The 60,948-nt window shown below is 32.2% G+C and overlaps 2 protein-coding genes across 2 annotated transcripts; one reads left to right on the top strand and one right to left on the bottom strand.

Moving 5' to 3' along the window:
* Positions 1–24,517: 24,517 nt before the first annotated feature.
* LOC149569326 (uncharacterized) lies at positions 24,518–29,552 on the bottom strand. The gene is made up of 7 exons (XM_089816895.1): positions 29,090–29,552; positions 28,167–28,615; positions 27,742–28,052; positions 26,060–27,108; positions 25,570–25,905; positions 25,259–25,446; positions 24,518–25,093 (listed from the first exon to the last, which is right to left on the bottom strand). Exons 1-7 carry the CDS (start codon positions 29,550–29,552, stop codon positions 24,518–24,520), a joined length of 3,372 nt encoding a protein of 1,123 aa, XP_089673021.1.
* A 4,165-nt stretch (positions 29,553–33,717) lies between these two features.
* Positions 33,718–35,653, top strand: LOC149569325 (serpin-ZXA-like). The gene is made up of 2 exons (XM_089817725.1): positions 33,718–34,124; positions 34,681–35,653. Exons 1-2 carry the CDS (start codon positions 33,738–33,740, stop codon positions 35,455–35,457), a joined length of 1,164 nt encoding a protein of 387 aa, XP_089673851.1. The 5' UTR covers positions 33,718–33,737; the 3' UTR covers positions 35,458–35,653.
* The last annotated feature ends 25,295 nt before the right edge of the window (positions 35,654–60,948 follow it).

Here is a 60,948-nt window from a genome sequence, read left to right as displayed (position 1 = left end):
ATTCAAAACTGATTTCCATGATATTAACAACTACTATTTTGTATCTCATAGGAGACTCCTAGTGCACATGAGGTCCAACGAGAGAGTTATGTAGATTTGATGATGTAGCCACTCTCTCCTGAGGAGGAGCCTACAATAGTAAGTTTTTAGTTTGAATTCATGATTAAATATGTTATAAATTTATCATGCTATGAATTATAATGTTATAGTTTAAATTGTAGATTCATCTGGCAAACGCATTTGAACATATACAACCCACAATCATAGAGGTAGAAGCATTGCCGAGGGCATATGAGAGTACTCCTGACTAGCATAGGAGGTCGACGAGAGAGGTATTTATTATGAAATTTTGATAGTATAAATCTTCATTACAAAAAAGATCATTATGAATTTGAGTAATTCAATGTTAGATACAAAGAATCATATAAATTTAGTAGTCTAACTTTGGGTTTTCCATTTTTGTTTATGTAGGAGGCATCTGATCCACCTAGTGCAATGAAGAGGCTGCATTTTGATCATCCACCAGCATCCTAGGATAGTATAGTTGTTGTAGGATGCATCATGAGACATTTTGAGATGGCATATGCCACATTGTATACAGAAACATTGATATTATACACATTCTGATGGCATGATCAGCCACATTTTGCATATGGATCTATGTATTTTGATATATATTTGAGTAATTTGTCTATGGATACGGTGGTCTAATTGATGAATGAATGAAAAATACAGAAAATTAGACATCCACTCAAGAGGTGCAACACGTATTCATTGTCCATTCGATCCAACCCCACGTTTAGCTCATGATTCAGAGAGATTTCACCGGCAAAATATTCTTTCCAATGGTTGAATTTATGGATATGTGCTTCCATTTTGAGCTGAGGTGAGTTTAGTAATGTTAAAATGAATTTTGTGTTCTCTCTACCTAGTAACTAAAATCTAGATAAAGAATAATCGGTGGCCATAAAGGATTGGGTTTACAGTTTGTATACGGAAATATGTTTCTTTTAATTACAAGTTTTCTATTATATCTTGATTATAAAATCTATTATATAATGAGGCCCCATTAGTTTAATATCTTTTTCAAAGAGTGAAGTCCCCTTGTTTTAATATCTCTTTTAGACAGTTCAATTGCAAGATGTTTCCAAGTTGAGTACGAATATCTCTATGTGATGTACAATCTAGTATGAAATGTTGTTCAGTTTCAACCATTCCTTTGCTGTAGGAAATGCAAAATTTTCTCTTTCCTCTTGGTGACTGGACATCTATTTGTGTCACATATAAGATGGTGAGACCCAATGCTCAACTGAACAACTAAAATTCTAGCCTTTGACTCAATTGCAGCCTTTAAATAAGCCTTTTCATTATGTTCCCATATGGGGTTGAACTTTTTGATATAGTGTGATTTTCTGACCTGTTTTTTTTTCCAACATGGAAGTCCTAAATTTTTCTTGCACAATTTTTTTTTATGTCTCTTCATTGATATTAAGACATTCCTGCCAATTAATGTCCCATTTTCTCGTCCACTTCTTTTGCTTCAGCCAATTCTTCTTTCAATAGTCCTAATTCCTCTGAACAATAATTTTGGGTCAGTGATTTTTTTCTTCTTCATGTTTTAGATTTTTTTAAATAGCTTAGCAAATAGATTATAATTGATGCTTCCATTAGAAACATCTTTGCTTCATTCAATAGGATCTCATAGAGAATTGTGGATTTGACTTTAAGAGTATTGATGATTAAATGTTCTTTGATTTTTTCTAGCTGTCTCTAGTTAAGGTTTGACATACTACTCCCCCCAATCTCACAATCGTAGAGGACAACCAGCACAACCAACAAAGCAAAGAGGTTTTTCCAATCCCACAGCTTTGGTTTCTTGCACCTATTTTGAAGCAGCTAAGAAGCTATCCATCATCTTTGAATCCTTTTTGTTCTACATGTGTCTTAAGGGAGACTATTGTGGAACCAAATTATAGGTACTTTTATTCTAACACTCTCTTCAACAAGCTTTCCCTAAGGATAAAGCTAACATGGTGCTTCTTTGTTTTAAAGAAAAACATTGTTAATTTGATCTTGCTAGTTTTCAGCTACTTCCCAATTTTGTGGCAAAAGAGCTCTAAAGCCTTCAAATGTTCTTTCAAACCATGAAAAGGTTTCATAATAAGAATAAGGCTAGCTATATACAAAAGTTACTTTGTCATGACTAGTTGAATACCTTCAACTATAATTTTATTTAGCCATTCTTCTAGTCTGTCATTATATAATTCAAATAATGTAGAATATAGAACACACCACTATTTGACTCTAATGTCACTGCTAAAATATTCAAACATATCCCCTTTAATTCTGATTTTATCACAAACTTGCTTATAAAATTTGAGTATGATAAAAGTGTGAAGGAAGGCTCTAGTACAGAACTAAGATTTCTAAACTGTTGTAGAATACCACCTTAAACCTTCACCATTGAATGCATTGTCATTTTTTCATTGCTTAAGCTATGGCATGGTCAAGCCTTGTGTTGCCATGACTCAAAGTTATGTTGACCTAGGATATTGTTGAATCTAATAATAGGAAAATGTCTTCTAACAATTGGACATTTCTTTGTGAACCAGTGCCTTAATTAATGCTTTAGTGCCATTTAGTTTGTCAATCATCAATTTTAAATTCTACTTTTAACATGTTCATTCTTAATAAATGGTATATTACAGTTCAAATTTTTATTATTGATTCATATTATATGAGTAGTGGTTTTTATAAATTTATGACTTATAAGAATGTATGGTCTATTTAGCACTTATTGCATTATGGCAATGCGGATATAGATGACAAAACTTTTTAAAAATCTCCATCCTTGCACTACTCTAACTCAAAACCTATTTAACCATAAAATTTTCAAGATCAAAATTAGTAAGTTCACTAGCCCATTTAAAAATTAATATCATATGAATTCAATATTTATTCTCAACATCCCTGGCACTAGAAAAGTCTTATTTTGAGTGGTTGAGCTAACCAAATGCTTTTAACAATTTTTTATTTTTTAAACACAAACTGTAATAACATAAAAAAGATGTGTGACTTATATAGATAATAATAGGAACAAAAGACATATAAGTAATTTTTGTAACATTAAATACTAACACATGATGCTAGATTCTTGAAGAAGCGTCGCAGCCTTCTTACTTATTGTTTGTTGCTTAACCCTTTTCTAAGCATACTTACATGTTGACTTTCTATCACACCCACCTTTGATAACTAAGAATTTAAATGAGGAAAAGGCAATTGTTATCACAAACTATAAAAAAGGTATACAATTTCTGAGGGATATCAAATTTTGCTGTTCAGGAAAGGTTTTAAATTCACCTCCTATTTCACATGCAATTGTCTTTTTATTAAAAATATTATGGTGCTTGCAGACATGGAGTAGAATGCTAATAAAGTTAACATGTGATGTTTTTTTTTTTTGTCACAGTGGTAGTTTGGTCCAAGAATTTTTAAGAAGGTTGCAGTGCAGAGATCATGTTTGATAGCTGACCAGGATCCTTGCAAATTTTGCAAGAGGACATTGAGATTATCTGGTGTAGGACAACAGATTTCTTAGCATTCTATAGCATTGGATAGTCAAATACATTTTTTTTGAAACTTCTTGATGGTATCGAGCTTACTAAAATCATTGAAAGCTTGCCTCTTCATAGAGCAATGATAGAGCAACTTATTCTAGAAAATGGCAATTCATTTTCTCCCTTTCCATGTATGGTTCCAACTATTAATGTTCCAGAGGGTGTTAATTTTCCTTATGATATATAGTTTCAAATTAACTCTCTTATTCATTGTGGGATACTCAGTGGCCCAACACTAAATTGTCTCTTTTTTTATTTGCTAAATAATGAGAAGAAATCAGCTTTGCACATATGTTTGGCCTTAATAGAATTGCATAAATTGAAGTCGACACGTTTCGACCCAAAAACATGGCTTCAAAATCAAGTAAAGAAGTTGAAAACTAGTCAAAATCAGTTGAAGTCTCTGACAATTTCTAGACCTAATGACACATTGAAATTGTATCGGGCCCTAGTTACTCCGACTAGGGTCTACTTTTTGGGCCTCGACTTGAATATTTCAAGTTGAGTGACAAGGCATTTTTCAAAGTATGTTTTGTGGAGGAGGACTTTAATAAGCTTCATTCAATTGCTTTGACAACAAAAATTGAATATGGTTTTCATGCAAGACCAAAAAGATCACAAGTATAGGAAAGAATATTGTCATATTTGTCGATTGAGTATGCCTCCTCCTTCAATGGCCCAGATCACTATGGTGAATCCAAACGGAATATGATCTCTCAAAAATGAGATAGTTTATTTTAGGCCTCAACATCGCCATCCTGTAGCGTTTGATAGTTCATTGATAGCCCTCACAAGCTCTGAGTTATGACCCTCGGAAGATCAACCTCAAAATGCACTTAGAGAACCTTTGGGACTCCTCAGTATGGGGTGGTTGCGGACGATGGATGGTCTCTATGGATGGAACAAGGGTGTCACTAGGGTTCACTCGCTCACCCAGAGCTAATGGCACTGACTATTTGATGTCAGGATCAACAGTTTCAAAGTTGTGTTGTGGTGCACCTATGAACTGAGGCACACTACGAGTTTTGGCATCAAGCAAGATCATTGTGCTGAATCCAAACGGAATGTGATCTCTCAAAAATGAGATAAGTTACTTTAGGTCTTAGCATCACCATCATATAGCATTCAATAGTTCATCAATAGTCCTCACAAGCTCCAAGTTATGACCCTCAAAAGATCAACCACGAAATGCACTTAAAGCACCTTGGAGACTCCTCGATAATGGGTGGCCATGGATGATGGATGGTCTCCATGGCTAGAACAAGGGTGTGACTAGGGTTTACCCACCCACCCAAAGCTAATGGCACTAATGATTCGATGCCAAGATTAGTAGTTTCAAAGTTATGTTGTGGTGCACCTATGAACTAAGGCACACTACGAGTTTCGGCATCAAGCGAGATCGCTATGCTGAATCCAAATGGAATGTGATCTCTCAAAAATGAGATAGGTTATTTTAGGCCTCAACATCACCATCCTGTAGCATTTGACAGTTCATCGATAGCCCTCATGAGCTCCAAGTTATGACCCTCGAAAGATTGACCTCAAAATGCACTTAGAGAACCTTGGGGACTCCTCAGTATAGGGTGGCAGCAAACAATGGATGGTCTTTATGGCCAGAACAAGGCTGTCACTAGGGTTCACCTGCCCACCTGGAGCTAATGGAACTGACGATTCAAATAGCTCATGCTGTTAGGATTTAGATTTTGAAAAGTTGTCAAGAAAATTACAAAAGTTGCTAAGCAACTTTTTGCAATTTTTGCAATTTTTGCGCTAAGACAAGTTTTATTGCAAATTTGATTGAAAATGGACTCTACAAATTCCAAGGGACCCTAATAATGTTCTAAACATCTAGACTTACATAAAAAATATGGAATTTACCAAAAATCCACTTTATTGGACCAATTGATGGAAAAGGCTTATAGTTGCACCATGGGGTCTTGTGTCCATTACAAATGTGGATGGTCACAGAGGGTGATCCCACAATAATGGGTTCCACTTTTTGATCAATTTTGACATTGAAATCAATATTTTTGCAACAAACGTCATGTTCACCTGACTGTATCTCAAAAACTATAAATAATTTTGAGATGACATAAACTAATGATTTTGAGTACTCTATTCCTACTTTGTAACCATATTTTTTAATCTTTAAAAAAAAAAATATTTAGATCAATTTTTTCATCTCCTTCAGAAAGTAGTACATAATAAAATTCAATATTTTCAAAGAGTGACATTTCATTTGACACACATAACCCTTTTTCTAGAAATGATAATAACATAATTCTTTTGGTGTTCGATTCATAACATCAATATCCAGAGGATGCATTTGGTTTGATTCATTTTGGTTGAATATTGTATAGTTTATGAAGTTTTGAAGTGACATGAATCGTAATTTAGACATACATTTCGTTTGACACAGATAATTTGAAATCAATTTATCAGAAACCTTTTTTTTTTATTTTGAATAGAAATGTATCTCAATAAGCTAGTTCCTACATATTTTTCAAAAAAAAATTGACCTAATTTACTAATTTTTTGAGGTGTCGAAGTCGGTTGATACTGAATCAGTAATGAACCTATAATGAGTTAAACTCATATTTGAAAGTCTTAATGAATATAATATGTATTAAAATTATAGTTGTTGGAAAGCTTGCTCTGAGTAGCACAAATTGGAATTTTTTATTTTATAGTAGGAGATCATTCAATCTCAATTTTAGGGGTCAAAAGAGCCAACTTTATTTTTTCTCTAGAAAACAACACCAAAAATTTATAATTTGAGATGTTCGCACGAACACTATGTTTGCACGAACTTGTCTAATACGTTCATATGAACACATGTTCACACAAACGTATGTGGAAAATAATTTTTCAGCCAAAAATTTAATTTAACATGTTTGCACAAACATTTACAATACTTTGTGTTCACATGAACATACAAAAAAGGCAAATTTATCAAGATCTCAAATGGAAAAGTGGAATTTTAATCACAAAATTGCCATTACTAATTTGTTCACACAAACATACTAACAATGTATGTTCACGTGAACATACCTTATTTAAACTCAATATGTTCGCGCAAACATGGAATGCTAATATGTTCGTGCGAACATAGTTCGCATGTTCGGGTGAACATACATAAATTTCTATATGCGAATTTTTCATCATTTTGTGATTTCCTTTATCCCCCAAAAGTGGTACCCAGTATTGTGGGTTCACCCAAGGAGATCATTAGATCTATCCCTAGACCTTATTGCATCAAGAAAAGAAAAATGATTAGGTGCTTTGCACTAGTGTTCCCTATATTTCATTAATGTTATTGGACTAAGAACCAGTTTTCCTCTCAGTCGAAAGGGTGGGCCTAAGGGTTCAACACTAATGGGTGATGTTGAACCACCTTGGTAATGACTAGTTCATTTGGGGAGGCTTGAGACTGCATGCAAAGAAATTCTTATCAATTTTACTCTCGTTTTAAGGAGTGGGCCTAAGAGCTCAACATACTAGAATGATGTTAAATCACCATATTAATGAATAGCTCATTTGGAGATGGTAGCTAACGAAAGCTTAGAAGATTATTTTTATAGTATTGTAAAAGTCTTTTGTGAGAACCTTACTACTAAAAATTTAGAGTATATTCAATTTTCCCAATGATTCTAAGCATGGTAAACAATGGAGGAAGAGTTGGCATGGTTGTAATAATGCATGGTAGCCATGATGAACCAACAAAAGGAGAAACACTATGAACCATGATGCACTTGAACATAAAGATGATTATGGAGAGGATCAAATGCAACATGTTGCTTCAGTCCCAAATGTGGACAATATACAAGTGATGTAGAGGATAGGGTGATGGACCCAAGAAACAACCTAAAATGAGCAAATTTGTAACAATGTGCCAAGTGACCCTTCTAGGTCCTAATGGTCAAATCCCACAAATGGTCAGATCTAGGAGGTTTTAGGGCTTCAATGAATTTTTTTTGACATATTCACCATGTTCCAACACTTACCCTTGAGTTTCAATACTTTTCAAGCCAAAATGCACAACATGCCAAAATGTTGTCTATGCAACTTTACAATTCTATGACAGCAACAAGACAAATAGGTGGATAACTTTTATTTTTTCTGAAAGATTTCTTAAATAAATGGATGTTTTGGATACCTTTATCCTTTCACAAAACATATATAATACTTAGATACCCTTCCTTTGGAAAATATCAGTGAACTTTCACACTTCTCTTATTTTTTAATAATGTAGAAAAGATGCATTTACAAAGCAACCACTAGAAGGACTTAAGATCTAGACTCCAAACTTTGCAATGGCTCCTAAAATAACTTCAATTAGATAAATCCACTCTCAATTATAGTCTATGGGTTCCCTAACCCCAAAATCCCCAATTCACCTTCTCAAACCCTTGTTCCTAGGGCATCACCAATCTCACACGTACCAAGCCTTCTTGGACTAATTCAAAATTTAGACATCTATTTTTTATCACCATAAATATGAATCAACTCAAAAACACTACCCTCTTTAAGGAAAATCTCTTCCTATAGGACTATCCCCTCACTTTCAACCCTTGTTTTAACCCCTTTATGTTTGGTGGCCACCAATTATTCTGGTTAGTTGATCATTTTAGGGTTAGAAGACATTATACATGTTAGGAAAATGACATTCCATGAAGAATCAGGTAAGTATTTCATGGAATTACCGTGATTAGATGAAAAACTGTCAAAATGCTTATGAAAAGGACTGCTACAGTTAACAATCAACAAGTTAGATGAATAACCCTTCAAAAAAAAATCAAAAATTGGTCCTAAACTTCCTTATAGATCTTAGAAGATGCCTCAATGCATTAGAATATCATAAAGAACTCAAAAACTCCAAAGAACCTTCAAATTGCTATTAAAATCTAAGCTTTTTTATTCAAAATTTTGAATTAGTCCATACGTACTGCCCTTACAGTTCGTACAAACACTATTTATAAGTTTCAAGGGATGGTTAATAACCCCCTCAACCACCTCCAATTGGTTTCACTTCCTATTCCTTTATAAAATTTAAACTATGGAGTTTCCCTCGAAAATGCTCATGTAGCCATTACATTCAAGATTTGAATTTTCTAAAGCAATAAGCTAAATTTTAAGTGACTTATTAAATGTTTAAACTTATGAAATGACTTGAGATTATTATGAGACCTTATTAGGACCTATCAAATGACTCACTTACCCTATGCCAACCTAGACATTACTAAAATTCAAATCTCATGGTCCTTTACAACTTTTCAATATGAAAGTCTTTCAAAACATTATACAATATTATGACTCTTTATGCTTTCAAATGCCATGATTGGTTGCAAAATGGAAGAAATCAAGTATTCTAATTGTTCATCCGTACTTTCTAGAATTTTCTTATTTGATTAGCTTGATAAAAATAGTTTAAATAATCATAATGTCAGTTTTATGTCAAATAAGGAAAAACCCAAACTTGTAATAATATATCTGCAAGCAATTATCTTTCATATAGTTATAAATGCTCTTAAAATTGTCCTTATATCCTTGTATCACATGCAAATATGATTTACAAGAACGTGTTCAATATCTTCCTCGTATAATTCCATACAATATCTTCCTCGTATAATTCCTTACAAAGAACCTACCAAAATACAAATTAGAATGTGCAACTAATGTAACCTATCTTTTTCATTATTACAAAAACAATATACAAAAAGAGTTCACATTTTACATCATAATACATCATAAATCTTAGGAATTCTCCTCAATACCGCACACACCCTCCTCCCCCCCCCCAACTCTTCATGATCTACCTACATTCCAATATCATAAAAAAATTAGTAACTTATTTTATTAAACAAGATAATCATTAGTTCATTGAATCATTATGAAGAAAATAACATAAGAAGTAAATATACCTAGTTGAGTGTTCCAATAGGGTCCTCTCTCTATTTTAGGGTCTCTAATAGGGCTTCATGATCAACATTAGCAATAGTAAAAAGTTCTTTTACTTTTGGTCTTCCTTGATGCTTCAAAAACTTTACATTTTTTGTTATAATAAGATGCGACTATATGAGAATTATGTTGTTCTTCTAATAGTCTTCGAATGCAAGAATTTTGTTCCTTCTAAGCATATATGTCCAAAGCCATGTTCTAGCAACAACCACTGAACCAGTAGGATATGTGAATCCATCGCCATTTGTGATCGGTTGTGCAAGTTCTTGTTTACCTCTTACACAACGTGCTAACCAATAATCAAATTTCTCATCATTCCCCTATGGTGCAACCAATGCAAAGACATGTCCTAGCTGAAGAAGATCTGATAGATGGTTATGCTCAAGTGAACTTTCCATGTCATCATTTCTGATAGAGAGTATGATAGACAATGGAGTAAGATAATGTGGAGCCCATGTGTCCACCCACTCACTTGACTCACAGTCATCCCAATCACACTAAAAACAACTAGGAAAAAAGAAAGCTAGCTATCATGTCCAAATGGTCCATGTACTAGAATTAGAACCCCTGAATGAATGCATTTTTTATGAGTCTCTCACTGTAGCACAATCTGATCTATCAGCTATGGACCCTTCCTCAACTAACAAAAAGAACCTATGTACCACTGAATCAAGAGTCAACCCATGTGATAATGCTAAACTATACCATTCAACAATGCTACGAGCATCAAGAACCTCTGCTGCTGAAATCTTCGATTGCTCCTTAACTAAAGCTCTCTTCACACATGCCCCTGCTCCATCATGTTCCCCTTTTCCATGGCCAGACTCAAAAAAACTATGAGGCACCCCTCTCTCTATGTGCATTCGAAACTACCAATAAAACATGCGAGCATTCTTGAATTGACCTGTACAGTTATCTGACCAAATGATATGTCTATCCATAGCAATTGCATGCTCAAGTAAGAAATCAAAATAATTCTCAAAACAATGTTTCACAAACTCATGAGAGTGAGATCTATCATCACTCATATAAAAATGATACTCTCTAATAATCTTTCGATTATCTTCTACAATATCAAGGGCATGTCTATATCATATGTGAACAAAAATAGAAATCTGAATAGAGTTGTAATACTAAGATTGTGTCCCATTTTGTGGTTGCAATGTATAGTTCTCAACAAAACCAAAAATTGATATAATAGTGCAATGGGAAAAGTCTCCTTGCACATTCTAAATTGTTGATCCAACCACTGAGACCTGTGACTATGTCTTTCATACTTGTAAAAATGATTTTCCTTGAAATCTAAAATAAAATTAGCCACACTAATATCTTTTCCAACCAATTCACATCTAGAGCTCTCTCCTCCATTCTTCAATGTGTATTTCACCATTTCATATACCTTTTTTTCACTATTGTCTTTCCAAGATCTTGTTCGCACCTCTCATGGAAACATGTGTCAAACTTGGATAAGCCACCACATTCTAAACACTTCTCATTTAAGAAAGAATTTCTATAAAAGAAACAATCATCAACTCTACGACATAAAAGTTGATCTAGCAAGTCTCTTGATGATTTTGAAAGCCCACTAGCACCACAATCCTCCAACATTTCTTTACTATGCAAAGTAGAACAGATGGAGCGTAATAGTTCATGGTGCATAGAAAACTCAACATGATATTTGCAACAACATGTATTTCAAATTTTGAGTGGCACACAATAAAATGGCCACAAAGATTCAAAAGCCCTTTGTGTTACATAAAGACTTGGATGACTCTCTCTAAATTGTTTGAACAACATAGTTTGACTTACCTCCAAATAGTATTTAGGATGTGGTGTGCAATCTCTGAAGCCAATTCTCAACTTTAACACGTCTTTAGCATTCGGTGATACTCGTGAGTTAAAGGTGCCAAAATTGTGTAATTTCTTCCTTCACATCATTGGATAGCTTCTTATCAAAATGTGGATGTCTCCCACCAAATGCCTATGTTTCATTTTGAAGAGGATCATCAATTTTCTCTCATCAACTAAGTGCTCTTCTCAATGTAGTACAATTTCAATTCAAATCAATAAAAGTTTGTCTCATATATCTATCTCTTTCTCAAATGATGACTTACCGAAGAGGTTGTAATAACCCTTCGAGAAACTCTGTTATCCTTCTCCCTGCTATTTTTTCCAATGCTATTAAGAGCACTGAAAAGATTCTTCATAATAATGGTATTTCTTTCCAACTTTTTATTGACATGAATCTTCAATTTGGAAACCATAGGTCTCATCTTTTGCATCTTTAATAAGTGCATGAAAAGTTGACATTGCTCTACCACTATCTTGTTGCCAAAAAACATCTTATATAGTCTTGAAGCCCATAACCGAATGGTTCTTTCTAATTTTTTCCCTCCAAACTAGAAATAATCATTTCATCAATTTCAATTATCCATTTTGGTGTTTTAGAACCTTCATGCTGATATTATAATTAGGAGATATGTAAGGTTCTTGTGCATTAGGTTCCTATGCATTGTCATGTTCAACATGTTCAATTATGCAATTTGGATTATGACTTGGTAGCATTTCGTCTTCAAAATTTTCATTCTCTAAATTTTCAATTTCGGCATTATTGTTTTCAATAGGTACATTTTCATTCCCCAACTGTGCATATTCATTATCTGACTATATGATTTCACCTTCGACTAATTCATCGTCAACTTGACTGATATTTAACATACCTTGTCTTTTATTCAATGTTCTATTTTGTCCTTTTCCCTATATGTCACAATGTCTTCATTAGATATCTTCCTTTTGTGTTTAGCCTTTCGAAAACTGTTGCTCCCCATTCAGATGACAATACCAGACACCTAGGGTTATATTTTTGAACTTTTTTCGATTGGATGACCCCAAAATGCAACTTTTTGTAAAACCTATGAAAAAAAAACTCAAAAAGTGATGTTGTCGAGTCTGCAGGGACATGGAATATGTTCGAAATTGATGCCAGTAATATTGGATATCTGATATGCCTCCTAAAGACATTTTGGAAGAAAAACTGAGTTTGTGAATTAATAATTTATAACTTATCAATTATTTGAGTTAAATTACTATGTAAATATTACTATGTAAATATATATATATATATATATATAATAACGTAACGTAAAGATATAACATATAATCTATTAATATATAATAATATATTATGCTATTCTTATTATAATCTACAAATATAATATATATTATTATATTATATTATTATTTTTTCTATATTTTTATTAAATATAATAACATAATATATTATATATATAATAATATATTATCTTATTAGTATTATAATACATACATATATATATATATATATATATATGTCCCTAGGGGTCTTAGGACCCCTAGGGACATATTAGAATCATTCTTATGGGTCGAAGGGGGTCATAGGGTGACTTATGACCCCCTTTGACCCATTACATGACGACATTTGTCCCTAGGGTTCCTAAGGCCCCTAGGGACATATTAGAATTGTTCTTATGGGTCAAAGGATGTCATAGGTTGACCTATGACCCCATTCGACCCATTATATGATGAAAAATGTCCCTAAGATTCCTAGGACCCCTAGGGACATATTAGAATCGTTCTTATGGGTCAAAGGGGATCATAGGCTGACCTATGACCCCCTTCCACCCATTACATGACAACATATGTCCCTAGGGTCCTATGATCCCTAGGGACATATTAGAATCATTCTTATGGCTCAAAGGGTGTCATAGGTCCCTTCGACCCATTACATGACAACATATGTCCCTAGGGATCTTAGGACCCCTAAGGACATATTATAATCAGTCTTATGGGTTGAAGGGGGTCATAGAGTGACCTATGACCCCCTTCAACCCATTACATGATGACATATGTCCCTAGGGCTCCTAGGACCCCTAGGGACATATTAGAATCGTTCCTATGAGTCGAAGGGGGTCATTGGTTGACCTGTGACCCCATTCGATCCATTACATGATGAAATATTTCCTTAGGGGTCCTAGGACCCCTAGGGACATATTAGAATCGTTCGTACGGGTCGAAGGAGGTCATAGATTGACTTATAACCCCGTTCGACCCATTACATGATGACATATGTCCCTAGAGACATATTAGAATTGTTCTTATGGGTCGAAAGGAGTCATAGATTGACCTATGACCCCGTTCAACCCATTACATGACAACATATGTCCCAAGGGGTCCTAGGACCTCTAGGGACATATTAGAATCGTTCTTATGGGTCAAAGGGGGTTATAGGTTGACCTATGATCTCGTTTGACCCATTACATGAAAACATATGTCCCTAGGGGTCCAAGGACCCCTAGGGACATATTAGAATCATTCTTATGGATCAACCTATGACCCCCTTCAACCCATTACATGATGACATTTGTCCTTAGGGGTCCTAGGACACCTAGGGACATATTAGAATCGTTGTTATGGGTAGAAGGGGGTCATAGGTCCGTTCGACCCATTACATAATGACATATGTCCTTAGGGGTCCTAAGTTCCCTAGGGACATATTAGAATTGTTCTTATGAGTTGAAGAGGGTCATAGGTTGACCTATGACCCTGTTTGATCCATTACATGACGACATATGTCCCTAGGGGTCTTAAGACCCCTAGGGACATATTAGAATCATTCTTATCAGTCGAAGAGGGTCATAGGTTGACCTATGATAGTGTTCGACCCATTACATGACGACATATGTCCCTAGGAATCCTGGGACACTTAGGGACATATTAGAATTGTTCTTACCCCCTTCGACCAATTACATCACAAAATTTGTTCTTGGGGGTCCTAGAACCCCTAGGGACATATTAGAATTGTTCTTATAGGTCGAAGGGGGTCATAGGTTGACCTATGACCCCTTTTGACCCATTTCATGATGACATATGTCCTTAGGAGTTTTAGGAACCTTAAGAACATATTAGAATCATTCTTATGGGTCAAAGGGGGTCATAGGTCACCCTATGACCCCCTTCGACCCATTACATGATGACATTTGTCCCTAGAGGACCTAAGCCCCCTAGGGATATATTAGAATCATTCTTCTAGACCCATTACATGACGACATATGTCCCTAGGTGTCCTAGGGCCCCTAGAGACATATTAGAATCATTCTTATGGTTAAAAGGGAGTCATAGGCTAACCTATGACCCCCTTTGACCCATTACATGACGACAAACATATTAGAATCATTCTTATGGGTCAAAGGGGGTTATAGGTTGACATATGACCCCATTTGACCCATTACATTGAAACATATGTCCCTAGGGGTCCTAGGACCCCTAGGGACATATTAGAATCATTCTTATGGGTCGAAGGGGGTCATAGGTTGACCTATGACCCCTTTAGACCCATTACATGATGTTATATATCCCTAGGGGTCCTAGGAACCATAAGAACATCTTAGAATCATTCTTATGGGTCGAAGGGGTTCATAGGTCATTCGACCCATTAAATGATGGCATATGTCCCTAGGGGTCTTAGGACCCCTAGGGACATACTAGAATTGTTCTTATGGGTCGAAGGGGGGTCATAGGTTGACCTATTACCCCCTTCAACCCATTACATGATGACATATGTTCCTATGTGTCCTAGAATCGTTCTTATGTGTGAAAGGTCCTATGACCCCCTTTGACCCATTACATGATGACATATGTCCCTAGGGGTCCTACGGCCCCTAGAAACCTATTAGAATCATTCTTATGGGTCAAAGAAGGTCATAGGTTGACCTATGACCCCCTTTGACCAATTACATGATGACATATGTCGCTAGGGGTCCTAGGACCCCTAGGGACATATTAGAATCATTCCTATGGGTCAAACGGAGTCATAGTTTCACCTATGACTCCCTTCGAGCCATGACATGATGACATATTTCCTAAGGGTCTTAGGACCCCTAAGAACATATTAGAATCGTTCTTATGGGTCGACCCATTACATGACGACATTATTCGTAAGGGGTCTTAGGACCCCTAGGGACATATTAGAATCATTCTTATGGGTCAAAGGGGGTCATAGGTTGACCTATGACCCTCTTTAACCCATTACATGATGACATATGTCCCTAAGGGTCCTAGGAACCCTAAGAACATATTAGATTTGTTCTTATGTTTCGAAGGGGGTCATAGGGTGATCTATGACCCCCTTTGACCCATTACATGATGAAATTTGTCCCTGGGGGTCCTAGGACCCCTAGGGACATATTAGAATCATTCTTATGGGTCGATCAACCTATGACCCCCTTCGACCCATTACATGACAACATATGTCCGTAGGCGTCCTAGGACCCCTAAGGACATATTATAATCGTTATTATGGGTTGAGGGGGGTCATAGGTTGACCAATGACCCCATTCAACCCATTACATAACGACATATGTCCCTAGGGGTCCTAGGACCCCTAGGGACATATTAGAATCGTTCTTATGGGTCAAACGAGGTCATAGTTTGACCTATCATTCCCTTCGACCCATGACATGATGACATATGTCCTTAGGGGTCCTAGGACTCCTAAGCACATATTAGAATTGTTCTTATGGGTTGAAGGGGGTCATAGGCTTATCTATGACCCCCTTCAATCCATTACATGATAACATTTGTCCTTTGGGGTCCTAGGACCCCTAGGGAAATATTATAATTGTTCTTATGGGTCGAAGGGGGTCATAGGTTGACCTATGACCCTGTTCGACCCATTACATGATGACATATGTCCCTAGGGGTCCTAGGACCCCTAAGGACATATTAGAATCATTCTTATGGGTCAAAGGGGGGTCATAGGTCACCCAATTACATGACTATATTTGTCCCTAGGGGTCCTAGGACCCCTAGAGACATATTAGAATCATTCTTATGGATCGAAGGGGGTCATAGATTGACCTATGACCCCCTTCGACCCATTACATGATGACATATGTCCCTAGGGGTTCTAGGGCCCCTAACGAAATATTAAAATCATTCTTATGGGTCTTCGACCTATTACATGATGACATATGTCCCTAGTGGTCCTAGGACCCCTAGGGACATATTAGAATCGTTCTTATAGGTCAAAGGGGGTCAAAAGTTGACCTATGACCACCTTCAACCCATTACATGATGACATATGTCCCTAGGGGTCCTATGACCCCTAAGGACATATTAGAATCATTATTATGGGTCGAAGTGGGTCATAGGTGCATTCGACCCATTACATGATGACATATGTCTTTAGGGGTCCTAGGACCTTTAAGGACATATTAGAATTGTTCTTATGGGTCGAAGGGGGTCATAGGTCACCCATTACATGATGACATATGTCCCTATGGGTCCTAAGACCCCTAGCGACATATTAAAATTGATCTTATGGGTCGAAGGGGGTCATAGGTCCCTTCGTCCCATTACATGACAACATATGTCCCTAGGGGTCCTAAGAACCCTAGGGACATATTAGAATCATTCTTGTTGGTCAAAGGGTGTCATAGGGTGACTTATGACCCCCTTCAACCCATTACATGACGACATATGTCCCTAGTGGTCCTAGTACCCCTAGGGACATATTAGAATCATTCTTATGGGTCGAAGGGGGTCATAGGGTGACCTATGACCCCCTTGGACCCATTACATGTCAATATTATATTTAATAATTATACTATATTGTATTTGTTAATATAATAATAATATATTATTAGATTATATAACAATAATAATCATATATGTTACTAGATTATAGATTTAATAATAATAATATATATCATATATATCACTATATTATATTTAATAATAATAATCATATATATTACTATAATGTAATAATAATTATAATATTAATGTTCACACATTCATGAAATATATAATTTCTTTCCAAATTTTCTAAAGTTATTGTTTTATGTTTATTTCCCTTTAAATTTGTCTCCCTTCAAATATAAAATTTAAAAAAGCTTGCCTTTTGAATTTTCTCTCCAAAAATGGATGGGAGCATATTGAGCCATATCAAAATCTAATTAGGCCTTGTATTTACCAAACCTACCCGGTCAACCCAAAAAATGTGTTAGAGGAGGGTTTTAGTGACACTTAGACTTTGGGTAGCCATCTGACAATATTATTTTGATCAAAACTGAATGAAACGATAAGGGTTTTTTAAGATCACTCTCGAGATTCCATCGATATAATTGCTGTCAAATTTTGAGTTCGATAAATATTTATTAGTTAATTATCAATGAAGTTTATTGTAAAGTGTTGATTGACATACTGATTGAAAAATAGCTATAACTTTCAAACGGTATAACATTTTTTAAATCTAAAAGTTGCATCACATTCTATGCTTTGCCTAGTATTAAAAAAAAAAAAAATTAAAATTTAAAAAGAAAATTTTCTATTAGTTAACATGGTCAGACATGGGAGTTTTTTTTATGAAAAAGTTTTGGTAGAAAATTCATATTTAATTATTTATTTGGAATAAAAATACCAAAAAATATGTGTCATATCTGGGCATGAGTCTACTTTTTATATCTATAATTATATTAAAAAAATATTATCATTTGATTTTGATTAAGGTGTTTAGACATGCACCTACTTTTTATTTTCGCCTTAAAATTTTTGTAGTACTGCATTAAAATCCAAACTTTTGACTAATCAATTATTTTTTTCTCCTGATAAGGTCTAGTAGTTTAGAAACTACATTCAATTTTCTACAGATTATTTTCTTACAACTTTTTGATATAAAGTCCATAACCACTTTGAAATTATGTGTCAAGTTGACATAACCCTAATTTGTTGATTTTCCACTACCACTTAAGGCCATAGTTTGGTACACCATGATCCTGCACCCTCGATATATATATATATATAATTTGTAGAATATAATATTCAAAATCCTAAAAATGGCATAGTATGATGTTTACAATGTGAGTTAAAATGATATAAATCATATTATTAAAAATACAACTCTTCAAAACTATCATGCTTTACAATCCATGAAATTTGGTTTATATAAGAGTCAAAATGATTCGTCCAATCAAATCATAGAAAAATATTTTATAGAAATTATTAAGTTAAACATATTGCATTTAACTATGCCTAATTATTGATTTTATAATTAAATTTTAAAATGACATATTTAAACTACTTGAAAGGAAAATATTTTATTAGGAGTTAACGCATGAAATGCAAAAAGTATCACAACAGTACTTAGCCTACAACAAGTACTGATAAGGAAACACTAGATAAATGGGTTCAACTTTTAGAAACATGTATACGTTTACTTCTTCCCCAAGCCTTCATTGTGATTTCTCTTTTGACTTTGTGAGCTTTTGTTTTTGTATTCATAACAAATGGCTATGGAACAAGTATTGTGCTCATACAAAACTGATGTCTCTATTTTTAACGATAACAAAAGGGACACATGAGTCCCATAAAGAATATAATAGAACTCCTCAAAGGATTACAAAAGGATTACTACTCATGAAACATGAGTTGATGAGTTTGACTCAAAAATTATATAGATAAATTCAAATAGAAATAACACAATAGTTGAGGCAATCACTGAATTTATTTGAACAAAGCTTTAATTTAATCTTTGATATAGAAAGTGATCGAACTTTAACTATTAAAAGAAGAGTTCTAACATTGTGGAGCTCCTTCAAGAGGAAATAGAGGAACCTAGTTACAAATATGGAGGACAAAAACAAAAAAAATAGAAACTAACAAAATAGAGGTTTCAGGGACTAATAGATTTGAAGATTGATGTCATTGCAAATTTTGCACATTACAAACCAATAGTTGACTATTAGAGGTTTAATTTTAGACATTGAAGCATGGGACATTGGGTTCAGTGATATATGATAGCTTAAACAAAGAGTCTCCTTGTCAAGAATATATAAGATTATAGATCCAATATATAGGAAAAAACTTATATTTCCTTCTCTTGACACACAATTTAACATTAATTTTAAAATTCATGAGAATTGAGAGGACAATTATGCGCCATGAACATGGGGCTTCATAAGTTAATTATATTGATTTCTATGAAGACTTAGCTTTCTCTAATTAGCCCCTTTTATTTTTGAAGTGATTGGTAAATTTGGATTCGACGACTGCCTTTGCCATAACTGATTGGTAGTTCTAACTTCTATGTTTTCTTTGGCTTATATGTTGTGATCAAGGAACATGCTTTCTATTCAATTCATCTACATTTTGAGCCCAGATGTCGATTCATGTTGGTAGATCATTATTTCTAATGAACAAACTATTGCAAATCAAACAATGCATTTAAAACAAAGTCTTGTCAACATCCAAAGGCTATTCATCGTCCATTACCAACCACCACCAATCGTTGCCTTCATTCATTTCAATTTATGATTACTTCATTACAAAGTTGCTGACATGAAATCACTTTGAGCACATGTTTTGAATGTCGATAGAAATGAAAGGTTCTGTATTGTTCTAAATCCTCTATATAGATGCACTTGTAATCATATTTTCTCATAAGACAATACAAATTGAGTTTATTGTATAATAGTAAAGTTATTTTTGCATAGTATGCAAAATTATTATTTATAAAGTTATTTAGTTTAACTAAACTGTATTTGTATTCTGATAGCTTTCCAAACATGCAATCATGTATCCTACTGTAGATTGCCTTAAAATAAGGAATTAGGACCGCTCTTACAAGTAGCCAACTTTGTCATTTGTCATCCTCCATTGTAGGATTATTAACTTCAAGTTAGGGATTATTTTATGATCAACAAGTTTGATTAAACACTTAGCTGGGATGTAATTGATTACATAGAAGTACGGTGCAATAATTTTTTTATAAAAATATCTCCCACAATATTGTGTTTTCTTTGTTCTGAAACAGAGTACTACCATGTTATTTTTTTATATTTGATAGACAAGAATTGATTGAATTTTCTCTTCAGTTTTGTTTTTAATTTTTCTTTTGCCAGTGTTCTATTTGGACAATCTACACGTCTCAACTTCAATGATGTAAAAGAAATTGCATAAACTTTCTTCTCATCTTATCAGTGTGGAAATGCCAATGGATGTCCTCCGCTATCAGTTGTAAATGGATCATGGCTTGATCATTCCATTACCTTTAAGCCCAATTACAAATATCATGTGAAGAATCAATATAATACTGAAATTAGTTTGGTAGATTTTATCCATTAGGTACATGATTTTTCTTTAATTTTGAATTGTACATATTCCTTTTCCTTTAATTCTGCTGTTTAAGAAAATAAACTTATTAATTAACATGAAAAGTAGATTCAAATGATTTTAATCTACTTTGTAATTTTAATATTTTAGAGCCCTCAAATCAAATCAAATAATATTTCTGTCAAGTTGCTGGAGTGTAATATATCTACTTGAATGTTTCTTAAATGAAATGGGTGGGAAGATAATCACCTTTTCTGGTCTTTGATTAATCTGAAATAAATGCCTGATAGAATAACTAATCCTGGATAGGATGTTACCAATACCAAATCGATCACCATCCATAGGTGAGAATAAAATATATCGGTGTTTCATTAAAAAAAATTGGAATTATTATTTTATCTACAATTTCCCACTAAAACCATATTAATAGGCATATCTTCCAACTCCAGACTCTTAGTTTTAAGAAAATCGATTCATTAGTTAGACAAAAACAAATCAGGACACTTCCATACAACTACTATTAACAGTGGAAAAGACATGTCTCATCTGAATTTATCGACTGAACTAACATTACAGATCATTTACAGATGAACTAATCTCTTGCCATTTTGTTGACTGTTATCAGGCAAATGAAGCTCGATTGGCGGTGAATGAAAGGGCAGCAGAAGAGAGCAAAGGGAAGATACGAGACTTCCTTCCACCCAATTCTGTAGATGGAGATACAAGGCTATTTTTGGCAAATTATTGTATCTAGAGGTTGCATGGCAGAAAAAATTTGACCCCTCCAGAAAAGAAGAAGGTACCTTCAAGTTATTCAATGGGGAAAGTTTGCAAGTGCCCATGATGCCTACTAAAAAGAAGCAATTTATTGCAATTCTTGATGACTGCAAAATCCTATACATTCCCTATTTCCGGGGACATGACAAGCGATGCTAATAAACTAAGGGACATTAAAAGAAAAAAAAAAAAACAGACCCTACATGTTCATCTTCTATACGTAATCTATCATAGTGTAAAAACATTTGGATATAATCGAAGATAACTATAATAAGTTAAGCTTGTTTTATTGAGCCAATAGGCTCATTTCAGGGAGAATGCCGGTCGGATTCGTCTGATAATTCAACATGGTCTGACACTGTCAAAATAGAAAATGGTGCCAGCAAAAATACAAATAGTAAGAAAAAATTGTGGAAAATAAACCTCCATTACTATCTGCAGTGAGCATGTGGCAGTGTGATTTTAAAGTAAATGGTTGCTCATGCCACACTGGATACAAAGTAGGTCTATGAACCAAAATTGGCATCCCAATTAATGGGCGCGAGCATCTCAACCTCTCTCCCCCCTGTGGAAATCCCTTTCAAGGAGAGTTATGCATAGAAGACATTGGAAGAGCCAGCTTTATGTAAGATTGCAGAAATTGTATGGAGCATTATAAGTGGTTCCAGAAATAGTGATTATATTATTTTGACCATTATGGTTTTTTTTTCTTGAAATTGCGGATTTTTTTTTGCTTAAATTTATTTAATAGAAAGACAATTGAATACTAGCTTAAGAAATAGTTACAAATATGGACATAGATGACAAATCATCATTATGTAGGTCCTGTAAACTTATCCAAGAGAAGCAACCACTTCAGAAAAAATTGAAGAGGAAACTACTATTGGTGAGAGGTATCATTAGTGCAAAAAATCAGATATGATAGATATTATTATTATTACTTTTAAATTCATATTTCTAGACTTTTGACAATATATGTGACATATTTTTCATAAAAGAGTCTTTCACTCTTTAGTTAGATATATTATTTATGTTTTCAACCAAGAAAATAACTAGCTTATATATATATATATATATATATATATATATATATATATATATATATATATATATATATATATATAAAATAAGTCGAGAGATATCTTTCTTGAGGTGCTTATTGCACTGAGTGAGATTATGAAAATAGGCGCCTCGAGAAGGATATCTCTTGGCTTATTATATATATATATATATATATATATAAGCTAATAGCACTCACGATGCAAAATGAAAGATATTATTTTTTAAATTATAATTCATTATAGTTAAATATATTATGAATTTTTTGTATTAATAGATATTTAATATTATTATGATTTTAGTATATTTTTTATATATTAATTTTAAAAATTTGCATAGAGAAAAAATAATAATAGTAATTTAAAAAGATATTTTCAAATCATATAGATATTTATTTAATGTTATAAAAAGCGAAGAAATGTTATACATTGTATTGCTAAACAATTGAAGAACATTGAAGCAATATAGAAATTTTTTTACAAATATGTGTAATAAAAAAATACTTAATAATCATTGAAAGAAATGATGACATAGTCCATCAAAAAACTTAATAATTAAACAATTGAAGCATATTGAAGCAATATAGAAATTTTTCTACAAACATGTGTAATAAAAAATACTTAATAATCATTGAAATAAATGATGACATAGTCCATCACAAAACTTAATAATGTAATATTTAATAGCTATTATAAAATTGGGTATAATAAAAAGTAGTATGGTTCAAAATGTTGACAATACATTGATAAATAATATGTAGAATATTTTTACTTTCTCAACCATGGATGGACTGGCAATAACTCTACATTTTCATGAAGAATTTTTCGTACTTTAATTGATAGAGTAGACTTTACGTGAAATAATGTAGGTATGCCATAATTTGCATGCAACAACCTAAAAGATGGAATGACTTGATGTATTGTGAACGTGATTGTGTAACCAAAATTAAAAGTAGCTATCAACCATTCTTCGAGTGGACCCTTGTGATAGCTAATTTTAGATTCACCTTTAAGAAATTTCATAAACTTTATACTGAGCTCATCAGAGAGAGTGTGCTTCCTGAAATTTACTATTGGGGCAATGATAATTTGATAAATACATCCTGCAAGATAAAGATCACGGATCTCACAATACAAAGTGTCTGGCCATCTACAAAAGTCTACAACCTCGATCTATAGGTGATGAAATTTGACATCTAAGTTCATCTTCACTTTTGTGGCATAATGGAAGTTGAAGTACAGAGCATAGTTATAAAATTTTAATTGATTGTTCCTTGGTCCATTGTTTATAATTTGACTGGTCATTCTATCCCTTATCCAATATCGAACACTCAACTACTCTATACAAAGGATGACATTTTGTGGAAGTCTATGATGAAAGTCTCGTAACCACCAGTAAGCCCATTCCAAACATAATTTGTCTGACATCTTCGTAAGCTGCATGGAAATTATGAAAAAAAATTATATCATTAAAACATGATAAAGAATATGTTATTTTTTTTTCAAAAAGGAAAGAAATGTTGAATCGAGGATAGTAACCATAATATTTAAACTAAGGTATTTTACATGAAATTTGATAAAATATATTTGATCAAATTCATATTTTGACACACATTTTTTAAATGTTAATATTTTTTGTCTTGAAAACAATTATTTGACATAGTGTGATACAAACTTATAAAGGCATAACAAATAAGTGATCATTTTCTTTAATGTAAGGATACTAAAAACAAATTACAAGGGTATATTAAAAGTCTATTTATATATTTATGAATGTGAAAACATGTATTTGAAACATTTAAAATGTGATTTGTAATAGTATACAAGTAAATGAAAACTTTATTTAAATACTGCAATCATACAATAGTATAGTAAATATAATAAAAATTACGAAATATTAAAGTGGCAAATCAAAATTGTAATTACATTGGACGAAGTATTAAAAATAAAAATATTACATCAATTGTCTTCCAACAACTTAAGTCTATTTTCTTCATCCTTGCGCTTGGCAACTTGTCTACCCTTTTTCATTTTCTCATAGTGATTATACGTGAATGGAGGCATTATTCTTAGACACTGTAAAGATTTAACATGAGAAATTGTCACAAATGTCAATCCTATTCTTTCTCTTGTTCCTATATCAATTGTCGCTTTTGGAAGAGTTAAACCCTGAGATTTATGTATAGTCAATGCCCATGCCAATCTTAAAGGCAATTGAAGTGTTGTACCCTTCTGTATTGGTTTTATTGGAATTGTTTTTGGATGATGGTCTTCAAATGGTAGTCCAGAATAGTTGTCAAACTCAACCATTACATATGTTGGAGGTTCAGGTGGAGTGCTACCTTGTTTGTAGACTATATTTCGAACATACCCCAAAGATCCATTTACAAGACCTGCTTGTACCCATAGATTAGAAGTTAGCATGACCCTTGCATCCTTACAAAGTAGCAATTCCAGATCAAGCTCATCATTTGAATAATCTTCCAATGCATTACCATGTCTTGCTTTTGTCGCAACACTATGTGCAATAGGATACTTCAATGAATGCAACATTTTTTTATTGTGACTATGAACATTTTCATTTGTTGAGAATAGATGGACAGAATTTTCAAACTGTAAATTTGTTGGAAGATCTATGTTGATATGGGTTCTTGTCATTAGCAACCTCCAATCATCAATCTGTGGGTTTGCATCTCTTACATTCATCAAAAGTTGGTGAAATCTTTGTTGATCCTCATTCTCCCCATCTTGTCTGAATATCTTGTCCAAAGTAACAACAATCTTGAATTCTTGCCATAGCAACTTTGCCCTTCTATTACTGTCATATGCTGGTCTGTCACCAACTGGAGGAAGCTTGCCCAAATCTCCCACCAAAATTATAGATACACCTAAAATATAAGAATAAAAATATTTATGTCAAAATGATTAATTTGTAATTACATTTTAGTAACATAATAGTCTATATTTTATACATGCTAGACTTGTTAATGAGGAAAAGTGAAGCCTTTTACCTCCAAAGCTAATATTTTCATTTTGTGGGAATGCTTGTCGAAGTTGAGAGTCAATGTTCTCCAGCATGTTTTGACCAATGAAGCTCATTTCATCAATCAAGATATACTTGATATGTGCCATTTCTTCTTGAAAAATGGTGAGTCTTGTTCCTTCTAATTGACAAAAACCTTGTATTGGTATTTTTAATCTTGAATGAACTGTAGAAGCTCCTATGTTGAATGTTGTGACTCCTGTTGGTGCAAGTAATAGAAGGGGAGATAGAGACGGCATTGCTGCATTTTGAAGAGATTGAATAATTGCACCAATTAGATATGACTTTCCAGTGCCTGTTGTTCCTTGAATTATCATGAGCAATGGCTCCAGATTATGATTTCTATGATAGTGTCATAATAATGTCAACTGCCTTTTTCTGTTTGTCACCAAGGGTCATGTAGTTAATGCATTGGGGAATGTCATCATATATTAGACAACCATGATTCTTCACATTACCTATAAAATTGATTGCTGCAGTAGTGTACTCTTCTCCCTTATAATCAATAGACCAATTTGTATGTTTGTCAATGTCTCTTCTCCCCAACATGTCTATTTCTGAGCACTCTATGTTTTGACCACGATGCAACCTAGATATAATTTCCCATTCGTGTTCTGTTGTATTTCTTTGAACATTGTTATTGTCTTCAGTGTCAGAATCACTTGGGTTTTCATCATTATCTATCACCACAGTACGTTGAACATGCCAAGGAATGTAATTAAATGTCTCCCAATTTTGTATGATGGCATCATCATTATGACCAATATCTTGTTCTATATCACGGAATGGCTTGTAGAGCAATAATTCTGATAAACAGAAGTCAACCCATTTAGCTAATTCGCGTGAAGGTATAGATACAAATCTAGGAAAGACTCTGACTATTGTTGCTTTGTCCCTTGGCTCCCATTTATTCTCTCTTCTTCTTTTAGGACTATATATCCATGATCTTGCTGCATCAATTAATGTGACGGATTCCATACATAGGGGCCTTCTTTTGTACCCATCAATGAAAGATTTTGTTTGCTCTTCAGTATTGTCTTCATCATTTCCATTTTCATTACTTATAGTTATAGGTTTGAAGACCTCATGGGACACATTTAGATTAAGAAATCTTCTACTACACTCTACCAATGGAAGCTCTAATACCATATGACATGTTTCTTGAGCAACAACGTCTCTTTCTATAATTGTCTCAGTTAGAAGTTTCCTATATGCACGTGTAGCTAAATCATCTGGGTTTTCCATGTTGGAGAGGCGCATCAACATTTGATGGTATGTTTCTGAGCTTTTCTTTGCTTTTGCTGCGTATTTGGCAATGTATTTCACCACAGCATGTTTGGAAAGAACAGGTTGCCAATTTATATTCGCTCTCCATAGTTGTAGTATGTGGTGATTATGTGAGTTGACTCTTTCATCATTTTTGGCTAGTTCAAATTTATTTTCACCTGTTTCTCTGTCTTCATATAATTTTGATCCCTCTAGGTTTAATGGCCAAGGTGCATTATACCTATAATAAATATAAGAGAGATATGTAGTTAGTCAAGTGACACTAGTGACCAATTTCTAATTTTGGTTTAAATATCGTAATGTAATGAAATGATTACCTGCAAACCATATGCCCCCTTTTCTTCTACAAACATGCACCCTCCTTACAAATTGTGTGTCTTTCTACACAATTTAGGATCTCCTCATAGTCATGATCTAGATTGACCTCTACAAGTTGTCTTGTGTTTTTGAGACATGGATGTTGTTGAAAATTCATGAAAGTCTACAATTCAAAATAAGTTCAATGAGAAAATAAGGTCATATCAAATTATAGCATAGAATACATATTTATAAACATACCTGTATATTTCGCTGGTGAGGATCTTGTCTAGGGTTCCATGCATGAACAATAGAAGGAAAATATCTTTCAGCACTTTTGCGTTCATCCTCATTTGACCAGTCAATGTTCTCCATATTAGGTGCCCCTTTGATCCATATGAATCCATGCACATGTGGGGACCCCCTATGTTGCCATTCATATCTACACCAAAAATCTTTGACATTCATTCCATTTTCTAGAATCTCTTTTCTAAACATAGAGTGTCTCAAGTGCATATAGTGTGCCACAATGTGAGGATAATCAATTATATTTTGCCTACGCCAATTTTGAGCTTCACGTGGATCAGTTGCCATTGTTCCTAGCACTGGAGCATGTAAATCAGGCCAATACATATCTGTTGCACTCAATGTGAAAAATATTGTAGGACAACCAATTTGATGAAGCAAATCTGTCAATTCTGCATGAGATTTTGCCCAATATGACCTTGTTCCCCTTAGCGTTGTACCAAACCGCATCAATTTATCTGCCAATCTAGAGTGAGGTGTAGTTTCCATATGTTGCCGCAGCTCATTGATGGTGATTGGCATGTCTTTAAATTTTCTCTTTACAAACACAGAGGTTGAACTCTGTGCACAATGTCTCATGATCATGTTATTCGTGAAATATCTAAATCTAGGATGTTTGCCAAAACGATGATCCCTATATCACACAAGATGCTTTACAAATTCATGAAGATATACATGTCGAAACTGTGGTTCTAACCAATCATAGGTACCATTAGGAAATAGTGTTGGGAATGCCATATCCAATAATCCTGATGTGACATACTCATTAATAGGTGACACACCAATACTTGGCCAATCTATCAATGATGCTAAGTTTGCGTCAGGATTATTAACCCATGCACGGATAAGTTCCATTTCCTTTTGTGCATTAGGAGGTCTTGAAGCCATTGATGTTGTGTGCTCAATTACATTCCCTTCATCTGTCTCCATAACTGGACCCAGAAAAACAATATCATTTGCATTTGTATCAAACTCCATATTCACCGTCTTCAATCTATGAAAAATATTTTCATCTCTATTTCTGGGCAAATCATTGAGAGCATTTTCATTAATTTGAACATCAGAGTAAAATTTATCATGCTCTACTTTGTATTTGAGTGCTTTGTATACACGATCTCTATTCACTGTAAAGTTATATTGTGTCCCACGTTGATCTATCCTTAAAATAATAATAATTGGCAACTTATCCATTGTATGTGGCAATATGTTTGTAACATGATCTATGTTTTGTGGGAAACTTATTGTGTGTCCTTTGTACTTAAATTGGCCACCAGTTGCATGTGTCACTTGCAATATGGGACTGACATGTGCAATTAACATTTCCTCAACTTGTGTCAAGTTTGCAAGCTTCTCTGGTTGAGGTCCTGGGTCCATATTATTTGAAGCTGAGAATTTGTTATTTCCTCTCTCTTGTCAGCATCTATTACACACTAGACCTTTAGAGGTGCGTGACACTTTCATTCCTAGATAGCATTCTTGACAAATATAACACATGTTTGGCATTCTTAAGCTATCCAATTTTTGGCGAAACTGCATTTGAAATCTATAGAAATTATCACCAAGCTTTCCATTCAGGTTTTGTGCATTTTCTACATTACCTTGTCTAGCTAAATTTATCCCAACTTGAATTGTATGATGGGGTGTTTCAGGAACACGTTCAGTTGTCCTTGATACTTCATTTTGAAGATCCAATTGCATATTTGTAGTCAAGGGTTGATTATACCTCTCATTGAGCTGTAAATCCACTTGATGTCTTCCTTGTATCTCGGAATGTGATACTCCATCGGATGTTCTTTGACGACAACTTCTGTTACTATTTTGTTGATCTCTATTTTCAGATTCCAATTCTTGCACTGAAAGTTGTGCCCTTCGCCTGGCATAGTTTTGTATTTGGAGTTCATTACTCCTCCTTCTTTGATCTTGTCTTTGATTTTCTGTCATTTGTTCTCTCCGACGTCTTCGATATTCCCTTTGATATTCTCTCTGATATGCTCTTCGTTGTTGTATTTGATATTGTCTCCTTTCCTCATCAGATTGAACATTTGGTGTTGATAGACTCATAGCTATAAAGTGAATAAAATCTCTGATTAATGAGAAATATCTTGCAATTTATTTTCACAACAAATGTCACGTATAAGAAATATGGTGATATTTATTTTATTATATAGAAAAATACATTTATTTTATCTAAGAATCCATACCCTTTAAAGATGAAGTATATAGAAACAAAATTTCCTTAAACATTATAATTCTAAAATATTCGACTGGTTCACTATTTGAAAAGAGTAAGAATTTATTGCAGTGAGTGTTTCTATTATTGATTTCAATGTTAGAATGTAAAAACACTACTCCATATTACACTATTTTCTCTTAGATCTTAATGCATTTTAGTTGAATTACTAATTTCATAATTTTAGGTCCAAAAAAATTATTAAGTACGTATTCAAATTTTATATTTTCTTGAAATTGTCAATTTCAAATAATAGAATATTTATTCATTTTACTAACTCTTTTAAATTTTATTTATTTAAAATAAATATAATATAGGAAAAATCTATTTGAAGACTTAATTGAAATTAAGACTTAGAAAATTAACTTTCACAATACATACACAATATTAATATAATTTAAACATAGTGCCTAAGAATATATTATTATTAATTAAAAATTGTTTTAGGAGCACTATCCTTAAGTGGCACTACACTTAATATTAATATACTATATATTACTATACTATAAATTAAATCTAACTTGTAAGACAAACTATTAAAATTTGAAGTAAATCTAATATTTAAATTTTTTAAAAGAAAACTAAATTAATTTAATTTTTAAAAAACCAAATTAAATATCTATATATAAGTGCAATTGATGCGTTTGTAAAGAAAGAAAGAAATCAAAACATGCAACTAAAATAACTGAAACACACACGAATTTAACAAAAATGCACACAACTTCAATTCTCGCCAGCGGAGCTGAACATGGCAGAAACAATCAAATGAATGTCAAATTTATTTAAAATGCTAAAATGTTTACATTGAAATTTGCTCCCACTGTAGAAAGCCTCTCAGCTTAATTATAAGAAACATAAATAAAATATTATTAAAATATAAAAAATATAACTATTAAACTTAATAGAATAATATTAATTATTTTTAAAATTGCTTTCAAAATGTTTTAAACTTATATTATTATTTTAAAATAGTTTAAACTTATACTTTCTAAACATTTTACTATTGAATAATGAAATATATTATTATAATATATTATTAAGTAGATTATTTTTTAAAATAAAATAAAAAATACTTTTTTAGCCTTTTTTTTTCAAAAATCACAATACTTAACAATATTGTCTTGGTAATAAATTAATAAAAATTATTCATATTTTTTCAATTTACTTTGATGAAAAAATTAGATTGATGTAGGGTATTTTTGGTAATTTTTATGTTTTGAAAATGAGGTTAAATATATTCAAATTTTGAATAAGAATTTGTTTCTAGTTGTTGTTCAAGTGATTTATGCATGGCAATGACCGAATTTTTAAATCGAGATGATAATTAATTTTGTATTAAAATAGGTAAACCACAATAGTAGGTTCTTACATTTAGAGTGAAAATTTATAAGAAATTGTTAGTGACAAGTCATAATATTGTTAGTGAGAAGTCATAATTAATAGGTGGGTTATTTAAAAATATTAGTAGTGAGAATTCATAATGTCTAATCCCCCCTCCCCTAAAGTTCTATTTGAGATGGATAATTTATTTTAAATATGCAAAAACTAAAGCAATATAGTTCCTATACAAATGATTTCGCAAAGATAATAAAAGCATATGTATTTATTTAGATTTCTCCAATGCGAAGGTTAAATTTCAGTGTCAATAATGAGCATATTTGTATTTAGGTCTCAATCATAAACAAAAATGTAAATATAATTAAAATATCTATAATATGATAAAATTGTATATTAGTAATATAAAATTATGTAAAATATAATAATATTATGATTTCAATGTAAGAATAGTGATAATAGATAATTTTGAAATATTATATGTTATATACAAATAATATATTTCTTAACTACAAATGGTCATGCAGTTAATTTAAAGTCTCATGGAAAATTTAAAGCCTCTTTGTATATGTTAATTGAGAAGCTTTGTTTTATTTGTTTTCCTATCTCATATAGAGAATTACATTGAGATATAAATTTGATCTTACCTTGTATAGAATTATTCTAAATAAAAAAATTTATAATAATTTTTAATATTTGTGAATTGGATGAACTAAGCTTTAAGGTCATATTAATCAATATTAAAATTGTACATGTACAAATTTTAGTTAGATATATTGTAAAAGTTTTTGAATTCAAACTAACCAACCCTTAATATGATGAGAGAATTAGATGAATCATTTTTATAAAGTGAATATTCAATGCATTTGTCCAACTAGCCTAGCTTATATTAATCAATAAAATTGTAGATTTAGATATATATTTTTTAAATTACTGTAAGATGATAAATTATGTACATTTCAAAATGCTAGGGTTTCTATTTTATGTAATAAATGATAATTAGAGGTAGGGATATATAACGAAGGATAACATGACAGAGGCGAGGGGGGTTGAATAAGATTAATAATATGAAGAGAGGTAGAGAGGTGAAAAGATTGATATTGATAAAAAAAATAGGGAGGGAGAAAAAGAAAGAGTGTTTGTGTTAGAAGTTTATCACTATAACAATGAAATTATAATTTGTGCATCTTATGGTTCAATAAATAACTTGACGAGATTAGATAACGATGACTACAATCCACCTTCCACCAAAATAATAATGAAGGAGATATTAGATAAGGAAGTAGATATAAGGATGACTTGAAGATATTAGATAAGGAGGAGCAAGAGTGAGATTTAAATATGAAGCAAAAGGCAAATAAGAAGGAAGCGAGAGGGAGACAAATAGGAAGAGGGGAGAGGAGAGTGTGGAGATGAAGAGATAGAATGATAAAGATATATTGCGTGATACACAATATATAGATATATACATAGAGAAGATTTAAAAAAAATAAAGAATAGGATAATGAGAGGTGAATGGTGAACAAAGGGGTAAGATGAGATAGAGAAAGGAGTGTATGTGTGCATAAGAAAGATATAAAGGAAAGTATAAGGATATAAATAGAGAAAGTGTATGTATTAAAGAGAGACATGGATATATACAAATATAGAGTAAAATGGAGAGGAAGAGGCAAAGAAGAGAGAGAGAGAGAGAGAGATTAATTATTAGTTTCAAATAGTTAGGTTGTACATTCCATATAAGAATAATATTTAGAGGGATAGATATTTATAATGAAAGATAAGGAGAGAATAAAGGAGAATGGAGAAAAGTGAGTAACATGAATAATATAAAGAATAAAAAAAAGAGGTGAAGTGAAAAGATTGATCGAGATAAAATTAGATAGGGAAAAATAGGGAGAAAGTGTGTATAGATAGATGAATTATAATCAAATATTAAAAAGGATGTGTGTATGTGAAAGAGAGGGAGAGAGAGAGAGAGAGAGAGGTGACAGATGGATAGATAGAGCACATACATAGAGTAGATTAAAGAAAAATAGAGGAAATGAAATATAGATATATAAGAGTGAAATGTAAAGAGGGGTAAGATAAGATGGGGTTAGGAAGAGCGAAAGGAGTGTCAATGTATGTGAATAACAAAGATAAAAAGATGAGGGTAAAAAAGGAGAGAGAGTGTGTTTATGAATAAGTATTGAAAAACATCATAAAAAATATACAAGACTATAGTCTTAACCCTTACATCCTTCAAACATGGAAGTACTAGTTCTATTTTTTTATTTTAATTAACGAGACATCTTTTTTTTTTCACGAAGACAATCTCCGCAACGTATAAGATAATCTAACATATTTAAAACGTTAAAGTAAATATCCGCCAGTTATATTCTTGTAAGAACATCCAACTTATATGGAGAAATCATATCCAATGTGCATTGTTTAAAACAAATTACCTTCATAAAATAATATTATCCACCCTTGGATTTAGCTATGCGCGCGTTGGATTACCCGTAGTTTTCAGCAAAGGATTTTAGGTCGGCACAAGAAACTTTGGACATTCCTATACATGTTAAAGCTAAATTGAAAAAGCAAGATTTCCTCAATGCCTGTTGCCTTCTATCCATTGTGAGGCAAAGCAAAATTCTATTTTGTAAAATTATTGTACTCTGCATACGTTGAATTGAGGAGCTATGGATATTCAGTCTTCAATTCATAGTCAAACAGATTTCTCACTTCAATTTTTAAAAGAAGCATTAGATCAAAGTATTGGGAAAAATTGTGTGTTTTCTCCTTTGAGCATATTTATGGCATCGAGCTTGGCTGCAGGTGGAGCAAGGGGCGCAACACTGGAACAGTTCTACACATGTCTCAACTTCAGTGATGTCAATAAATTGCATCAATTTTCTTCTCATCTTATCAATGTAGTCTTGGCAGATGGAAGTGTCAATGGGGGTCCTCCCATATCATTTGTAGATGGATTATGGGTGGATCAGTCCATGACCTTGAAGCTCAATTACAGAGATCTTGTGAAAAATCATTATTATACTGAAATTAATACGGTGGATTTTATCAATAAGGTATATGTTTTCTCCTTTATCTTTGATTTTGTGCATGCCTTTTCCTTTGACTTTGGTGTATAAAAGAATGAATTTATTGAGTAATATGAGAAGTAGATTCAGATGATTTTAGTATACTTTGCAATTTCATGTTTTTGAATCCACAAGTCAATGAAAAGTTATGTTTCTGTGAAGTTGCTCGAGTGTAATAAATCGTGTTGAATGCCCCTATTTAAATGGGTGTGAGGATAATCACTTGTTATGGTATGAAAATGTAATGCTTTGCTTAATCTGCAATAAATATTTGATAGAAAAACTCATCCTGGATATGCTGTTGACATCAATAAAATGTGCTGTTGTTTCGTAATTTTGGAAAGATTTTGCGTTGGGTATTCTTATTTTATCCACAATTTCCCATTGAAACCATCTTTTTCCCACTCCCCTAGTTCATCCATCAGTCCAAAACAAACCAGGACACTTTCAGACAACTACTTTTATAACAGAGATTCTCCTCTGAATTCATCAACAAGACTATATTTAGTAACTAATTTCTTACCATTTTGCTGACTGTTATCAGGCAAATGAAGCTCGATTGACGGTGAATGAATGGGCAGCAGAAGAGAGCAAGGGAAAGATACAAGACCTCCTTCCACCTGATTCTGTATCCGATTGTACAAGGCTGATTGTGGCAAATGCCCTGTATTTGAAGGGCGCATGGCAGAAAAAATTTGACCCATCCGCAACAAAAGAAAGCACTTTCAATTTATTGAATGGGGAAAGTGTGCAAGTGCCCATGATGACTACTAAAAAGAAGCAATATATTACAATTCTTGATGACTGCAAAATCCTATACCTTCCCTATTTTCAGGGACAGGACAGGCGATGCTTCTCCATGTACATCATACTACCCAATGATATCAATGGTCTTCCTGAACTGGAGAGAAAAGTTGATCTTAATTTTCTTGAGCACCATCTTTACCTAGGAAACGAGGTGAAGGTACGTTCTTTTCAGCTACCTCGCTTCAAGATATCATCTAGCGTTAATGCAACTGAGATACTGAAAAAGATGGGACTTGTCCTGCCCTTCACTGATGATGCCGATTTCAATGACATGGTTGAATGTGTGGGTGGGAATCTGTGCATTTCAGAGGTTTATCACAATTCATATGTGGAGGTTAATGAGGAGGGTACTGAAGCAGCGGCTCTCACTGCATTCGAGTATGAGTGGCGATACGCAACCACATACCCAATTGAGGAGTTTGTAGCTGACCATCCATTCATGTTTGTGATCAAGGAAGACAAAAGTGGAATTATCCTCTTTGTTGGGCATGTGCTCAACCCATCAGAAAGCTAATGTGAATAACCTTCAATGTTTGAAGTTAGCCCACTGATGATATAATTAGTAACACGAATAATTATCGGCTATTGTAGAGCAAGCAGGATAGAATGCTTGGTACTTCTTGAAGCCTAGAATATCCACTGTTTAGAATTAATGGCATTTCACAAACTTTTTGAAGATTTCATGAGTATAAAGATATAGATTATTTATTGCTTTGCTATTTTGAAATCAGGTTGATGTTGTCACGGATGTGTGTTGTCTTCCACTGAAAATAGGGCTTGTCGTCAAAGTAGTGTATTTTGCTTGTTAGTCCCTGTCTTAAAAGGCAGGAGACTAAAGTTTTCAACCTGTTTCATTGTATTAGTTGATTCATTAAAATCCATGTTTTTTTTAGTTATAATGTTTCCTCACTATAGTTTGAAAGATTTAAGGAAATATTTCATTTCATATATAGAAATTACTATATTTTCATTGATTGTTATTATTTTCACCAACAATCTTTTTTTTTTTCTCTTGCAAATATTAGGATATAATTGTAAACATAACAACTGTCATTTCAGAAAGAGATCTACGCGTCCATTATTACAATTTCCCAGACACGCTAAACCTGCAGAGAATAGAACTTGTTTTGAAGAGGTGTACATTTGTCACAGAGTTAGGTATATGAATCTTTGTGCCAAACAAAAGAAGTCTTCATACAGGCACATTATAAGATTACACACTTGAAGAAAATATCACCCATTCTCTGTCACATCCTATGTGCTCAGATCATTTGTGTTTTAAGGTAAATTTTTTTTTTTGTTTATCTCCTTCTAGCAATTCTCACACTTTGTCAATATTAAAAAATAATTCATTCTGGTTCTAGGTTGAAAAGATATTTTGGAAAAGCTTGCTTCCTTTGGAGTAGTGGCTCCTACATAATCAGGACTTAGGTATTTACTTTCTTTCTACTGTGGCATAATTCTTAGAGTGGATGTGATGATTTTCCAATTTATCTTTCTTATCAATGTTGTCAAATAAGATGAAACCCTAAATTTCATTTCTTTTAGCCCTTCAATTTTTCACTGTTTGGAAGCTGGATTAGTATTTTTTTCTGATAAACAGGAGAGTTTTGCATACATATATAGCTTGCCTATCTAAAAATTGTAATCGAGCTTTTATGATTTCATTTTCTTTTATTAGGCTCCATTGTTTGAATTTTCCTTTTCTGCTTTTGTCTCTTCTATGATGCAGACTACGCTGCTTATGTTTCATTCTTATAGGTGTTTTAGGTATTTGTTTCGTCTTGTAGTTATTTTTCATTGTAGTTGATTCACAGGTCTTTTAGTTGATTTATATATGTATTTTTAAAATGTTTCCGAGATAAGAAATTTACAATTAGCCCAAATCAGATCTTTGTGTGCGGTTGGAATATATGAGCTCCAATGCATTGAATTCTATGGGATAATATATGAGCTCCAATGCATTGAATTCTATGGGATTTTGATGCGTGAAGGGTGGTTGGAATGCTAGATTTTTCTAGACCTCAGATTTTCCCTGATTGATTTGACTTGTGGGTTTGGGTGTGTTGTCTTATGGGAAGACATTTTACAGTGTTTGAATGGGTAGCGAAAGTAATCTTAAGGTGTTGTGGAGAAATGTAGCGGCTCTATTGGGTATTACATACAATTGTGAAGGCAATAAATTTCTAATTTTGTTAAGACAAATCTTTTTGTCTAGTTGAAAGAGCGATGCTTAATTTATTCCATAAGATTTGGCATAAATGGTTGATCTTATTTTGCTGACTTGGATTTCGTTTCTCACAATGTATCTCTGTTTGTTACCCTATAGTCACATTTTACTCTAGAGATAACTTAACCCTAAAATTCAATCTGAAATAGTACATACCAATGTGAACTGTAGATCTGTCATTTGGGATTGCTGCCACTGTTACCGATTTAGCAAAATCCTTCTCCAGAACTGCGGATCCTGGATAAGAGAGCCAGGAGGGATCCGTCCAGCTTTATCTGTGAGCCTTGCGACCATCCATTGCATATCAAGAGATTTTCTGTGGCCCTTATCATTTGCCTGATCTCTTTCACTATTATTAGCCGCGACATAGACTGGACCAAAACTAGTATAAAAGCCATTGTGTATTTATATAAAACTGGCTCTAACCCTGGGATCAAATAAATAAAAATAAAGAGGAGACCACAAGTGCGGCCAGGCCAGCTGGATCCAACTCGACTAGCTAGTGACAATGATGATGGGGAAGTCACCTAAAAAAAACTAATATTGAATAATTGTCATACGGCAACCTTTAGTTTTCCGACGAGACGTGTCCGCCACGTGGAAGCACCCGAACTCATCGTTATGCGGTCAGGCCCCAAATGCTTTTTTTCTTAGAAGAAACATACGAAATTATTGTTTAATGCGTGACATGACACAGTCAAGGGCAGGTCCGGGCAGGCTGCCTGGATGCCTCCCTCCCCATCATCGCCGGCACCGGCTACGGTGCAACATATTTGCACCGTAAAAAACTGTGCCTTTACTGCCCTGCCCAGATACGTCGTCCTCGCTGACACTACCGGATGTCTTGCACGTTTAATCACAATTATTTTCATTTGATTTTCTGTTAAGTGCAGAGAGGAAGGACAGAACGATCAAATCAGTGTTTAGAAGAACATAACAAAAGAAATGGCAAAATTGTGCAAAGGGTTAGCAGCAGAGTTAGTCCAATGTTATTTGAAAATCTTCATTTAATTTCACTGTTTAGTTGTAGGATTTGTTGAACATTAATTTTAATTTTGATAAAAGTATATATTTATTACTTATAAAATATAATATTCAGTGAAGTGAAGTGGAGTGAAAGTTGAGAAATACATTTTTATTTTAATATTTAAAATATTTTCATATTAAAATAGAAATATATTTTTATTTTAATATTAAAAATGTTTTTAATTTAATATTAATATAGAAATATTTTTTTATTTTAACATTTAAAGTATATTTTTTTTTATGTTTAAGGAATTTATTAGTAACTATTATTAAAAAATTAATAATATGCTTTCTAAGAAATTGAAGTTTTATATTATTGTTAATGATTAAATTTATATACTAAAATTTTGAGTTTATCTTTTATTTGTTACAAAGAAATTTTTAGATAAAACTTTAATTATTATAAAGTGTCAAAAATGATTCAATAGAAAAATAATAAATTTCATACTATTAGATGTAAAAAATATATTGTTAGAAATAACAAACATTCATAATGTAATGAATGATAAAAAGTCATTTATTTGAAATAAAAAATTAAATTATAAATGAATTGGGAAAATTTGATATTGAAGTAAAATTTATATTTAAAAAATTTAGCATAAACAAAAAAATATAAAGTGGATGTAAGTAAATTAATAAGTTTAATTTAGTTACATCCACTTTATCTTTTTTTTTTCCTCTTTATTAAGATTAAATTAATAATTATAAAAGCTTTGTAAGTTGTTTTTTTTTATATATATTATATTTTTTGAAAAATAATTTTTATTAATGGTAAATTTTGAAGCATAAAGAAAAAATAACTTTATACCAAATTACATTTTAAAGCATAAAGAAAATATATAGAGTGGATGTAAGTAAATTAAGTTTAATTTACTTACATCTACTTTAAAAATAATTTACTTGCATCTACTTTATATTTTTTTCTTTATGTATTAAAATATAATTTGTTATAAATTAATAAGTGTATTCATAAGTTTAATTTTAATAGTTGTAAGATTAAAAATTATATTTAAGAGATTAAATTTATAAATATAAAAGCATTGCTATTTATTATTATTATGTTTTTCAAAAAATAATTTTTATTTATGATAAATTTTAAAGCATAAAGAAAAAATAATTTTATATCAAATTACATTTTAAAGCATAAAGAAAAATATATAAAGTGGATGGTTTAATTTACTTACATCTACTTTAAAATTAATTTACTTATATCCACTTTATATTTTTTGCTTTATGCTTTAAAATATAATTTGGTATAAATTTAATAAGTGTATTCATTCAATGAATAAGTATGTTTAATTTTAATAGTTGTAAGATTAAAAATTATATTGAAGAGATTAAATTAATAATTATAAAAGCATTCTAAGTTTTTTTTTTAATAACAATATTTTTTTATATATAGTACTTTTTAAAGCATAAAGAAAAAATAAGTTTATACCAAATTATTATATTTTAAATCATAAGTTAAAAAAGAAGAAATTTATACCAAATTATTATATTTTAAATCAAAATTAGAAAATTTAAAGTGGATGTAAGTAAATGAATAAGTTTAATTTACTTAAATCCACTTTAAAATTAATTTACTTACATCTACTTTATATTTGTTTGTATATGCTTTAAAATATAGTTTGGTATAAAATTAATAAGTGTATTCATTTGAGAAATAAATAAGTTTAATTTTAATAGTTATAAGATTAAAAATTATATTGAAGAGATTAAATTAATAATTATAAAAGCATTGGTTTTTAATATATTTTTTAATATGTATTATTTATGGTAAATTTTATATATATAAATTTTACTTCAATATCAAATTTCCACAATTTATTTATAATTCAAATAAAGATTTAGTCAACTTATTAAAATGACTTTTGTCATTAATTATGAATGTAACTCATTTTTAATAATATTTTTTAATATCCATATTATAGTATTGTTGCCCGGTTATAAAATTTTTTCAATTTTATAAGCCGTTGTTAATTTTTAAAACTTGCCTGGTTTTAAGCCTTAGATGGATCATTCTATCTGTGAAATTTGTGAGTCTTTAAGCCTCCACGTCTCCGGCTCGTCCCCAGCTCCGCGCAACATTTGAAATTTTTAAAATCCAACTTCTGAGCCTCATGATATAAAAGGTTAATGATTGCCGCCAAAAACACGTATTTCTTAACCTTTAACTCCTTAAAAGTTAATGTTAACCATCAAAAACATGTCTTTCTTAACCTCCAAGTAAAAGGTTAATATTAACCACTAAAAATACGTTTTTCCTAACCTCTCCAATAGGTTAATAATAGCGATTAAAAACACGTAATTCTTAACCTCCATGAGACGGTTATTAACCTGTTTGAAATTCCAAATCAGACATGAAGATGACTCGAAATAGAAAATGGGGATGATAAAGTTATCTTGGCTGAGCATATGCCCAAGTGGAGAAAGATGCAGGCACGTCATCATTTTAACAGAAGAAAGAATCACACTCTTTAAATCTCGGGCATAAGATAGTGGAAGTATTTCTTTGTCATGATTACAGTATATGCATTGAAATGATTAATTGATGAAGACAGTATTTAGGAAGGGCCTCTCGTTTAGAGATTATAATGCCAAGAAAGAAACTGTGGCCAATGAAATTATTAGCAAGTTGGAGAAGACCCTTTTTCCAGGCCTGAAAGATGCAATAAATTTTAAAGAGGTTGATACACCTAAGACACATAGACATTTCCTTGCTCGCGAGGATGGAACTTATGGACCTATACCTCGTAAAAGTCTGAAAGGGTTGCTCGGGATGCCATTTAATAAAACAACTGTAGATGGATTATATTGTGTTGGGGATAGCTATTTTCCTTGGCAAGGATTCAATCAAAGAAATGCTATCAGGCATGATTAAAATTGTAACAAAAAGAAAGAAGATGTTATTAGAGCCAAATTGGGGGCTCTGTATTTTGGCCTGCGGTGAATTACAGTGAAGAAATCAGTGCAATAATTGCACGGGTGTTGTCTTGATCATATGATGGGGGTGAGGTCATTGTTGCACATTAGCCTCATTGTTCAGAATGATATCCAGCTATGTGTGATGCATGGTTAGTGCCAATTCTGCACCCGCTTCACCTCCAAAGTTGAATCGTATCCGTGCATCACTTTCACCTGTAGGCAATTCAAAGATCAGAGCTTCAGTTTCTTGTCTGAAAAGTCCATCCATCCCAAAGCCTGACATTGCTACTGTTAGCTTCAATACAATTGATGCTAAGAATGAGCTTTGGAAATCTCTGCCAGGAAAGCTCAGCAGTATATGAAAGGAAGTTGTGAGCAAGCATGATGCAACTCGTGTCGCGGCACTGTAGGAAGCTTCTGCAACTGAGACAATGGTGCATATTCTGCAGAAGCTAGCAGAACTTTGCTGCTCTGCAGATCCAGACATCCCAGGAACCTTTGTAGAATAGTTTCTGGATTTACACAATCAATCCTCGCAGGCTCTTGCCAACATGGAGTCACTGACTAAGACTCTAACTCTAGACACAGAGCGCTTTGTTCTCAATGAAATAGAGTGCAACTCAACGTCTCATGGAATTCTATGATTGAAGGGTTCCGTAAGAGTGAAAACAACAAAGCGGCCTTAGAGCAGTTTTGTCGAATGTATCAGGCAGATTGGAAACTGAACCAGTCTAGCTTTGCTAGTGTCCTCCGTGCACGTGCCAGTTTAGCGGCTTTGGAACAGGGCTAACCAATTCAAACTCATGTTTGAATCATCCAAACATCCACGTCTCGAGTTTGGGCTGACATAGCATATCACGTGCGCTGTTTATTTTCCCAACATAGTGTTATCGAATTGCCTTCCTTGGCAATTGATAATCTACGCGAACAGTGGACTTGGAGTTTGAAACGAACATGGAGAGTGAGCAAAGGTGAAAGTGATATCAAAATATTTTATTATTTTGATAAGCGGCTATGTGAAGGCGGAAAGAGCGCGACAACTTGGCGGGCATGATGAAGAAATAGATAAATTAGGTGAAGCTTAACCGATGTAAAGGCCAGCGAGTGGGGCAAGATGCGGAGACAGTTTCAAAACGTGTGATCCACCTCCATCTCCACAACTTCGATGTTGTGAATTCACGTCGGCGGAGACATAAAATAATCCCCATTTTCGCTGCCATTTCTGAATCGAATCCGTTCCATGATGAGCTTGCAGCCACTACCATGTCGATTAGCAATTTCTACGAATAAACACACGCCAAATGCAGGTACCTTTAAATCTGTTCAATTAGTGGAAAGAAAGGCCATGCCTGAGTACCAAAAAGATGCCATTTCAAACTGCTTTAAAAATAAAATCCGAACCGTCCTGCACACCAAATATCTATACCAGAATAGCAATTGTTTGTTGTTCAAGGCAGACGCCCATTGATTGGGACATGCTCATTACGTGTCACAATAATGGTGCAATTTTGCCTCAGGCTTTGCGAAGAGGCACAATCGCCCTCAGATAGACCGCCATTAATGATCCTCCAGAGCTAATAAAATAATCTCGGTGGGAGAAGTGGGGACACTCTGTTTTTGGACACTCCCCTTTTGGTGAGGGTTTTAAGTAATGACGAATTTGAAAGCAGAAAGAAGGACAGTAGATGTGAATCGGGGAGTGAGTCAGGTCTGACATGTATGGTGCCGTGTATTTTCGTTTCTTGTTAGATTGCGGTGAAAAGCTTGTTCACGCCATGCGGACTGCATTTAAATTGATGTGTACCATTTCTGAATGGAAGCCATGTGAATGTTAAAAGAAGAGGAACTGCCACTCTGCCACTATACCTACTATCGAAGGAATTAGATCTCCTATTTGGACAGGACCCAATAGTTGTTATGGTGGAATACAAGTAGTAGGGGAAGGATGTCAGCATTGGGCTATTTTTGGAACTTTGGAACCTCCACTCATTAAATCACCCAAGCTTGAATCAGCATTCTTATTTTCTCTGTAACTCGGCATATTTGAGAAAAGGATAGGAAATCAAACCATGAAGTACAAGTATCAGAGGCCGGATTATGCTCCTATTTTGAGAAGTACGCTTCCAGATATTGGTGATACCATTTTGGGAAATGTTTGTCTTCAAGATTTCTGGTCATCTCTTGCGAATGAAGAAAAGACTCCATTAGCTGGAAAAATATTGGACAGTGGCTTGGCCCATGCAGGCGGGCATCCCATCTCCGTACAATGCCTAGAGTTAGTGTTGGAATGCATGAAGGCTTATCATCCCAGCACTAGAGAAATTCTTTCGCCAAACAATGAAACAATTGCCCGCCTGGACCCTGCATCTATTGCTATCATTTTTTGATTGCCCGCTAGGATGCAATATGCCAGCATTAATCTAAGAACTGCCAAGGAATATTTTACTGCCAATCAAACTCAATGTTTAAATACTGTGGCAAGATCATGGTTCTTCCAACCAAGAAGAGGCAAATCTCAATTAGGCAAATCCATTCACAGATCATAACTGAAAGAAGATGTGGCAAACATGGTTACTTTGTTGAGCAGGATCGTTGGTCTTCGGGATTCACACGAGTTTGAAGGTTGGATGTTTCTATTCATTAATATTGTTTGTGAAGGAAAACAATACATTGATTGGGCTGAAATTATCAGTGACTCACTGCACAGACAGCTCATGGGACTTCAGGAAAATGACTACTTTTATATGACTTCATACCTTTTCTACGCCATTGCAAGTACCAAAAGTTGGCCAGGACTTAACCGGCAGGGCATTTATGATGACACGACCATCATTTATAATTATCTTCCTCAAATTTAGTATGATAATAGCCTACACCATTTCAGAAGAGTGAATGATGCATTCACCATGCTAACTGTAAGGGAAATTCAGGGGAACATTGGGCTCAGAATTTCACCAGAAGCAGCAATGAAAGTGCAAAAATATGGAAGTGTTTTTATACAATTTTCGAAGTTTACTTATATCCGGCTGGCTGCCTATGATGGATGTCCGTTGATGTTACCTAGATTTGTTGATGATAAACTAGTCTTAATTGAAATGTGCAGGCAAATTAATCAAATCAACAAACTTTGCAAGAACAGGAGGACAGATGAAATAACTTTCCCTATCGGCATCAGATATTATAGTTGTGACACTGCATCAGATGCCAGGAACATTGAAAGATCTATCGCCATGATAAATTTTCATCCTTACACGATGCATTTCCCTTATGATAGTAAGGGCTATGCTGTGAATGAATTGAAGTTAAATCCCAGTCTCGGTCACTTCCCGGCTCTAGAAGACTTTTGGGAGGATTGCGAAAATGACTTCGAAGTCAGGAAGAGGGATTGGATGCGGCTTACAGTACGACAGGTAATAAAATTCAAGTTAGACATTGATGTAACAGGCATAGATGATGACGAGGTTTCTTTGGTTGATCCTTATTATTACGAAAAAATTGAATTACTAGAGCTCCCTCCTATTAATTGGTCAATTCTTGAATTGAAAAGTTTGAAAGAGAGGTCTTCCTATGTTCTTAGAAGAACAAGAGACTAGATCAGTAAAGTCAGAATCGAAAAAGCAACTGGTGAATCTCAAAATAAAGAGGAGAGAAGTAATACAGGGGAATCGTCTCAAATGGTGATAGAGGCCACTTCTAGTGAGAAGATACGACAACTAGATATAGATGTTCAAGATCAAGATGAAGATTTGAATCAGCCAGATAAGTTTACAGTACAAAGGAAAAGGACAAGAATGAAAGGTAGAAGGAATGAGAAAGACCAAAGAAGCCCTCAAATTGCTCTGGTTACATCCCCTCGTGATGTAGCGATTCCTCACTTGAGTCTTCCTCCTCCTGATGTGCCCATCATAGACGTTACACAGTTAGATGACCCGTTATCTAATTCGGAAGACTTAATAATGGTTGCTGAAAATGTAACAAGTGTCGAACAAGTTTCAAAGGTTACACATTCATGGTTCTAGGATAGTCTTCAGAAGAGGAAGAAAATTGTTCAGTTGGTTCCGCCTCCGTTTGATATGGTCTCTAGCATTCTTTAGAAGCCTCCTAAGGCGAAAAAGACCAAAGTGATGTCCAGGTTAGCTATTGATAAAACTTCAGGAAATTTGTGTGTGGAATTAGCCAAGCCTATAGTTGAAAAGAATGTTGATGAAGCATCTGAATCAGATTTTGTTCTAGAAAACGTTGACCTTGGTCCTTCTAATGCAGAAAGAGAGTTTCAAAATTTTGAATTGATTGCCGCTCAGATGTTGCAAAGGGCGAAGAAAGAGAGAAGAGCCAAAGAGCAACTCAAAGAACAACTTCAAATGATAGTAGCTTATGTTAATTCAATCAACAACCCTTCTAATACCCAAGTCATGGCCACCCCGCCAGTTCTGACAGGTCTTGATGGTATTTTAGATCATACTATTGTTCAAAGAATTGACCAACAAAATTCATATAGTTCGATGATCGAGGCTTGGATAAATAGGATGATAGAAGATGCTTCAAAAATTATAACTGGAGTAAAAGAGATATGTGGGAAAGCCATCACACAGATACAGGAAATTTCTAAGGAGCTGGAAAATAGCAAAGAACATAAATCCAACTGGCAAAAAGTAGCCGATGAATTAAAGGAAATAGCCAAGTTGGATACGAGCACCCTACTCCTTGAGAAAATTATTGCTGATCTGAGTGACAACCAAATACGTATCTGGAGTAAAAGTGTTGGTTGGAAGATGATAAACATCAACAAAGGGATCACTGAGTTTGAAAAGTTAATAAACTCTTTGGAGCAGCTGAAAGCAAAAAGTACAGATGAATTAATCTCTACTATCACAGGTGGGGTGCCAGTAAGTGATCTTCAGCATGTTGATTGTCAGTTTCTCCTTGATTCCTTCAGCGTTCGGATTCATTCAGAAATAGAGAACCGTGTGTCAGATGCTGAAACTATGATGAAGCTTAGCCTGGTTGCAGTCACGTTGGGAGATTGTAACATTTCAGCCTATCGGCAAGAGTTAGAAGAAATCCAAGATAGATACCTCACAGCCAAACTCAAGATGGAAAACATGTTCATTCCGAACTATGAATCAATGATACTCGTCCAAGATGCTTACAGGGCTTTCCGAGATAGGTCAATTGTGTCCTGATAGATAGGGCTAATAGCTAGAAGAATTAGTGATTGTATATGCAAACATTTTTAGGAATTCTAACTAAAGCTTTGTTTTTACAAATTTCCTTGTATAGGTTAATTTTCCTAAGGTTAATTAACCTTCCAAAATTTTGTATTTTGGAGGTGGTTATTAACCTCAGAGAAGTAGTTATTAACCTCTATGTCTATATAAGGACACCTTTTGGCTTTGTAAAGGGGGACTTTTTGGGTTGAAAAAATAAGGGAACACTATGCTGAAATTTTGATCTAGGGATAAATTTTGGAAAGTATGTACACTTTTTATCTCTAAATTGAAAAATCTCTATTGCTTTCTTGGTGCAAGAAAAAGAAACGAGATGTGCTTTGGGTTTCTTATTTTAAAATCCAAATTGTTATACGTCATGGTAGACATTCTCATGGTGCTATGCGAGTGTTTACAAATGATAATGAATATGCTTAATAACATTGGTTGCTTTCAAGCGTAGTTCTTGGACACCACCGTTATCGATCTTGTTAATCTCCGAAGGTTGTGAGGGCGTGTGGTGCATTCAACTTCCACAACTTTCTCTTAAATTTTGAAGTTTTAGATTCTTTAATTGAAAAACCTTTTAAAAATTATATCTTACGAGGGAGCTGCCCCTCCAAACGCAGAGGAAGGCCGCATACCAAGGGCCTATCCAACTGTTGTGAACGGTTTGCCACACACTCCGTTGGGCAATTCTTCTGTGACAAATCTATTTACCAACAAGTATGTAATTTATTATTTCAACATAGAATCATTTTAAACATTTTATAATAATATTTTTTATTTAAAATTTTCTTTGTGACAAATAAAAGATAAACACAAAACTTCAATATAATTAAGGGGTATTATAATTTTTTTAATAATTGCTATTAATAAATTTTGTAAACCTAAAAGAAATTATACTTTAAATATTAAAATATTAATTAATTTTTACATTAATATGAAAATATTTAAAATGTTAAAATAAAAACATTTCTCTCAATTTTCACTTCATATATTTTATAAGGAACAAATATACTTATGTTAAAAACATTAAATTAATGTTCAAGAAATCCTACAACTAAATAGTGAAATTAAACATTGGACTAACTCCGCTGCCAACGCTATGCACAATTTTGCTATTTCTTTTGTTATGTTCTTCTAAACACTGATTTGATCGTTCTGTCCTTCCTCTCTGCACTTACTAGAAAATCAAATGAAAATAATTGTGATTAAACGTGCAAGATATCCGCTAGTGTCAGCGAGGACGACGTATCTGGGTAGGGTAGTAAAGGCACAATTTTTTACGGTGCAAATATGTTGCACCGTAGCCGGTGCCCATCATCGCCATGGCAACGGCTACCCAGCCAGTTATTTTGACTGGCTGGGTATGACGTTGTTCAGCTCCTCCGTGTGCTTCCTTCTGCCTCTTTCCATGCACGAATTTCATGGGAGATTGTTCCATACCATCAGCCATGCACAAACTCTGCAGTAGTACAGTCTGACAAAAACGTATTGCATTTTATGATTTGATTGAATTTTTTTTATGGTAAATTTAACAAGTTAAGTTAGAAATATTCAAATTGATTTGTGTTTTTTTAATATGTTCTTTTTATTACTTGTGTATTAAATTTGCATTATAATATCTTATATATAAATAAACTTAAGGATTGTTTATAAATAAACCAAAGGCTAAATATAATTTTATATTTTTAATATTATTTAGTTGGCTATATCTTTATATTAATTTCTAAATCAAATAATTTTAAAAATAAAATAAATAGATGCAAACTATTTTTTACAAAAGTATCAGCAATATATAATTATCTTTTCATTTTAAATACAAATAATTAAAATAAACGAAATAAGGTCTTAAAATAAAAAAAAACTCAACAAGTTATTAAAAATTAATATATGATATTCATTTAACATACAATTTAATATTTTTTAAAATTTATTACCCAAAACATTAACGTACATACATAAATATTTAAACTAAATATCTTGTTGGTTGACCATAAACAATCCTTAAGATTATTTATATATAAGATATTATAATGCAAATTTAATACAGAAGTAATAAAAAGAACATATTAAAAGAACACAAATCAATTTGATATTTCTAACTTAACTTGTTAAATTTACTATAAAAAAATTCAATCAAATCATAAAATGCAATACGTTTTTGTCAGACTGTACTACCGCGGGGTCTGTGCATGGTTGACGGTACGGGACAGTCTGCTGCAAGGTCTATGCATGGGGAGAGGCAGAAGGAAGCAGACAGAGGAGATGAACAGCATCATACCTAGCCAGTCAAAATAACTGGCTGGGTAGCCATTGCCCATTGTCATGCCCCCCATCATACTGTATCTGTCTGGCATCCCCGTACATCCACCGTCACACGTCAAACCATTTATGCATTAGACTATTCGCTCAGGTACTCAACGCGATTGCATTGGATTTGACAGTGATCGTAGCAATTTAATATTTATATTCTTATATTTATGCATAAATGTGTATCTTTAATTTTTTGTATTTAAAGTGTCATTTATATTTTTTGAAATAATGTATGTTACATTGTGTAATATATAAATATATAATATTATGTTATCTAACTTTTATATTATTTATATTTAATAGTGTATTAATGTTATAAATATTATTTAAGTTTAATTTTATCTTACATTAATAATATATTTTAAAATTTTATTAAATTTTATTTTAATTTTATAGTTGAATTTAATGAAATTCTAGATATGATATAGAAAAATTTGGATTTAGATTAATATAAGTATGGATTGAATTAAAAATTTGAAAACAACAATTGTAAGATTTTATCATAGATTTATTTTAAAAATTAAAAATTACAATTATCTATCTTATGATTTTAATTTTTTTTCCCACTTTATATTTAGTAAATAAAGGTTTAATATGTATTATGATATTAAGTGTGATTACAGTGCCAAATCCATAAACCAATCACTGTAATACAATATTGATCTTTTTAATTAAGTGTGTCTTTTATATATACTTACTATAGAACAATAAATCTCCTTTTATTTTTTCTTAGGTTTAATTAAGTATGTCTTTTATATATGCTTACTATAGAACAATAAATATCCTAATATTTTGTCTTAGGACAAAGAAATGTGGAGAACTAAAAGAAGTAATATATATCTTCCTATCTATTTTTAAAAAAAATTATGATGCCATGCAATTGGAGAATTACAATTATTTATAGCTCAAAATATCAAATTTATGCTTAGTGTCATTTTAAAAAATAATTTTTGAATTTTGAATTTATTATATTTCTATTTTTAAAAATGTTTAAACTTTAAAAATGATATGTCTAGTTGTATTTTTTATTAAACATAGGTTTAAATCAATTAATTTTGAATATAAAAATATTAACATCAAACTCAAGTCCTCAAACAAAGAAAATCTTATAATATAAAATCTAAATTTTAGATCAATTTTTTTTAAATAAAAAAATTAAATATATAAATATCATCAAAATTTTCTTATTTTTAAATTAAAAACTTTAACAAATATAAATTCATAGATATTATTAAAAATTCAATCAAAAAAAAAATTAATATTCAAAATTAAAATACTAAATGTTTGGAATCTATTAGATAGGTGGTAATATTTAGATAATACTAAAAGGTTCAAACAATTTTTTTGTCAAAATAATCTTAATCATAACATTATTATAAAACTTCAATTGTATACAATTTATAGAAATTGTTAAAATTTATAGTTTTGATTAAAATTTGATCCATTAGACAAATGATTTATAGAAATTTTTATTATCATTTACATTCACTAATTAAATAAATTGATTTTTTTCATAATTCTTCATAATTGAAATAATTGACTTTCATTCACTAATTAAAAAATATTATTTTTTAAATCTATATAATTGAAATAAAAACATAAAAAAATATTTCATTGTTGTATTTACATATATTTTTCAAATAAAATAAAATAAATATATAATTATATTTTTTAAATATTTGAAACAAATTAAAAATAATATAATCATAATATATTGAATTTTTATAAAGAATATAATTAAACATATTACACTAATTAAATATTATGCAAACCTTCGGATGAATAAAAAAAATGAAGTATGAAAAAGATAAGTGTAAGAATGAGGGAGTTTGAGTTAATAAATCAAATATTATAAGTATTATTTTATTAACTGCGAATGACAATGACAAATGGACATTGTAGACAACTGTTAGAAGTATTATGATGCCAAGCATGGATGGCATGAGACATGGGCATCCAGGCACTATGAAATTTGTGCCTAGATAGCTCTTGTCGACTACTGTGGCTTTCTATTCTTAGTGGTGTAACAATTTGATTGATTTTGAATTTCTAATTATTAGTAATAACATCATTAGATATATGGGGCGACGTCTATCCAACATAAAATTTGCACCAGATTTGACAGTTTTTATAATTTATTAATTAATTTTAAAACTTTTGTGACATTAAGATCTGGGGTAACGGCTACCCAGGCAGCCGATTCAACTGCCTAGATGCCTCCATCCCCATCATCACCATGCCCCCCATCATACCATCAACTGTCCATACTGTCGTGCACTGTCGTACTTTTTTGATGACTCCTTTTCCAATGCCTGTCACAATCTATGTGTATTTGATGTTTTTATGTTTTATTATTGTCAAAATCAAATCATGTGGGAATAAAGGTAAAGTCATAAGATTTCTTTTTTTATTTAACAAGTGTTTGTATTCAACTTTTTAAATTTATATTAGATTTTTATTTTATTAAATTATTATAGAAAATTATTTGGTAAATTTTAAGTTAAGAAATATGATAAACTACTTTTTCAAATAATGCATCGTTATTTTTTGTTGATAAGCTATTATATCATTTTCAGTTATTTGCCTTTGGATTATTTTTAACATTTCATATCATGAAGGCGATCTATCCATAATGTTTTATACGAAAATTTAATAATTCTTTTCAATGCATGAATTTTAAATTGAACTTATTTTATTCTTCCCTTCATGCGAGCAGATATTGGAGTTATGGTGCCAGAAATACTTCTCTAGGACTTAGAGTAACACTTTGACAAGTCAGAGCATGATTTAAAATTTAAATTTTGTTATTAAAATTTTCAATCTAATCAGCAATAATTATTCACTATTGTCATGCTTTGTAAGCATATTATCTCTTATTCATACACTATTCCAAATGGGAGAACAAACATTTTCTTTAACACTATTTTGAGCACTTCAATTATAAGTATAATAATTACCTCTTTATTATAATAAATATAGAGACATATTTTTCAAATAATTAGAAAAGAAAATTGATAAAATCGTATCCATGATCAATATTTGAATGGGTATATATGATTGATAAATATATAATTATTTAAATATATATCCATTATTTAAGAATATAAATATTATTATTTTATTTAATGAATGTTAAAAAATAGTCATACAAAATTACATTATTATGTGTTATGTTTTATGATATTAGATTAAAAATGACTCTAAATCAATTTTAAAAATTTAAAATTATTTTTATTATAGTAATTTGAATATAATTATATTTTAGTATCTAAAAGATCATTTGAAACAGATGGATAATAGATTAATAAATTGCTTATATAATTTTATTTATTCATGAATGAACAAATAGATAAAAAATAGAAATATATAATGTTCTTAAAATAAAAAATAAAATAAAATATTATTCATGAAAATAAATACAATTATATCCTCGATATGAAATAATTTCACTATACCATCAATTAAATGATTTCTCAAAATTATATTAGAAGTCAATTAAATTATATAATTGCTTATAATATATAATTTAATTGATAGATTAAAGAGATTTACTTTTCTATAGTAAGTATATATAAAAGACACACTTAATTAAAGAGATCAATATTGTATTATAGTGATTGGTTTATGGATATGGATTTGCCACTGTAATCACACTTAATGTCATTATACATATGAAACCTTTATTTACTAAATATAAAGTAAAATCATAAGATAGATAATTTTAATTTTTAATTTTTAAAATAAATCTATGATAAAATCTTGCAATTGTTGTTTTTAAATTTTTAATTCAATCCATAATTATATTAATCTAAATCCAAATTTTTCTATAACATATCTAGAATTTCATTAAATTCAACTATAAAATTAAAATAAAATTTTAAAATAAATTATTAATGTAAGGTAAAATTAAACTTAGATAATATTTATAACATTAATACACTATTAAATATAAATAATATAAAAGTTAGATAACATAATATTAAATATTTATATATTACACAATGTAACATACATTATTTCAAAAAATATAAATGATACTTTAAATAATAAAAAATTAAAGATACACATTTATGCATAAATATAAGAATATACATTTTAAATTGCTACGGTCACTATCAAATCCAATGCAATCACGTTGAGTACCTGAGCGAACAGTCTGACGCATTAATGGTCTGACGCGTGATGGTGGATGTACAGGGATGCTAGACAAATACAGTATGATGGGGGGCATGGCGATGATGGGGAGCGAGGCATCTAGGTAGTCAAATTGGTTGCCTGGGTAGCCATTTCCAGTCAGGGCAGGGCATGGTAGGAGTAGGTTCTATTTCGACACTAGCTATGGTGCAACTTATTTGCACCATTGGTAGCCGTGCCAACTCTTGACCTTGCCTTGCTCTCTACCAACTTTTACATGATTTCCTGTGATGGGACAGAGGGTCAAATCCTCAAATCAAATCAATTTCTATCAAAGCTGAGGTAATATTTATAATTTTTTTTAATCTCATTACCATCGTATAATACTTGTATGCTTTTTTAACTTGAATGAGGGATATATACTCGTAAATATTTTTAAGTATTATTAATAACCTTGTTGAATAAGCAATATATTTTTAGTTTTATATTTTGAATTTTGAATTGTAAGTGTTATAATATGTTTTTAGAATAATATTTTGTAATACTTATTTCATAAAATTTAAAATATGATTTAAAAAGAATTTAAATTTATTTAAAACTAAATACTATTTCTATTTTTATTATAATAATATATTTTATTATTGAATTTTACTATTGTATCTTTATTTGAATAATTGTACAATTGAAAAAATAATAAAAATAATTATTATTTATTCAAAATTATTTTAATTAATTATTATTATATTTTAGTGGAGAGGATTTAAGTCTTATCAACAAACCTTCAAAAAGTGCAACAAATTATCTATTTAATTCATTACTTTTTAAAAAAAATGTAAATCATTATTTTTTTAATATTTGTTTGTTTGATCAAATATTCAAAATCATTATTTGTTTATATTTGTTTGTTTGATTAAATATTCTAACAATTCTAATATTTATTGAAGACAAACATTAATCTTATTGAGGAATGTTCAACTACCATGTGTTCTTCCATTCAAACCATCCCTTGTTTGGTTGTATCCTAGATCTTAAAACAATTCTTTAGTTATTTTAATCACACTATTTTGTTGTAGTTTTACAACATTTTTATGTTATACAATTTAAAAATAAAGTCTTTATAGATTACAATGGTGTGCATTTCTTATTTGTGTCTAGAATTATTTTTAAGATTATTTGTAAAAATTTGATTTGAGAAATAAGAAAGAATAATTCATATTAAGGGTTTCAATACTTTGAAAAAACTTTACACATATGTTTATATTCACCAAAAAGTGAAAAAACATATTTCATATCTACAAACATATTAAATCTTTAAAATAATTATTATCTCATTTTTTAAAATTAAATGTCCAATAAATTTAAATCATGTTTTCTTTATCAAAATATGAATTTACTCTTCAAGAATAAAAAATCCATACAAGCCATGACATTCTTTTCAATCTAAAATTTAAAATAACATTTAAAAATGTTTTCGCAATCCTTTTATATTATAGAACAAAAGTATAGAGTTTTATTGGATTATAAAAATTGTATGGAACTATAGTATTAAGTTATTCATTGGTGTGCATTTTTTATTTGTGTCTAGAATTCTTTTTAAGATTCTTATATGCATGTTTTTATATTATTCTTGGATGGAAGTATGTTCTCCAAATAAAGAAAAGAAAATATTTCATATCTACAAATTAGTAACCATACAAGACTTATATTTTTTTCAATAAGATGCATAAAATAATATTTATTTTCATGGCTTTTATTGGAGCATACAACCAAAAATATATATGATTAATAACCAAAAAATAAATTCAAAGTCATTGTGGGGTATGTGCAGGATCATGGTGTGCCAAAAAGTGGTGATCTGATATATCATCATTAACATGTATACAATCTCTATCTGACTTTGCTAGTCATAATATGATATCAACAACAAGTCATAAACAAAATAGTACACTATTGTATACCAAATTCCATACTTAGACAATTTTCTAATTACCAAAAGCTAAGTATCTTTATTTTTTAGGTTTCTTGTAAGCATGTACATCATGAGTTTCCATAAATGACAACAGTTACATATCCTCATTAGCCAATTGTCAACATGTTGGACATGACATTTCTCACACTTTTCCTTAATGGAACCATGCAACATAATCAACCAAGGCTAAGAGAAGTACAAATGCACAAGTTTTAATTGTACTTGATGAGGTTTTATGACCAAAGGTTTGGAAGGCATCCTTGGTTTAGATATTTCATCTACAACCTTATGCCCATACCACATAATTTTTGAACTCCATCAGGAGAGACATTGATTGTCTACCCCCTTTCAGTTCTCGCTAGACACTCCTCATTTTCTCCCTTCCAGATAGGAGTTGAAAGAGTAGGTTAAACTTGACATCTACAGACAATACCTTGTTACGACTTGGACTAACCCACTTGGGGGGTTAAGTCTGAGGATGGTGTTCTATGTTGAGCACTTTTTGGACATGCAAGATAGTATTATTGCTCAACCCAAATATTTATCTCAAAGTTGGTGTCATGCTCTTCAATTTGTCTTAGGATATTTTAGGGTTGGTTTCCATTGTCTACGGGCCTAGACAGACCACCACATTGATAAAGAGGACCATATTTGCAAGCTATACACATTGGCTGAGACCGAGACTAAGTTACACTTTATTTTCCATTTCCCTATTCATTACAAGATGAGAGGGAGATTTTATTGTTTATTTAGGGAGTGCAGTTCATTAACCTCCTTCAGCTACACAGGTCAGAGATGTTTGGCACTTTATCGCTGGGAGGCGATGTAGCTTTGTGATCACACCCTACAACTTCTATTCCCCCTGAAGTAGATTACAGAGCAACTCATTACAGACTTCTTCTCACCTTTTCCCTCTAGGTGGGGTGTGAAGTGGCCCTCAGATACCTCCACCACTTTTCACTCTAGATCTATGTGACCCCACAGGGATTATCTTCATCTTCATCTTCATCAGTGTCATCCCACTAGCAAATATCAAAGATGACTATATGCTCTCCCTCACTTGGGTCTGTATCCTTCAATGCTAGACTTCTTCCAGCCTAGGAAGAGCCCTTAGTCTATTTCTTGTATCTGGTTTTCTTCTCTCTTTTGTTTTCTTTCCTGACCACTGTTTGGTGGTCTATTGGTTCTTTGCTTCTTGTTCTATAAGTTTTCAGTCCCATAGACCCTTGTTGATCTCCCATTGGACACTAATAAATTTATCTTATCTTATCTTATCTATGCTACAGTGTTAAACCAAAAATATAGAAACCATATTTTTCTAGAAAAATATAGAAGACAATACACCAACCAGCATAAAACATCTTCAAACACACCTAAATAATATCTAGACTTGCATCTCGTAGAAGAGCTCATGTACTTTAGATCTTTAATCAGAGAGACATGACCATACTAAAATATGTGTTTCCTAGATTTAAAAATATGATAAACCACCCGGGCCTACCCACACTATTCTCCACCTTAAGTGCAACATGCATGAAGTGGCCAAATCTGCTCAAATTACAAAAATAAAGTCTGCTCACTAAAATGAAGTCAAGAAAACAAAGATTCAAAAGTGTAGTCAACAACCCCCATAGTACAACAATATACTTGCATAAGTGATCCACAATATTTTGTGAAGAATTTTATTGAAAAACTCCTTGGAGAGAAGGACTATTGTTATAGATATGAGTGGCTATATAGGGGTACCACACATGTACACAAATTTATTTGGCTCCCAAATGCACCAAATATGGAAAAATTTGACTAGGAACATGAGACAAAGCTCAAAAGAAAAATGAGATTTTTTACATGTATGTGACTACTTGGAATCCTCATGATGCAACAAAAAAAAACTTGATAGAATGTTCAAAGCTTCACAAGATTATCCATGCTTGCTCCAAACTGATGAGATATTCTCTTCAGAACTTATTGGAGACTATGAAGAGTTAGTTATCCATGTCAAGAGGAAAGAAAAGTGCAAAGATGGTACAAGCTTGAGGAAGAAGAAAAAGGATGACTATCAATACAAAGCTCCATGGAAATAATAGAATTTCTCTACTCTAGCATATGACAATCATGGGACAAAGAAATTTGAACCTACAAGAAATGATGACATGTGAAACATGTACACAATCAAGAAATGTGTTTGATATAGAGGGTCAATATAGATTATCGACAGGTTATCTCTTGATACCTTATGCCCAAATACATAGACAAGTACACTGCAAAAGAAGACAGATAGTCAGAGACCTACCCCAATATGTTAGTACGAATAAGTGCAACACAAGATGCGGACAACTCAAACTCACAACCTACTAGGAAAATTCATGATGAAGATTGTTGAAGAGTGTGACATATGGATACAAGAAACATGTCATATGTTGCAAAAATTCCCCACCCTTGTTTATAACTACCCTTTCACAACTTTAAATGTCAGAAGGAATTATTACTCTGAATAATGATGATGATAGACGAAAACCATGTCTAGTCCAACTACTTAGATGCCTACATGAAATAACCTCTAGAGCTCAAAGTAATTACATTTCTAGAATGTCCAAGATCTTTTATTTATTTTGTAAACTTAAACTTGTAAATGGAAACGGAGAAAGGAAAATGCCATAATCAATGTTTACCCAAAGTTCTACACCATTCTAGTTGAGGACGCAGACCAACATGGATTATTGTATTGGAGTGAGTTACTAATATACAAACATTCTCGCGATATATAAAGTGAGATAGAACTTGTCAAGGATACAGTGATTGAAAATTAGACACAAATGAATATGGAAAGATATAATGTATGCCACATTAATGTCATAACTCGTAAGGAAATTTCTAATGTATGCCACATTAATGTCATCACCCATAAGGAAAGTTCATTAGAAGAAGAAGAAAAAGTGATGGCGACAAAAACATGAGAGACATATAAGAAATGAATGAATGGAAACTATTTTCACAAACATTACCCTCAAGAAATATCAACCTAGATGAACTTGACATGTTTGGCAAGTGTGCGTTTGATACCAGCTACATATGAGAATAGAAAAAGGTAACCCAACACTTGTAGGAAAGTGAAATGCAGTTCATATATGAAAATAAAACATGTTGTCATGATGAGGAAATGGTGTCTAATAATGACATTTCAAAATATAAATTATCAATAGAGCAAGAGGCAACACTCAGAGTGATTACAAACCATAGCAAAAGCCCTTTAGCTAACCCATTATACATGATCATTGAAGGAATAACTGGGAAAAAAATGTTCCACTTAATAGTGTGCATAAGAAATGCACTTAACAATAAACCACTACAACAAGGTAAACAAATCCTCACACAAGGTCCAACATGAATAGCTACACTCAATATACATGGAATGACGTACCATACATTCAAAGCTTAGAATTCCTATTAAAGAAATGTTGTCACTACAAGAACATGCATTGGCAACATTCCAAGAGGAAATAAAGGACATCAGATATATTCTTATTGATGAAATGAGTTTCATTAGGCCAAAACTATTACTGAAAATAGATAGTAGGTTTTATCTCAGGTTTATCAGTAAATAGACCCAATGCCTGAAGGTTTTATCTCAGATTTATCAGCAAAATATACTACTCCATCCACTTGATCATTGAATGTCTCAAAAAAATCTCTTCTAAAGGTCATATGACATGTGGCTCCAGTATCTAACAACCAAGTATCATTCAAACAAGAATTTGAAGTACTAAAAACTTCTTCAATCCCAACATTGCAATGTGCAATAACATAATGTGTAGATTTAGGAGGGTTACCTCTTTCTAGTGGCTTCTCCTTCTTTTCACAAATCTTCTCCCATGGAGTTCTGCAAGCATTGGCACTATTACCCATTTTTCCACATCTATAGCATTGTATAGATTGCCTTTCTTTTTGTTGATAATCCCTATGCTGGTGTTGTGGCTGAGAATATTGTCTATCACCTTGATAATTTTTATTCCCCCTGCCTCTAGATTATCTTCTTCCACGACCTCTATTGCTACTCTCATGTCTGGAAGGCTCATCTTTGGATGTTTGCCCCTGTTGTTTCTGTGCAAGACACAAAGTCTCTGCATTTGAAAGTGAATCTTTTTTTCCAAACACTTTTTCCCTCTTTGCAATCTTCTCCACAAGTTTGTCAAATGTTATATCTTTCATCTTTTCACTAGCTTGAAGAGATTCAAGATAGTGTGAATAGGTAGGATAAAGAGCTTTAATAAAAGCAGTGAGTTGTAAATCTACTTTTACACCTATGGCTTCAATATCATGAAATAAAGCCCTAATTTCAGAGGCTAACTTCATTGGATCATTATCTTTCATTTCTAAATTGAATAACTTCATCAATAATTGAATGATTTCAAGTTTTGAATGAGAATCATACAGATCTTTTAGTTTCTTTAATGTTGCGAATGCACTCTTACAAGAGATTATATGTCTACTTACTTCTTCAGTAATGGAGGCAACAATGAGAGCATAAACTTTTTTGTCTTTACCCTTCTAGATGATGAGTTCCTTTGCATCTGTAGGCTACTCTGGCTCTTCTTTGTCATCTTTTATTTCACAAACACCATCCCACAAATCATTAAAAATAAGGGTATAAATTTTTTAATTTTTTGAAACCATTCATGATAATTCTCTTCTCTAGAAAGAACTATTCCAACGATTGAAATTAAATTATGCATTGGAATCACAATTCAATCTAAATTATTTTTTCCAACAACTTGGCTCTGATACCACTATAACAGGCCCAAAGAAAATGAAATGAAATGCACACACACACACCACACATACACACACACATGAGAAAATTTTATTAAAATAATAAAAGAATATATACAACCTAAAAACTATTCAGGCAGTTGAGAAAACTAAATTAATCGTTACATAATCAAACTACCAGACTACTTCTTGAACTAAACAACATATCTCGAATGATTATTTAGCAATCTCTACTACATTTGAATTAATCTTCATAGGAGAAGTATAGCTGATGTCCAATTGCTTAGGATTTACAAGTGACAAGCAGAACTTCTCAGACCTCTCATTCTCTGCTTCCTCTTCTTCCTCTCAGTGAAAATAAGGAGCAATGCTTATCAAAACTCTCATTTGATTTGTTCAACAAGAGGCTTCCATTATTTGGAGAAGACTGTAGAGAAACACATGGAGGTACCATTGGACAACATCAAACCCAAATTTTATGTTTTGCATTCTATTGAATCTGCACTTTCACATATGGACATGCCACCATGCTTACATAATCTAATGGTTTTTCTAATCTCAAACCCATGATTATTTTACCTTTAGAACAACATTTTTAAACATAGACCCCTCACTTTCTCCATACTTCCCCCCTCTCTTTACCCCTTTCTCTCCCATGGAAATTTTGATTTATTTTAAAGTTCTTAACCAAGTTTTTTAACTCCTTAAATAAATTTATCTGTGTATTATAATTAAACTAAGTATGTGAAAAAACTTCATTTATTAATACTTCTTTTCTTTTATATATATATAGAATATTCAATTATATAAGTGAAAAGATGAAATACATCAAATCTTATTATAAAAGGAAAAATATAAATATTAAATATATTATTCTCTAAAGATCAGAACAATGGTTTATGCAAATGAGTCTCACATGAGAGAGGCTAAATTTGAAGAGAGGACAAGTAATGCACTAAAGAAATAGCAACACATTGCAAAGAAAAAGAGGAAGAAAATAGGGGGTCTGAATTCTCTAGAAGTGGATTTCAAAGTGGTGATGTGACTCCAAGTCATGGATCATCACCAATACACATGCTTCACAAATACAAATCAATGGGAGACATTGCAAGTCGAGATGTTTCTCATAAACTTTACCATTCAGACTATGAAGCATCAAAATATGAGATTGAAGAGCCTTCTCCTTTGCCTTCTCCTCATCATCTTTTTTCTTCCCGTCATGCTCAACCAATCCTAGCTTTTTCAAAGAGAAGACAACAAGACAAGACTCTGCTACAAAAAAGACCAATGATATCATTGATTTCTCCTTTGCAGTGGATTCTATTGAAATAATTGCATCATTATACCATTTGCTAATATTATTCATCAAAGATAAAGATAAATAAATTTTGAGAATAGTAAAACCATCTCCCACCCCATGGAAAA

Source organism: Cupressus sempervirens, chromosome 3, assembly GCF_028749045.1.
Source record: "Cupressus sempervirens isolate cs-2001-9-10 chromosome 3, ASM2874904v1, whole genome shotgun sequence".
In the NCBI taxonomy this organism is placed as follows: domain Eukaryota; kingdom Viridiplantae; phylum Streptophyta; class Pinopsida; order Cupressales; family Cupressaceae; genus Cupressus; species Cupressus sempervirens.
Note: the sequence above shows the minus strand (reverse complement) of the source record. Positions and strands in the feature narration are given on the sequence as shown.

What these genes read in the sequence shown, in the direction of transcription:
- LOC149569326 (XM_089816895.1), bottom strand. Translation starts at nt 29,552, where the DNA reads ATGAGTCTATCAACACCAAATGTTCAATCTGATGAGGAAAGGAGACAA. An exon ending in TGCAGCAATCAATTTTATAG is followed by an intron (nt 25,906 to 26,059) that starts GTAATGTGAAGA and finishes TGATAATTCAAG; the next exon opens with GAACAACAGGCACTGGAAAG. An exon ending in TTCACCAACTTTTGATGAAT is followed by an intron (nt 25,094 to 25,258) that starts GTAAGAGATGCA and finishes CATTCATTGAAG; the next exon opens with TATCCTATTGCACATAGTGT.
- LOC149569325 (XM_089817725.1), top strand. Translation starts at nt 33,738, where the DNA reads ATGGATATTCAGTCTTCAATTCATAGTCAAACAGATTTCTCACTTCAA. An exon ending in CGGTGGATTTTATCAATAAG is followed by an intron (nt 34,125 to 34,680) that starts GTATATGTTTTC and finishes GACTGTTATCAG; the next exon opens with GCAAATGAAGCTCGATTGAC.